Raw genomic sequence first — 72,089 nt, forward strand, 5'->3', positions numbered from 1 at the left:
GGCTATTTATGAGGAATCTAAAGCATCACTACGAACAAAGCTAGTGGATGGAATTCCAGTTGAGCTATTTCAAATCCTGAAAGATGATGCTGTGAAAGTGCTGCACTCAATATGCCAGCAAATTTGGAAAACTCAGCAGTGGCCACAGGACTGGAAAAGGTCAGTTTTCATTCCAATCCCAAAGAAAGGAAATGCCAAAGAATGCTCAAACTACTGCACAATTGCACTCATCTCACACGCTAGTGAAGTAATGCTCAAAATTCTCCAAGCCAGGCTTCAGCAATACGTGAACCATGAACTTCCAGATGTTCAAGCTGGTTTTAGAAAAGGCAGAGGAACCAGAGATCAAATTGCCAACATCTGCTGGATCATTGGAAAAGCAAGAGAGTTCCATAAAAAACATCTATTTCTGTTTTATTGACTATGCCAAATTGTGTGGATCACCATAAACTGTGGAAAATTCTGAAAGAGATGGGAATACCAGACCACCTGACCTGCCTTTTGAGAAACATATATGCAGGTCAGGAAGCAACAGTTAGAACTGGACATGGAACAACAGACTGGTTCCAAATAGGAAAAGGAGAACATCAAGGCTGTATATTGTCACCCTGCTTATTTAACTTCTATGCAGAGTACATCATGAGAAACGCTGGGCTGGAAGAAGCACAAGCTGGAATCAAGATTGCCAGGAGAAATATCAATAATCACAGATATGCAAATGACACCACCCTTATGGCAGAAAGTGAAGAGGAACTAAAAAGCCTCTTGATGAAAGTGAAAGAAGAGAGTGAAAAAGTTGGCTTAAAGCTCAACATTCAGAAAACGAAGATCATGGCATCCGGTCCCATCACTTCATGGGAAATAGATGGGGAAACAGTGTCAGACTTTATTTTTGGGGGCTCCAAAATCACTGCAGATGGTGACTGAAGCCATGAAATTAAAAGATGCTTACTCCTTGGAAGGAAAGTTATGACCAACCTAGATGACATATTCAAAAGCAGAGACATTACTTTGCCAACAAAGGTCCATCTAGTCAAGGCTATGGTTTTTCCTGTCGTCATGTATGGATGTGAGAGTTGGACTGTGAAGAAAGCTGAGCACTGAAGAATTGATGCTTTTGAACTGTGGTGTTGGAGAAGACTCTTGATAGTCCCTTGGACTGCAAGGAGATCCAACCAGTCCATTCTAAAGGAGATCAGTCCTGGGTGTTCTTTGGAAGGAATGATGCCGAAGCTGAAACTCCAGTACTTTGGCCACCTCATGTGAAGAGTTGACTCACTGGAAAAGACTCTGATGCTGGGAGAGATTGGGAGCAGGAGGAGAAGGGGACGACAGAGGATGAGATGGCTGGATGGCATCACCGAGTCGATGGACGTGAGTTTGAGTGAATTCCAGGCGTTGGTGATGGACAGGGAGGCCTGGCATGCTGCAATTCATGGGGTTGCAAAGAGTCGGACACGACTGAGCGACTGAACTGAACTGAAATGTATTATCATATAGTTGTATATCAATAGTAATGAAAAAGCATATTTGTTTCTCTTTAAATAACTATCACTCTTTTAATTTATGCATTTCACTTGCACTTTGCTTTTCTCATTTGTTAAAAAAATCAATTATTTGACTAGCAGTTTCAAAATATCTTTCCTATTAGAACCCTTAACATCATGCCACAAAGACATTTATTTCCTTCTTGATTCCTCTATTTTTACGCTGTTATTGATGCATTAAAATGACAATCTTATCTTAGATTTTTATTTATTGAGTAAAGAAATAAGTGTATGGAAAGTTACCAAATAAACGATATTCTCACACTTTGGAAGCCTGCCAAGCATGCTTTTAATTCAAACTATATTCAGAATGTGTGGGACCTTAGTACTATATTTACGTCATAGGAAAATGACCTCTTCCTGATATGTTCCATGCCCTGTAAATCTGAGCAATGCCGAAACTTCATTTTCTAATAAGTAAGACTTCCTTCGTTTCCCAGAGTTTCCCAGAGTCGTGGGTCATATGTGTATGTACGTGTGTGTGGTTATATATCTATATCTATCTATCTATCAATATCTATGAAGAGAAAGGAAGACTCAAGAGTAACCATGATAGGAAAGGGAATGTGCAAAAAAATAGAAAGAGACATTAGCAGATAGAAAATTTATTAGAGTAGGGGTTAGAGGCCTGGAGCTTGTCCCAGCATCATTGTGGACAAACTTCTTGAACTCCAAGAAACCATCCTTATATGTTTACATTTTTCATACATGTAAGATAATAATACACTCTTTATCCGAGGCTGCAGATTCTGTTTCCCAAATGTCCTCATTAGGTTCTCTCAGAAATCACTACTTTTTAATGAAAAATTCTTATTCCTCTAAATTCATTATAAACGTTTTGGTTAGGAATGCAATAAGGCAAAGCCTACAAGTGTTAAATATATATATATATATATATATATATATCAATGATGAGTTGGATTCTGATATCATGTTGGGATCAAACATAATGGATTATCATCATTGAAACACCCTCAGGTATTTTTCCACGTCTAATTTTTATAGTGTTAATGCTTCCTTCTCGTGTAAGTCATACGCATTTGCATGTTACTATCATTAGTTTTGGTGTTGGTCATAGTTCATACAAACTAAAAGTATTTCACATCACCGCATCATATCATGTCCCCATATTTTACATTGTGGAAATTGTGACCCCACTTACTGTGTTATCACAGAGATACAAAGTATTTGCTTAAATAATAAATATTTTTAAATGATGAACTCAAAAAATGAGTAAAACCTTGCCTGTGAAACTCAGAGGTGTTACACTTAGCATAACCTTTAGCATTAAACTCATTTTATACGTCTTTTAGTGTTTGTGGTGGTGAAATGCACACTTCACACTACAGTGTATTCAACAATATGTAGGAAGTGAAAGATAAAAATACCAAGTAGGGAAACCTTTTGCTTAAAATCTGTACCTAAGTAGGAAGAGTGAAATGGGGCAGTGGCCAGAGTGGACTCTGGGAGCATACTTTCTGAGCTTAGCTCTTGCAAAGACCTCTCACCATTCTCAGACGCTTTTCCCATCTTCATGTTTGCATGAAGTAACTCATAGGAAGCACATCTAACGCTGTGAATATTCAATACAGGTTGATTCAATGGTTCATACAGATTGCCCTGGGAGTCTTTGGCTGTCCATGAGATTTCTCTAGGCTTCTGTAAAATCAAAACTATATTCATAAAAATATAAGGATATTATTTACCTTTTTCACTCTTTTCCTTAAGCTTTTTCACTCTCTTTCTTAAACTCTGGGGAGTTTTTCACAGACTATTTGAACTGTGAAATTATGAATATGGAAAATATGGAAACAGATATAAAAATTGAATATGGAAACACTTATAAGAATTCAGCTTTCTTCAATTTTAGCCAAATAAGATTTGCATAATGTAAAATAGTACCTCTCTGTAAGTATTTTTGTTTTGGAAAATGCAGTTATTTCTATAACTACCTTCTAGCCATTGCAGCTTTGTTATTTTTTTTTCCTTGACTTTTGATCTTTGTGCTTATTGTTACTTGTGTCTGGAATATTCTGTCCCCCACTCTCTACTTGACATTTATGTCTCCACTTGAATGCCACTTCCTCAGAAAAGTTTCCCCAGATCTTCAACTTGAAGAAACCCTTGATCTTTTCTTACAGAGAGAAAGATATACTCTAATTTTTGACTTGTTTTCTTTGTAGCATTTAACATTTCTTGAAATTATATTGCCCATTTTGTTTCACTCTTTTATTATCTATAATCAATAAATATCAAACATATTTATGTTAAAAGAGAGAAATAAAATACAAAATGTCATGTACTTTGTCATGTCATTTATAAAAACTTCTAGAAATGTCAGACGTGTAGTGAAATGTATCCTGTGTCTGGAAATGGGGAGAGGAATTTACTACAAAGGGGTCAATGGGCCTTTTAGAATGAGGAGATTCTTTTAAACCTATACCCTAAGATAATTTCTCCGAAATAAAGACAAGAGTGTGTATGCTAAAAGGGCAAAATATGCACTTGGGAAAAATTCACCTGGAAGCATTAATCCCAAGACTAATCTTAGTAAAATTAATAGATTTTAAAATATGTAGCAGAAATAAATATCCTTTAGGTTTCAAGACATCCATGAAGTCATTTCAAAGGGACAGAAAGTCAGATTGGTATTATTTTGAGAGTAATTTACAAAGAAAGAACATGGAAGACAAACATTTTGAGGAACTCTAGAAAAGAATGCAGTGCTAAGACTTCATGTCCATCCAAGTGGTCATGTAACTATCAATATATACAAATCAGTTGTAAACACTCAAATCTGGCGAAAATGCCCAGCATCACAAGCCCTATGTGAGAAAGCTACCATGGGATGATAATGAAGAAATCAATGCTTCAGGAAGCTGGCAAAAGACTGGTTATCTTATTCAGTTCAGTTCAGTTGCTCAGTCGTGTCCGACTCCTTGCGACCCCATGGACTGCACCATCAGGCCTCCTTGTCTAACACCAACTCCTGGAGTTTACTCAAACTCATGTCCATTGAGTTGGTGATGCCATCCAACCATCTCATCCTCTGTCATCCCCTTCTCCTCCTGCCTTCAATCTTTCCCAGCATCAGGATCTTTTCAAATGAGTCAGTTCTTTGCATCAGGTGGCCAAAGCATTGGAGTTTCAGTTTCAGCATCAGTCCTTCCAATTAATATTCAGGACTGATTTCCTTTAGGATTGACTTGTTGGATCGCCTTGCAGTCCAAGTGACTCTCAAGAGTCTTCTCCAACACCACAGTTCAAAAGCATCAATTCTTTGGTGCTCAGCTTTCTTTATAGTGCAGCTCTCATATCCATACATGACTACTGGCATAACCATAGCTTTGACTAGACAGATCTTTGATGGTGAAGTGATGTCTCTGTTTTTTAATATGCTGTCTAGGTTGGTCATAACTTTTCTTCTAAAGAATAAGCTGCTTTTAATTTCATGGCTGCAATCACCATCTGCAGAAAATTTTGGAGCCCCAGAAAATAAAGTCTGTCAATGTTTTCATTGTTTCCCCATCTATTTCCCTTGAAGTGATGGGACCAGATGCCATGATCTTAGCTTTCTGAATGTTGAGTTTTAAGCCAACTTTTCACTCTCCTCTTTCACTTTCATTAAGAGGCTGTTTAGTTCCTCTTCACTTTCTGCCATATGTTTGGTATCATCTGCATATCTGAGGTTATTGATATTTCTCCCGGCAATCTTGATTCCAGCTTGTGCTTCATCCAGCCCAGCATATCTCATGATGTACTCTGCATAGAAGTTAAATAAGTAGGGTGACAATAGACAGCCTTGACGTACTCCTTTCCCTATTTGGAACCAGTCTGTTCTTCCATGTCCAGTTCTAACTGTTGCTTCCTGACTGCATACATATTTTTCAAGAGGCAGGTCAGGTGGTCTGGTATCCCCATCTCTTTCATAATTTTCCACAGTTTGTTGTGATCCACACAGTCAAAGGCTTTGGCATAGTCAATAAAGCAGAAATAGATGTTTTTTTGAACTCTCTTGCTTTTTTTGATGATCCAAAGGATGTTGGCAATTTGATCTCTGGTTCCTCTGCCTTTTCTAAATCCAGCTTGAATATCTGGAATTTCATAGTTCACATGCTGTTGAAGCCTGGCTTGGAGAATTTTGAGCATTACTTTACTAGCATGTGAAATGAGTGCAAATGTGTGGTAGTTTGAGCATTCCCTGACATTGCCTTTCTTTTGGATTGGGACTAAAACTGACCTTTTCCAGTCCTGCTGGGACATTGCTGGGTTTTCCAAATTTGCTGGCATATTGAGTACAGCACTTTCATATCATCATCTTGTAGGATTTGAAATAACTCAACTGGAATTCCATCACTCCACTAGCCTTGTTTGCAGTGATGCTTCCTAAGGCCCACTTGACTTTGTGTTCCAGGATGTCTGGCTCTAGGTGAGTGATCACATCATCTTGATTATCTGGGTCATGAATATCTTTTTTGCATAGTTCTTCTGTGTATTCTTGCCACCTCTTCTTAATATCTTCTGCTTCTGTTAAGTCCATACCATTTCTGTCCTTTATTGTACCCATCTTTGCATGAAATGTTCCCTTGGTATCTCTAATTTTCTTGAAGAGATCCCTAGTTTTTCCCATTCTATTGTTTTCCTCTATTTATTTGCACTGATCACTGAGGAAGGCTTTCTTATCTTTCCTTGCTGTTCTTTGGAACTCTGCATTCAAATGGATATATCTTTCTTTTCTTTTCACAGCTATTTGTAAGGCCTCCTCAGACAACCATTTTGCTTTTTTTTGCATTTCTTTTTCTTGGAGATGGTATTGATTCCTGTCTCCTGTACAATGTCATGAACCTCTGTACCTAGTTATTCAGACACTCTGTCTATCAGATCTAATCCCTTGAATGTATTTGTCACTTCCACTGTATAATCCTGTATACTTCCATATATAATTCCCCACAGAGACTGAGACAGAACTGTGTTTGAGTGTCTCCTGTAGAGGTACGGGTCAGCAGTGACTGCTGTGTTTGAGTGTCTCCTGTAGAGGCGGGTCGGCAGTGGACTGCTGCAGAGGCAGGGCCTCTGGTTGCAGCAGACTTGGATATGGCATAAGCCCTCTTGGAGGAGATTGCCATTAACCCCACCATAAAACTGCCAGAACTTACACAGGACTGGGAAATAGACCCTTGGCAGGCACAAACAGAAACTTTTGTGCATCACGACCCAGGATAAAGGAGCAGTGACCCCTCAAGAGACTGACCCAGACTTGTCTGAGAGTGTCCAAGAGTTTCTGGTGGAGGCGTAGGTCGGTGGTGGCCTGCTTCAGGGTTAGGGGCAGTGAGTGCAGCAGTACATGCATAGGACCTTTTGAAGGAGGTCCCCATTATCTTCATTACTTCCACCATAGTTTTGCCCCAGGTAAATAACATGGCTTCCCTAGTGGCTCAGACCGTAAAGTGTCTGTCTGCAATGCAGAAGACCCAGATTTGATCCTTGGGTTGGGAAGATCCCCTGGAGAAGGAAATGGCAGCCCACTCCAGTATTCTTGCCTGGAAAATCCCATGGACCCAGAGCCTGGTAGGCTGCCGTCCATGGGGTCGCAAAGAGTCGGACACGACTGAGCGACTTCACTTTCACTTTCAAATAATAGGAAGGGAACACAGCTCCACCCATCAATGGAAAACTGGATTAAAGATTTACTGAGCATGTCCCCACTCATCAGAACAAGACCAAGTTTCCCCCTCAGTCAGTCTCCCCCATCACAAAGCTTCCATAAGCCTCTTATCCTTCTCCATCAGAGGGCAGACAGAATGAAAACCACAGTCACAGAAAATTAACCAACCTGATCACATGGACCACAGCCTTGTCTAACTCAGTGAAACTATGAGCCATGCCATGTAGGGCCACCCAAGTCAGACGGGTCATGGTGGAGATTTCTGACAAAATATGATCCACTGGAGAAGGGAATGGCAAACCACTTCAATATTCTTGCCTTGAGAACCCTTTGAACAGTATGAAAAGGTAAAAAGATAGGACACTGAAAGATGAATTTCCCAGGTCGGTGGGTGCCCAATATGCTACTGGAGATCAGTGAAGAAATAACTCCAGAAAGAATGAAGAGATGCAAAAAAAAAAAAAAAAAACACCCAGTTGTGGATGTCACTGATGATGGAAGTAAAGTCTGATGCTGTAAAGAGCAATACTGCATAGGAACCTGGAATGTTAGGTCCATGAATCAAGGCAAATTGGATGTGTTCAAACAGATGGCAAGAGTGAACATTGACATTTTAGGAATCAGTGAACTACAATGGACTGTATTGGGTGAATTTAACTCAGAAGACCATTATGTCTACTACTGTGGGCAAGAATCCTTTAGAAGAAATGGAATAGCCATCAAAGTCAACAAAAGAGTCCAAAATGCAGTACTTGGATGCAATCTCAAAAATGACAGAATGATCTCTGTTCATTTCTAAGGCAAACCATTCAATATCACATTAATCCAAGTCTATGCCCCAACTATTAATGCTGAAGAAGCTGAAGTTGAATGGTTCTATGAAGACCTACAAGACCTTTTAGAATTAACACCCAAAAAAGATGTCCATTTCATTATAGGGGACTGAAATGCAAAAGTAGGAAGTCAAGAAACACCTGGAGTAACAGGCAAATTTGGTCTTGGCGTACAGAATGAAGCAGGGCAAAGGCTAACAGAGTTTTGCCAAGAGAATGCACTGGTCATAGCAAACACCCTCTTCCAACAATACAAGAGAAGACTCTACACATGGACATCACCAGATGGTCAACACTGAAATCAGATTGATTATACTCTTTGTAGCCAAAGATGGAGAAGCTCTATGCAGTCAGCAAAAACAAGAGTGAGAGCTGACTGTGGCTCAGATCATGAACTCCTTATTGCCAATTTCAGACTTAAATTGAAGGAAGTAGAGAAACCACTAGACCATTCAGGTTATCTTATTAGATCACCAGAAATTTTACTCACTTTTTTTTTTCCACCACTAACCAATATCTGAAGTTAGACTGAATCAACACCATTTAGAACAGATAATTTATTACTGCTTATTATAAGGCCATAAAGAAGGCTGAGCACTGAAGAATTGATGTTTACACATTGTGGTGCTGGAGAAGACTCTTGAGGGTCCATTGTACTGCAAGGAAATCCAGTCAGTCTTCCTAAAGGAAATCAACCCTGAATATTCATTGGGAGGACTAATGCTGAGGTTGAAGCTCCTATATTTGGCCACCTGATGCAAAGAGCTGACTTATTGGAAAAGAAACTGATGCCGGGAAATATTGATGGCAGGAGGAGAAGGGGAAAACAGAGGATGAAATGGTTAGATAACATCACCAGCTCAATGAACATTAATCTGAGCAAACTCCAGGAGATAGAGAAGCAAGGCCTGGTGTGCTGCAGTCCTTGGAAACATCATAACCACTTTATATGTACTTGCTGCAGTCCTTTGAGACAACTCTTTGTCTCAAAGAGTTGGACACAACTTAGTGACTGAACAACAACAATTATAAGGCTATATTTAAAGCTATATACATGTGTGTGTGTATACACACCCAGACATATACATTAATCTTATATATATATATAAATTTTATATGTAATATGTAGATTACTATATATGTTTCAAGGAGTTTCCCAGGTAGCTCAGTGGGTAAAGAATCCACCTGCATGCAGGAGATGCAGGAGGCACAGGTTTGATCTCTCATTCAGGAAGATCCCCTGGAGAAGGAAATGAAACTCACTCCAGTATTCTTGCCTGGAGAATCTCATGGACACAGGAGCCAGGCAGGCTACAGTCCATAGGGTCGCAAAGAAAGAGATATCACTGAAGTGACTGAGCATGCATATATAAATCAAATTTCACAGCAATACTGAAACATAGATACTATCACCCGACTTTACAGATGAGGAAGTTGCAGCAACTTGCTCAAAGTCAGACACCTTGCAGCTAATATAGCCAGACACCAGCATTTGCACACGCAGACCACAGACTCTCAGTAGGTGTACTCGTGCATGCAGCTCAGCGATGTCTCTCACTCCATCCAGGCAGCAGAAATACCTGGCTTCCTGTCTCAGTATTCTTGCAAAAATCCTCATGTCTTGAATCTTCAGAGCAGCTTACAAATAGAAAAATGTTAACACTGAGAAAGTGAGAAAACTCTTAACTAATTAAAGTGCATGCATTTGTTGAAACATTCCTAGACCTCAGGGCCCAGAAGACACATTTCTTTTATCTTTCTCACATTCTGCTATATTAAAGTCTTCAAAAATGTATACTGTGCAAAGGGCAAAGAGTATTTATGTCAAAAATCTCCCTTCTATCTGGCCTTTAAATTGACTGTGACAGAATTCAAAACAAATACCTTTCAGATTTCATAGTGACATCCTGGCAACACCCAAGTCTGTGTTTCCAGAATGACCCCCTCACCACAATGTATATGTATTTTACCTTCTCAGTCAGTAAACAAAGTTTAAATACATTAGTTTGCTATTAATAACAGTCTGATCGATCCTATCTTCTGTTACACAAATTATATATTGGCCTTAATTAGTAAAATTAATTTAAAAATATCCTGATTTCATAGAGTATGTACTGTGTGCTCCTGGAGATTAGAAAAACTTTATATAAGGAAGTGGGAGAAGAACTCAAAAAAATTATCTCTAAATAGATTTGCAGTGCACTGAAATAGTAGCTAACCAGGAAAGGGTAATTTTAGGTATTTTCTTATATGGCTGAAACCAAGGAAATGAAAACAATATTGGAAAGGGATGTTCTGCATGACAACTTTATTTTAGAAATTAAAATTACATGGTAGCCCCATTCACCAACACATACACATATTGCTTGCATGAAAAGATATTACAAAATATGGCCATAAAAATTTCAATAATGTGAGAGTAAATTACAGTATGAGAGTTTCTCCAAGATAGTTAACATTTGCACATTAAATGATTAGAATAAGTTATTTGTGAAAAAGAGTCTTGAAGCTGGCATGATAATAGAAGAGACGATATTAAGTCTTTCTGCCCTGGCCAGAAAAACATGAACAGAACTATCTACGCCAACATCAAATGGTAACCAAATGAAGCCTCCATGGAAAGTAAACGCTCAGTCTTCTTTATTTGAGAAAATAGTTGTGTTTCCAGAAAGTGGAATTATATTCAGCTTTCTTTCTGTTAATATGTATTACTTTATTTCTGTGATTTAATATTATAAAACCAGGTTATATTTGCTATTAAATATGATATTGAATTATTGGGCTTTGGGATTGAATTATTCTTTCAGTGTTAAGGAATTTTCCTTCAACTCTAAGTTAATTCAGATTTACTCAGAATTTTTATGAGAGAAACTTAGTGACATTAATGTCTTCTTGAAACTAAAGTGGTTATGATGTTTCTCCTTTGGCCCACTGTATGCAGTATTTGAGTAATAGGTACCTTAAGATTATACTTTTAAAGGATCTTAAATCATATCTTATTAGGAGAATTTTGTATCGATTTCATGTTATAGCGGTCAAAAGTTTTCTTTTTTATGTTGATCTCGGTCTAGGTTTGTAATTGTCTTCAAGTGGTTCTGTAAATAAATGCACTAAGTACCTAATTTATCTTCACATTCATGTAATCAGTCTTTTTTGTCACCAATCCATGGAACCACTGTGGTCCAAGTTATGCACAGTCTTCTAATCATGCAATAGACCCCATTCACCTTTCCTCCTACTTGAACTTTTGTCTACTGGGTGATATATTTAAGAGCCCTTTTCTTCTTGAAACTTGATTTTGTCTAGACTTTCCTTCTTTGGTCTTTTTATTTTTAATTTATATCATGAAGTCAGCTCTGTCTGCCAATCCCTTAAATATCAATTTCCCCCAAAACACAGTCCTCCACTAATTCTAATTCTACTTGGTCTCCCTGGACAACCTCATCCACTATCATAACTTTGATCCTTAATCATAGGATGGTGACTCTATCTCCAGGATGCCTCTCCCCATTCCCATTCTGCATATCCAGCTTCCCAATGAATGTGTTTACTGACTTGTTCCAGATCATCTCAAGCTCCAAATGTTCTTCCCACACTGATCCCTCTATGTCCCTGATCTGCCAACCACTAGATTTTCCAAGGCAGACACTAGAGTTGCCTTCTTTCATTTCCTTTATCTTGAATAAACACATCCAACTGGCAACCAAACCATTTGACTGCTATCCCATGAACATTTCTAACTTCTGTCTTCTCCTGTCTGTCTACCAGCACTTACTCTCTGAATTCATTTTCTAATTCACTGGATTTTGTTGTCATTTTCTCTTCAGTCTTCTTTTCTCTAGTTCCTTTATCCCTAACCTATTTCTCTTGTTGTCCTAACAGTTTAGTTCAGTTCAGTCGCTCAGTTGTGTCCGATTCTTTGTGACCCCATGGACTAATAGTAATTGGTCTAAAATTCTAACATGATTGGACTTCCCTGGCAGTCCAGTGGTTAAGACTTTGCATTTCCAATGTTCAGTTCAGTCATTTCAGTTCAGTCGCTCAGTCATGTCTGACTCTTTGCAACCCCATGAATTGCAGCACGCGTCGGGAACATGGTTTCCATCCCTGATCAGAGAACTAGGATATCACATGCAGCACAGGGTACCTAAAAAAAATAAATATTTTTTTATTAAATTTTTTTTAAAGATAAAAAATAGAATTATAACATTATCATATCATCTGCTAACATGTAACAGCTAATACCCTTAAAGAGTTCCCAGTAACCCATAAGAAACATTAAAAGTCTAATTAAAAGTGGTTTACAAACATAAATATTGTCAGGGAAGACAAATAGGTATTATCATGTTACAAGTAAAATTTGAATAGAAAATCTGATAATGTAAGAGGTAAAATTAATTTATGCACATATAGCGATAGGATTCAGATCTGGCCCTGAGCTACCACGTAACACAAAAAAGAATATTGGATATAAGATTGAGCACTTTTTTGTAAGACTTTTTTCTCTTAGGAGAAAATAGGTACTTGTGACACTACATCTTAAGAGAAATTTCTCCTGTGGATCCTCAAACAGCTCAAGTTACATTGTACAGTAGTGTCCTCAGACACAGCTTCATGATCAAATGTAGTCATTTTTCAAGTCAAGGTGAAATTCTCTAGTAAAAATTGATTACAAGTTGAGTCAAGGAAGTAGTCTGCTTGGTTCTCAAGTGAATCAGTTTCATCCAGGGATAAATTTAATATTTATGAAATACCCTATAAGATATTTTATATACTCTGCAACTGATATTCTGTGAGTATTATCAAACTCCTATTAAGACAGGCAGCAGCAAATTTCAGGATATATTTTTTTAGAAAGTGCCTACAATAGAGTTCTTTCTTATGGTTTTAATTAAAGACAGATTTATTGTCCTTGGTATGGAACTTGAAAAGTGGTAAGATTTTAAAAGACTTGAGTTTATATATATATATATATATATATATATATATATATATATATATATATAATATATATAAATATATATATATATATTTAATTTAAGAAGACAAATTGACTTGTATCTGAACAGATTACTTTTTATTTTTATTTTTTTTAATTTTATTTTATTTTTAAACTTTACATAATTGTATTAGTTTTGCCAAATATCAAAATGTATCTGCCACAGGTACACATGTGGTCCCCATCCTGAACCCTCCTCCCTCCTCCCTCCCCATACCATCCCTCTGGGTCGTCCCAGTGCACTAGCCCCAAGCATCCAGTATCGTGCATCGAACCTGGACTGGCAACTCATTTCTTACATGATATTTTACATGTTTCAATGTCATTCTCCCAAATCTTCCCACCCTCTCCCTCTCCCACAGAGTCCATAAGACTGTTCTATACATCAGTGTCTCTTTTGCTGTCTCGTACACCGGGTTATTGTTACCATCTTTCTAAATTCCATATATATGTGTTAGTATACTGTATTTATCTTTTTCCTTCTGGCTTACTTCAGTCTGTATAATAGGCTCCAGTTTCATCCACCTCATTAGAACTGATTCAAATGTTTTCCTTTTAATGGCTGAGTAATACTCCATTGTGTATATGTACCACTGCTTTCTTATCCATTCATCTGCTGATGGACATCTAGGTTGCTTCCATGTCCTGGCTATTATAAACAGTGCTGCGATGAACATTGGGGTACACGTGTCTCTTTCCCTTCTGGTTTTCTCAGTGTGTATGCCCAGCAGTGGGATTGCTGGATCATAAGGCAGTTCTATTTCCAGTTTTTTAAGGAATCTCCACACTGTTCTCCATAGTGGCTGTACTAGTTTGCATTCCCACCAACAGTGTAAGAGGGTTCCCTTTTCTCCACACCCTCTCCAGCATTTATTATTTGTAGGCTTTTGGATCGCAGCCATTCTGACTGGTGTGAAATGGTACCTCATAGTGGTTTTGATTTGCATTTCTCTGATAATGAGTGATGTTGAGCATCTTTAATGTGTTTGTTAGCCATCTGTATGTCTTCTTTGGAGAAATGTCTATTTAGTTCTTTGGCCCATTTTTTGATTGGGTCGTTTATTTTTCTGGAGTTGAGCTGTAGGAGTTGCTTGTATATTTTTGAGATTAGTTGTTTGTCAGTTGCTTCATTTGCTATTATTTTCTCCCATTCTGAAGGCTGTCTTTTCACCTTGCTAATAGTTTCCTTTGATGTGCAGAAGCAGATTACTTTTTAATTCCCTACAGAATTTGTCAAAGTGAATACCTGAAGCCAAGGTCAATATTTCCCTCAGAAAATAGTTTGAGATTATTACAACATCCTAACTGGTAAGCAAATATGTAAATTACTTAGGCCATAATATACAAGATGTGAATAATGGAAACAAGAAAGATATAAATAGAATAACATGATAACTGTAATAGTGACTTAAGCATGAAAAATCTAAAATTTATATGTTTTCAGTTTCCTTTCTGCAGAAGTATTTTCTTTCCTTCAAAACTTTGAAAATTCAACACATCTTGCTTATGCCTTGTCTTTTCTCTCTCGTATTTCCCCCAAAGAGAAATATATTGACTTTACCACAATCAGTTCAGTTCAGTTCAGTCACTCAGTCGCGTCCAACTGTTTGCGACCCCATGAATTGCAGCACACCAGGCCTCCCTGTCCATCACCAACTCCCGGAGTTCACTCAAACTCACATCCATGATAGGTGGTCAAATTTACTATATTCATAACAGAAATGAAATCATCACAAAGATTAAACTTAATATTATATGGTTTGCAAAAAAAAAAAACTATTTCTGTCTTCTTAATAGACAGCTAACCACAAAATTAGTACATTGCTACCAAGCCATCAATAAATTTGAAGCACCATCAATGCATTTACTTGCATAAATTTTGTTATAAAACCAACATAGTGATAGTTAAGCCATTGGAATTTGCCTAGATTACCAAATGAATATTGGGTAATATTTAGTTTTGCATCTTTCTGGAGAGAAAAGGGAAAAAAAAATATGCCTTAAAAAAAAATCTGATCATCTGAGTGATTTCTGACTTAGTCTTTATACATATTGATTATGAATATGGCCAACATGTCAAATCAGCTTTGCTACTCTAAACTGGAGGGAGGGGACATGGGTGTACCTGTGGCTGATTCTTATTGATGTCTGACAGAAAACCACAAAATTCTGTAAAGCAATTATCCTTCAATTAAAAATTTCAAAAAAATGATGTTCCTAAATGTAACTTAAAGATTATGTTAAAAAAGATTATGTTCAAAAAATGAAGGTAAGATTAAATTTGAAAGAACACCCCTAACGTACTACTGTGTTTATCGGTTGGTTAATTAGTTCTTGTAGTCTGTTTTGGACTGTACTGAAAGGCCTCCAGCACACAGATTGAAAATATTACTGGCTTGTTTATTGGTCTAAATTGCCCTGTTACCTCTACATCAAAGACTTACTGTTGTGCTTACTATCTAAGTGGTGCTTGTTTTACCAATCATACTAACTGGAGTTTGTTAAAAAGCTGCTTGCCCTCTGAGTCTTGTGTTACAATTTTTAAGAGTTACTCCACCACTCACACTCTGCTACTAGCGCTTTAAACAAAGTTCATGCCTATGACAGAAATAACTGATGGTTTGCAAATTACACCAGGCAATGGGTCCCCTGCATATTTGGCTCTGTGTCCTTGGAGTGATTTTCAGCATCATTAAGCAGAAAGCACATCATTTCCTAAGTAACAAGGAATGAAGCACACACAGAGATCCACTTGGCATCTTTTATATAAACTTTCTGTTTTAGATTTGCAGAATTTACATAATATTGGAACAAAACAATATTCAAACATATTTGTGGTATCAGTTCAATTTCCCCACAGTGCCATTCTATGGTCAATCCTGCCAAAGGTTTGTCTGGCTGCTAAATTTTATGACAGGATTCTTTTAATACAGAAATATCCTTTTTAAAAAAAAATGCATTGACTATTTTTAGAGGGCTGTTTCCTATATAATAAGATGCCTATTTGGAATTTAGGATGATTGGAAATTATTTAGCATATTGGAAAATATTTTTATAATTGCTTTGATAATCAGTAATTTTTGAAATATCCACAACTCTTCTACTACAAAATTGATCTCATAGAACTATATAAAGGAATTATGATTTATGTGTATCAGTTCAGTTCAGTCACACAGTCGTGTCTGACTCTTTGCAACCCCATGAATCGCAGCACACCAGGCCTCCCTGTCCATCACCAGCTCCCAGAGTTCACTCAGACTCACATCCATCGAGTCAGTGATGCCATCCAGCCATCTCATCCTCTGTCATCCCCTTCTCCACCTGCCCCAATCCCTCCCAGCATCAGAGTCTTTTTCAATGAGTCAACCCTTCACATGAGGTGGCCAATGTAGTGGAGTTTCAGCTTCAGCATCATTCCCTCCAAAGAAATGCCAGGGCTGATCTCCTTCAGAATGGCCTGGTTGGATCTCCTTGCAGTCCAAGGGACTCTCAAGAGTCTTCTCCAACACCACAGTTCAAAAGCATCAATTCTTCAGTGCTCAGCCTTCTTCACAGTCCAACTCTCACATCAAAACGTGACCACAGGAAAAACGATAGCCTTGACTAGACGGACCTTTGTTGGCAAAGTAATGTCTCTGCTTTTGAATATGCTATCTAGGTTGGTCATAACTTTTCTTCCAAGGAGTAAGTGTCTTTTAATTTTATGGCTGCAGTCACCATCTGCAGTGATTTTGGAGCCCAAAAAAATAAAGTCTGACATTGTTTCCGCTGTTTCCCATCTATTTCCCATGAAGTGATGGGGCCAGATGCCATGATCTTTGTTTTCTGAATGTTGAGCTTTAAGCCAACTTTTTCACTCTCCACTTTCAATTTCATCAAGAGGCCTTTTAGTTCCTCTTCACTTTCTGCCATAAGGGTGGTGTCATCTGCATATCAGGTTATTGATATTCTCCCGGCAATCTTGATTCCAGTTTGTGCTTCTTCCAGCCCAGCGTTTCTCATGATGTACTCTGCATATAAATTAAATAAGCAGGGTGACAATATACAGCCTTGACGTACTTCTTTTCCTATTTGGAACCAGTCTGTTGTTCCACGTCCACTTCTAACTGTTGCTTCCTAAACTGCATATAGGTTTCTCAAGAGGCAGGTCAGGTGGTCTGGTATTGCTATCTCTTTTAGAATTTTCCACAGTTTATTGTGATCCACACAGTCAAAGGCTTTGGCATAGTCAATAAAGCAGAAATAGATGTTTTTCTGGAACTCTCTTGCTTTTTTTGATGATCCAGCAGATGTTGGCAATTTGATCTCTGGTTCCTCTGCCTTTTCTAAAACCAGCTTGAACATCTGGAAGTTCATGGTTCACGTATTGCTGAAGACTGGCTTGGAGAATTTTGAGCATTACTTTACCAGCGTGTGAGATGAGAGCAATTGTGCGGTAGTTTGAGCATTCTTTGTCATTGTCTGTCTTTGGGATTGGAATGAAAACTGACCTTTTCCAGTCCTGTGGCCACTGCTGTGTTTTCCAAATTTGCTGGCATATTGAGTGCAGCACTTTCACAGCATCATCGTTCAGGATTTGAAATAGCTCACCTGGAATTCCATCACCTCCACTAGCTTTGTTCGTAGTGATGCTTTCTAAGGCCCACTTGACTTCACTTCCAGGATGTCTGGCTCTAGGTCAGTGATCACATCATCATGATTATCTTCACCTTCTTGAAGATCGTTTTTGTACAGTTCTTCTGTGTAGCCTTGCCACCTCTTCTTAATATCTTCTGCTTCTGTTAGGTCCATACCATTTCTGTCCTTTATCGAGCACATCTTTGCATGAAATGTTCCCTTGGTATCTCTAATTTTCTTGAAGAGATCCCTAGTCTTTCCCATTCTGTTGTTTTCCTCTATTTCTTTGCATTGATCGCTGAGGAAGGCTTTCTTATCTCTTCTTGCTATTCTTTGGAACTCTGCATTCAGATGCTTATATCTTTCCTTTTCTCCTTTGTTTTTTGCTTCTCTTCTTTTCACAGCTATTTGTAAGGCCTCCTCAGACAGCCATTTTGCTTTTTTGCATTTCTTTTCCATGGGGATGGTCTTGATCCCTGTCTCCTGTTCAATGTCACGAACCTCTGTCCATAGTTCATCAGGTACTCTGTCTATCAGATCTAGTCCCTTAAATCTATTTCTCACTTCCACTGTATAATCATAAGGGATTTGATTTAGAATATACCTGAATGGTCTATTGGTTTTCCCTACTTTCTTCAGTTTAAGTCTGAATTTGGCAATCAGGAGTTCATGATCTGAGCCAGTCAGCTCCTGGTCTTGTTTTTGTTGACTGTATAGAGCTTCTCCATCTTTGGCTGCAAAGAATATAATCAATCTGATTTCGGTGTTGACCATCTGGTGATGTCCATTTGTAGAGTCTTCTCTTGTTTTGTTGGAAGAGGGTGTTTGCTATGACCAGTGCATTTTCTTGGCAAAACTCTATTAGTCTTTGCCCTGCTTCATTCTGTATTCCAAGGCCAAATTTGACTGTTACTGTAGGTGTTTCTTGACTTCCTACTTTTGCCTTCCAGTCCCCTATAATGAAAAGGACATCTTTTTTGGGTGTTAGTTCTAAAAGGTCTTGTAGGTCTTCATAGAACCATTCAACTTCAGCTTCTTCAGCATTACTCGTTGGGGCATAGACTTGGATTACTGTGATATTGAATGGTTTGCCTTGGAAACGAACAGAAATCATTTTGTTGTTTTTGAGATTGCATCCAAGTACTGCATTTTGGACTCTTTTGTTGACCATGGTGGCTACTCCATTTCTTCTAAGGGATTCCTGCCCACAGTAGTAGATATAATGGTCATCTGAGTTAAATTCACCCATTCCAGTCCATTTTAGTTCACTGATTACTAGAATGTCAACGTTCATTCTTGCCATCTTCTGTTTGACCACTTCCAATTTGCCTTGATCCATGGACCTGACATTCCAGGTTCCTTTGCAATATTGCTCTTACAACATCGGACCTTGCTTCTATCACCAGTCACATCCACAACTGAATATTGTTTTTGCTTTGGCTGCATCCCTTCATTCCTTCTGGAGTTATTTTCCACTGATCTCCAGTAGCATATTGGGCACCTACTGACCTGGGGAGTTCCTCTTTCAGTATCCTATCATTTTGCCTTTCATACTGTTCACGGTGTTCTCAAGGCAAGAATACTGAAGTGGTTTGCCATTCCCTTCTCCAGTGGACCACATTGTGTCAGACCTCTCCACCATACCCGCCCGTCTTGGGTGGCCACACACAGCATGGCTTAGTTTCATTGAGTTAGACAAGGCTGTGGTCCTATTGTGGTTAGATTGACTAGTTTTCTGTGAGTATGGTTTCAGTGTGTTTGCCCTCTGATGTCCTCTTGCAACACCTACCATCTTGCTTGGGTTTCTCTTACCTTGGACGTGGGGTATCTCTTCACGGCTGCTCCAGCAAAGCGCAGCCGCTGCTCCTTAGCTTGGACGAGGGGTATCTCCTCACCACCACCCCTCCTGACCTTGAATGTGGAATAGCTTCTGAGTTCTATATATACAAAGGTTTTTTTAGCTTTTCCTTTGCAAGTGCGAACTCAAAGCTATATTTAAATATTTGTTAGATTTTTTTTTCCTTTGGATCTCTAAAACTATATGTCCTTTAATATAGGTCAGATTGATTATCTTCCTAACTAAACAAAATTCTCCCTACCTCTGCATAGCATTTAAGTCATTACCTTTGCTACTATGGAAAATGCACTTTAACCATGGAAGGATATTATTTTATTTATTACTTGCACAGACAACAGCCATATCTACTAAATAATATTTATAATTAAAACTGTGATCCTTTTGACAGTAAGAATGGATATAATAAAAATCTCTCTGCCTCCAAAAAAGGATTGCAAATAAACTGCAAACTTGCTTTGGTGAATGTCAGGAATCATCATATGGAATGGTGATATGTGTATGATCAGGACCTGTGCTCGGTAACTTAGGTTGGTTTCCTCAGAAATCTCAAAGACAAAATTTGATTGCAAGTAGTTTATTTGGAAGCTGATTTTAAGAAACATCAGTAAGGGAGTGAGGAAGTGATGCTAAGAAGGGAGGATTGCTTATTCTGGTACCATAACTGGAGCGGAGGTCCTCTGTGGTCTTCCAGGAGGCTATAGGTTCTGTGACTTAGAATCGTCTCAATTGGAGGGCAAGGTGTTTTGCATATTTGCTCATTTTTAGGGAGTGCATTAGCTCTTGGGCATGTTTAGCCTTCTCCACAGCAAATATTGTACATCCATTTTGGGAAGGAGAGATGCAGTAGGTTAGATTTTCTGGTGGTCTTATCTCCCAGCTCAGCCTGGGGCCCATGTGCAGGTTGCAGACTGTGCAAATCTGTATATCCCTTTGGCAGAACTGCTTCTCTCAGGATTTCTGAGCTTATATCCTCCTCCTCTCTCTGTGCTATATTTTCCACTCTTGGTGTGGTTTGTTTTGAACTGATGATCTTCTGGGCAGTTACTGCTTCATGACACAGAACAGCAACTTAGGGTGAGACTGAGAAGCTGGTGAAGCATTTGGTGGCACCCTGAGGTTTTTGGTGTTTCTTATTTGGATGTATGGAATTTGATGACAAAATTGGGCTCGTCATCATAAATAGTGGAAATGGTGTGCATAACACAATATAAGTATTTCCCTTCTTTCCAACCTTCTTTGGATTCACTGGAACATTCTACGTGCTGTCAGGCAAAAAATAGTTTTAAATAAAATTCTGAATTGTATATATTTTACCAGTAGAGTATTGAAGGATGCCCCAAACTACACTGTCCTATTTGAAGTCTCTCCTTGAGTGTATCTTGTATAGAATTACTTCAGGTCTCTTGCAAAAAGTTATTTTAAATTTCAGGCCGCCTAGTATTCTGAGGACAAACATACCATGACAAATGGGCTGACACTTCAGTGCCAGTCACTGAAATGGTGAAACATCATGAGGAAGATTGTGCTCCTGATGGTGGAAAAAGGGAAAACATTGTCGGAAACCTGTGGTGTTCCCCCTGCTTTACAAAGATCAGATTCTCCTTTGCAGAATTATTTACCAATAAGTAGTTGAAATACACTGCTGAGAGGCCTGGGCCTTTCCCGTCGAGAGCTGATAGTCAATGGAAGTCAAGATGAAACCCAACTGGCTGCAGACACCTCAGTGAATGACAGACGTTCCAGACCCTCCAGGTTCTTCACCTCTGTGACTTTCCTGACTCCCTGGACGCCTGGAGACACCTGTGGGAGGCGCTGGTTGATGCTCGCCTCTGCAGGATTGGACAAAGGCGGCTGGCCGTCTGCAGCCACTGCCCACGGGACACACAGAGGTCATTACCCAGCATCCTTCACTCCCAGGAGGGCCTCTCCTGAGAGCACCAGCTCCACTCTGTAGCATGGAAGGCTGACTTATACACACGACAGATTCCTAACACAGATCAAATCTGTTGCTTTGTGACTAAAACCACGGCCCATAACTGCTCCTATCTGTTTCTATAGAACTGCTCCAGAGCTCTGCCCTTTGACCCTACACTAGACAGTCAATCCTTGCCTTTAGTCCCACAGCTCAAGAAAGACCTGGCAGGTTGCACTGAACACTCTTGGTAAGGATTGTGAGGCCTGGAGACAAAGCCAGAGTATCGATGTAGCTTTTTTTTAAGTAAGAATTTCTGTGATTTTTCTTTCCTTTCTATCTGGCTTGTAAGTGTGGGTGGCCTTTCTTTCTGTGGTTGAAATCTAAAAGGATGGTGATATCCAACTGTGTCACGTCTTATTCAAGTTGGCATTTGTGGCAGCAGCAACATTCTCTGTTCATTCAGCTGCCCACAAGCTATTATTAGTGAGTTTCCAGAGGTTAGTCACTCAAAATAAACAACTTTCCTGTTTTTCCTGCTCTGCTGCCTGGAAATCTCACAAAAAGTCAAACTATCTCACTTTAGATTTGGGATCAATTTCTGCAGTACCTTTTAAGGGTTTTTAAGGGATTTAATCATACAGTTTGCAAACCACTAATCTGGACTGTAGTAATTCTGTTATGGAAAGTTTGGTAAAATCAGTTATCACTGGCAGTCTGAGACTCATCTGCTCCCAACAAAACTTGCTCAGTGAGCTGTGTTAGTATGTAGAATAGAAAACTCTGTCTTGATACAGAAACATGTTGGCATTGCACACAAACATAATTCAATGAAAGTTGTGATTTTAATGTCCTCCAATTTAAAATGTTACACAATTTTCTCCAAAACTTACCTTCCTTCATTATATTCAAAAGCATTCTTTGTTTTTATAAACATTTAGTTACCCAGGTTATAAAGAGCCAGAAATGTCTGTTAAGACAGTTTATTATCTAACTTAGAATATTTGAAAATAAGTTTATAAATACTTCCATTAAATTTTTGAAAAGCTAAACCTTCATTAGTTCATAGTTGATTTTTAATTGGTCTCAATGGCTCCAAGTACCTAAAAAGAGTTTGAGGAAGTATATGGGGTTTGAGTTTACATAACTTACATTGTCAAGTTCATTCTGGATTTATTTTGTTTTCTGATTATCTTATGTGAGGATGCTGATGGTTTGGGAGAACTCTAAGTACTATTACAAATATTTTGCAAAATGTTTCATGAAATAGTCCCAGTGTGGTATCATTAAAACATAAAACAGGGTGTTATTAGAAGACAATCAAAGATTATAACCAATTTAAGAAACCAAAGAATTTCAAGTTTCCCATCCACAAGTTGTTAGAGTATTAATTTTATAGTTTGAACCAAGCTAGAGTATTAATTTTATAGTTTGAACCAAGTATCAGATGTTTCCATGGCATTGACTTCTATCACAAAAGGTGTGTGTGTGTGTGTGTGAGTGCGCGTGTGTGCTTGTGTGCACGTGTTAGTCGTTCAGTCATGTACGACTCTTTGTGACCCCATGGACTATAGCCTGCCAGGCTCCTCTGCCTTCCAAATTCATCCCATTTTCTCTTGAAGGGGATTGTGAACAATAAGGCTATTGTTCACGTCTGACTATGAATTTAGATCACAGAATCTGGATCATCACATAGTGTATTGTCAGCATGTGGGCACCAGAAGTGTGAGCTGTGAGAAGCTCCAGTACTCAGACTGTGTATTTAGGTGCTGCGTTATCTCCCACTCACAGACCTTTCAGCTTTGAGTTATAATCTCACTCTTCCAATTCATTCGTTCACTTAACCCATACCTATAGAAGGTCTTCCAGACACTCTCCCAGGTGCTAAGTTTTATACTTGGTGAACAAAGACAGATGCACGCTCCATTTCTTATGGAGCTTTCAATCTACCAAGAGGCAGTGGACTAAAAGTAAACAAGTAAATAAATATAAAATCTTACGTCTTCACAAGTGCAGACAGGGTGGTGGGCAGAGAGTGGCTTGTTGGCGGAGGGGAGGTTGTCAAACAAAATAAGATAATCGAGTCGTGGAAAGTCTCTGAACAGAGGTCAAGTTGAGATGAACACTGAATGATGGGACAAGTTCAAACATGGAGAAGGATCTTCCTGGGCAGGGAAATGAGGGCAAAGGATGAGAGGGAAGACTGAGGTCGGCCTGTCTGGAGATGGGAGGAGGGCAGCGGAGCTGGAGCGTGATGGCAAGGGCACAGAGCAAGACACGAGTGAAGACAGGTGGGGACCAGCTGTGTCAAAGCTTGTAGGAACTCAACGCCTAACTTTAGTTGAAATGCAAAGCGGTGGAGGGTTTCTGGTCACAGAGGAGCATGTTCTGATGTAACTAGGAGCAGTCGCTTGGTAACCCACCTTGCAGGCTCTTCTGTGTTCCCTCACAACTATTCCAAGCATCACAGAGCCTACTCAGAAGGCTTACATGTCTTTTCAGTTCTGTCAGAATAAAATGACAATTTTCATAAATGGCATTCTCCACCTTCTGCCATGTCTGATTTGTGGAACACCTCAGATCTTAGCAAGCACAGCCTTCCTCCATGCCCTTGGTGCCTCATTCCAGCTCTCTGTTCAGGATCTTCCAAAATGTATTATTTCCTTTCTAATCTTCACAACCCTGCCCCTCGCCCCCTCCCCCCCACCACTTCATCTCTCGTATCTTCTTCCCCAGACTCTTCCCATTCTGTTCCTGCTGTCTGGACGTTTGGATGACTGCCGCAGATCCTACTTGAAGTAATTGCTACCTCCTTTACTCACTTGGCATTTAGTGAAGCCTGTCTCTGCATTATGGTGCATGAGACCGAATAAATCAACTAGAGTTTGCTGATCAATGACTAGGATTTTATCTTTTTTTTTTTTTCTCCCAACACTAGCATATAATCCATAGCATAATGGACACTCTTAAAGGCTTGAAAAAAGTGATGTAACTCCATCAGGATCAACCTGTGCTTATTGGTCAAAACTGTTGTTGTTAAATTTGAGCAGTAGGCACTCTTCTGAGCTGGCTAGAAGGTCTAGGGGATAGTCCATGATCATGAAATCCAAAATAAAAAAAAAAATTAAACATGTAAAGGGAATGAGCCAACAGCCTTGAACTCATTGGTGTTATTTTTAAGATTTCTAACAATTCTGGAATGTTCAATGTTTTTCTTTAGGGAAATGAAGAACAACATCCGTGAAGGGACCTATTAATTTGTCTCAGATAGTTTCACCTCAAGCCCAAGAATTTTATAAATGAGCGGAATGAGTTCATTTTCCTCCCAGATATCTATTTGGAACACAAAGCAACCACTTGCTAGAGTTTAAAAATAAATCAACACAGTCAGCTGTGGCCTTTTCCAGCACTTTCTGTCAACATTAAGTCGATGAAACAGATTTAATTAGCTTGTTTTGCTTCAAAATAAACTACAGGAAAGTCTTCAACATTAATGACTCTACATCTTATGGACAGCAACGAAAAATTGGTTTTGTTGGAATATACAAGCAAGGAGTGAAAAGTTAGAATAGACTTAGATGTCATAGAAATGTAAACTCTCTGGTGCTAAATGTTGAACTGACAGCCGCTGAGGTTTTCATTTGCAATTTTAGGAAAAATAAAACAATTGTTAGTGTGTAGTCTCTTGCCCATTACCATAGTAAACAGCTATAATAGTGTGGGAGAACTATGGTGCTACCTGGACAGCAGAGAATTATACATGCTGTTCACTGAAAGACAGTTTTTGTCAGTGATGTTATGTAGAGCAAAAGTCATCCCAGGAAATAGAAAGACTTTTGAGACCAATGATGTGATCTCATAGAAGGTCAACAGCTTTATATTTAGTGCAAATGTTTCTATTAATGAATCTCAAAATCACTTGAAATATATAACTGAGAAAATATCCTGGGTCCTGGTACAGGAGAAACACACATGTACATATGTATACATAAGGGGAAAAAATCTCATTCAATATCCTGCTTTGCTGTATTAATAATTTTCAACCTCTGCTTTTAAGAAGAGATTAAAATAAATTTAAGTAGGAGAAAAAGAATGGGCTTATGATGCTGTGATTGAAATTTGTTACATGTTCCTCTAAACTATTTATACACGAAGGTAAATGAAAGGAACAATCTCTTCCTTCACAAATAAGTGACCATGAACGTTTTCTTCATGCACATCACCAGAAACAAGATGATGAAAAGCTGATTCAGCTCAGCTTCTAAATATTTATTTAGTGTTCATCTTCCTTGGGTCTTCTAAAGAAACTTTGGCCAAATTGGAGGAACATTTTTTTTTTTTTTCTGCTGGAACTCAGGCTTCCTCAGCCAGATGTGAAATTGATGTTTATGAGAATGCACAGCCCAGATTATTCCATAAACAGTTTAATAGCACAAATGTTATTTTCTTTTTAAATGTCTATTTACTGTCACTAATATGGTATTTTAGGAAATGGTGATTTTAGCCTAGAAATTGGATTGGTTGTTCTTGTTTCCACAGCTAAAGCGGGTGTCTAGACTGAGTCTGGCTATGTCCAACTTCCTCCTACCATACCACTCTCTCATCATATGTGTACTCATCTATTAATGATTCTTAGCAAGAGTGTGGAAAATTGCTGGAAGTTTTAAGCCCAGAAAATGTACCTGTAATTACCACATCCAGTGAGCCCAAGGATGAATCAGAAAATAAACTCCTAGCTACACAGAACTAACTTTCCTACGTGGAATTCCTCAAGCTGAGCAAAAACATTTCCACCTCATATATATGACTATTTATCTTTTTCTGTTTTCTGAATATTAAAATTCTGCAGTATAGTATAAAGTCTAGCTGATTTGTTGAAAGAATTTTAGTCTCATACGATAAAGCCTTTAACCCATCATTTGTATGCATTGTGTTAGCAGATTTCGTTATAACTTCCATAGCCCAAATACAACCAGAGATAAAAGCATGATGTTAAAGGGCAGAGCGGCTTCCCCAGTGGCTCAGTGGTAAAGAATCAGCCTGCCAGTACAGGAAATGCAAGAGCCACGGGTCATCCCTGGGTTGGGCAGTTCCCCTAGAGCAGAAAATGGCAACCTGCTCCAGTATTCTTGCCTAGAAAATGCCATGGACAGAGGAGCCTGGTGGGCTACTGTCCATGAGGTCTCAAAGAGGCAGATACAACTCAGTGACTGAGCATGCACACAAAGGCAAAGGAAAATCCTCATTTTTGTGTTATTCGGACACTTTCCTAATTAATTTCACCTTGTAAATGTCTGAGGAAAATCAAGTGTGTTCTCATTTTGTACTGCCTAGAAGAGGACAACATGGAAGTATTATCTGGCTCTTTTTCACAGAGCGTGATGTTCTTTGGAATCCTATCAAGTAAATCAAAATATCAGTAATTAGGAGAGTGACAGAGCATTCACTCTGGTACACAGCAAATAAAATATTTTTTCATAATATTATTAATACATATCTCATCTCAAGTGAATTTGAACCAAATACATTTCATAGTATTTCTTCCATAAAAATTAAAAGTGCTTCAAAATTTTGTGATGGTTACAACTACATTGTTTCTCAATACTCCAAATTTTTTTTTTAAATAGTAAAATATGGACATCTTTTTAAATGAAATTTTATTGGAAAGGGAATTATAAGCAAATGGCTAAGCATTTGGTGATCTGTTGATTGTTCATTGAACTTTTGTGTTTGCTACCTTGAATTATGAAAAATATCATAGACCATTATTTTGTTTTATGTTACCCTCTAAATTGGTTTCCCTAGTGGCTCAGCAGTAAAGAATCCACCTGCCAATGCAGGACATGCAGGTTCAATCCTTGGGTTGGGAAGATCCCTGGAAAAGGAAATGGCAACTCACTCCAGTATTCTTGCCTGGGAAATCCCATGGACAGAGGAGTCATCCAAGGACTCACAAAGAGTTGAACACAACTGAGCAACTAAACAACAGCAACAATGACAACCCTCTAAATTAGACTTCATCTGTTTTTTTAGTGGTAAGGATAAGGCCTGTCATAAAATATTTCTCTTAGAATTAATTGCTTATGGTGTTCAGAGTGAAAGTCCCTCTACTGGTTTGGTAGCCAGCAGATGTTCTCAGCAGGGTAAAACAGATCAAGGAACAGAGAATTCACACATGGACTCTCATGGAAGCCCAGTTGAACCAAAGAAAGAACAACGAAATAGAGAGAAGGAGGTGGACTCAGAGCAAGAGAAGACATGGGGGCAAGAGAGCAAAGGACTATGGTCAGTCTTAACAAATTTATGTCCAGGAAATAATTGACTATTCTTTTTGAAGCATAAAGCTGTCTCTAATCAAATACTTAAGAAGCCAATCAAATTAAGGATATTTTATTGTCAAAACTACCACCATCCTGGAACAAAAGAGACTTTTACTTTTTAAGACCTAGAATTGTCTTTGGGATCCTAAACCATCTCTGAGTAGGACACAGGCATATTCAATGCTTGATCTCAAGAGGGCACATTTTCCAGTCCTTATTAAGGAAATAAAAGAAGAATGAAAAAGAAGATAATGGAAAAGAAAATGTGTATATAGGGGTTAAATTACTATAATGTCTAGCCAATCCTAGATAGCCAATCTAGTACATTCTGGAGGGAAATAATCATAATAATTAAAAGAGAGAAAAGCATGGAGATAGAATAAAACAGTAAAGATCAAAAAAATAAAGGAATTAACTTAGAGCTACAGTTGTTGCACCCAACAATTGAAGAACTCACATATATACATTCTTTTTAAGCCGATGTAGAATGTTAACAAAAGTTGACCAAGTGATGAAACATAAAGTCCTTAAAATAAAGACTCATAAAATTATGAAGAATTAATATACTTTCTCACAATACAAATATTGTAGAAATCAATACCAAAGATTATCCCTATGAAAGTTCTAAATATTTGGTAATTAAGAGATTTATTTCTAAAGAAAATGTGAATCAAGGAAAAATTATGAATGAGTTTAGAAATGAAAACAACAGCAACAAAGATGAAATACATAAAAACTTGTGGAATACAGAGAAAGCAGAACACATGACAAATTCATGTCCAAAATGTTTATATTAGAATAGAAGGAAGGCTGAAAGCTAATTAGCCAATTGCCACCTAAAGGCATTATAATAACAAAAGCAGAACAAGCTCAAATAAAGAAGAAACAAAGAAATAATAAAGATAAGAGAAAAACTAATGACGTAGAAAATAATATATATTAGGAAAGATACAAAGACAAAAGTTGATTCTTTGAAAAGTTAAATCAACAAAACTCTGGCTTGACTCATTAATTTAAAAATAAAAGAAGGCACAAATGACATGAAGAAATGAGGATACAACTCTTGGTGCTATAGACGTTAAATAGATGATAAAAGGGTATTATGAAATAGCTTTTTGTCAATAATATTGAAAATTTCAGTGAAATGGACAAACTTCTTAAATTATATGACTTATTAAAAAGAAGCTATTTTTACATTATCAAGGAATTTGAAACAGTAATTTACAATCTTCATACAATTAAAACTCCAGGCACAAACAACTTTTTTTTTTAATTAAAGTATAATTGACTCACACTATTATATTAGTTGCAGATGTACAAAAGAGTGATTTAATGTTTGTATAGGTTATAGTCCATTTAAAGTTATTTAAAAATATTGGCTCTATTCCCTTGGAAGGAAAGTTATGACCAACCTAGATAGCATATTCAAAAGCAGAGACATTACTTTGCCAACAAAGGTTCATCTAATCAAGGCTATGGTTTTTCCAGTGGTCATGTATGGATGTGAGAGTTGGATTGTGAAGAAGGCTGAGTGCCGAAGAATTGATGCTTTTGAACTGTGTTGGAGAAGACTCTTGAGAGTCCCTTGGACTGCAAGGAGATCCAACCAGTCCATTCTGAAGGAGATCAGCCCTGGGATTTCTTTGGAAGGAATGATGCTAAAACTGAAACTCCAGTACTTTGGCCACCTCATACGAAGAGTTGACTCATTGGAAAAGACTCTGATGCTGGGAGGGATTGGGGGCAGGAGGAGAAGGGGACAACAGAGGATGAGATGGCTGGATGGCATCACTGACTCGATGGACGTGAGTCTGGGTGAACTCTGGGAGTTGGTGATGGACAGGGAGGCCTGGCGTGCTGCGATTCATGGGGTCGCAAAGAGTCGGACACAACTGAGCAACTGAACTGAACTGAACTATTTCATTGTGAAACATTGAAATATTTCCTTTAAAATCTGAAACTAGACAAGGATGACCACTAACTCCAATTCTAGTCACACGTTATACTTCAGGATGTATCCCCTACAGTAGAGCAATATGAAGAAATAATGTGAAAGCAAATTTCATCTTCCATCATCTTCATGGCATGGTTATATTCATTCACAATGTTTGTAAGTGAAAGCCGCTCAGTCATGTCTGACTCTTTGTGACCCCATGGACGTAGCTCACCAGGCTTCTCTGTCCATGAAATTCTCCAGGCAAGAATTCTGGAGCGGGTAGCTATTTCTTTCTGCAGGGGGTCTTCCTGACCCAGGGATTGAACCCTGATCAATCCCTGATCAATTGCACTTAGGGGAATTTCTTTACCATCTGAGACACTAGGGAAGCCCGGAACCTACAAATAAATATAGAAATTATACTCTGTATATATTTAGGTTAGCAAAAGTTTAGCAAGAAAATTTTATTTATGCTGAATAAAATCAATATGGAAAAATAAACATATCAATAAAATTGAATATAACAATAACATTTTAAAATTACATTTTCAAATAGATGTTTGCAAAAGTATCAAAAACAAAATAGTGTGTATAACCATCAATGAAATAATTACAAAACTTTATTGAAAGAAATTGGACATGTCCTAGATAAATGGAAAAATACCTCATTTTGGATTGAAGACTATATATTCTAAAGATAACATTTCCCTCCAAATTGAATTTTTGATACAATGTAAGCCAATCAAAATTGCAGTAGAATTTTCCTTGGGAAACTTAACAAACTTATTCTTCAATTTTTATGAAATCATGAAAAGTACAAGAATATCAAAGAAATGAATGAAAGCAAATATTGAGATAAGGATATTTGCCCAAACAGATATAAAAATTTATTATGAATCTACAGTAAATAAATGGTCTGGCATTTTGCTGAGGTAGAAAACTAATAAAACAGGATGAAAGCTGAAAAGTAGACTCATGCAGATATGCATGTATTTTATATATTACTAAGCAGGCATGGTAGACATGAGACACTAAATACTGGTGGGGGCATTTGGATAGCATGAAAAACAAATAAAAATGACAAACTTAACTTTAAGTAGATTAAAGGCCTAAATGTAAAAGGCAAAAACTGCAAACTATTTTCTAGAAGAAAATTCTTTTGTAATCTTACTGCTAAGTAGGAAGTGATTTCTTAAATAAGATATAAAAAGTACAAACCATAAAGGAAAGAATTTGACTACAGTAACATTAAGAACTTATGTTCATTAAATGACATCATAAAGTGAAAAAATAAGACATAAATTATGCAAATGTATTTGGAAAATATATAACTGATAAATATATTCATTTTAAATTCTATGATCAATAAGAAAAACAAGCAATAGGAAAGTATTTGAAAAATGTGGAACCTTATATAAGGAGTCAGGGAAATACAAATTTCAAACAGACAGTTTTTTATGCCCATCAGTTTGGGAAAAAATTAGTGTGAAAATATACAATTCTGTAGATGATGTGGAACGGAAGAAACATTCAGTGACTTCTGGTGGTGGTGGTGGTTTAGTTGCTAAGTCATGTCCAATGCTTGAGATTCCATGGACTGTAGCCCACCAGGCTCCTCTCTCCATGGGTTTCTCCAGGCAAGAATTCTGGAGTGGGTTGCCGTTGCCTTCTCCAGGGCGTTTCCTAAATCAGGGATCAAACTCGGTCTCAGTGATTTTAGTGGGATGTAAATTGGTGCAATTGAATAGCAAAATACTTAGTATTTACCTATTTAAATTGAATAAGAGCAAACTGAATGTCAAAGCAGTTCTGCTTCTCTATATAGACATATTACACCAGGAACATACAAATATGTTTATAGAAAAATTACTCATGATTGCCCTAAACCAGAAGTAATACCACAATAGAATGGTAAATGCTTGTGCCATATTTATAACATAGATTACTCTGGGCCAGGAAAAGTGAAAGAACCACAGTATCAGCAGTGATGAATCTAAAATGTATCAACAGTGATGAATTTTAAAAATATAATGTTTAATGAAAGAAGCAGGTGCCAGTGAATATACATTTTATATAATATTGAGAATCAGGCAAAAGCAAACAATGTATTATTTAATAATTTTGCATTCATTGACTAAAGCATTTTTAAAAATCAGTGGAATAATTACCACAGAATTTCATATAGTCGTTACATGATTGGTGGCCAAGAGAGAAATGCAAACAGGGACAGGCACCAAGAAAACTATCAAGAGACTATCTCCAAGAAACAAGAGACTATCACTGTTTCACTCTGAGTGAGAAATAACTTTTTAAAGTTAAATTTAACTAACTGGAATAACACATGTATTAAAGAATAACAATTTTAAGAAAACAGAAATGATATAAAAAATAAGAATCTTAAAAAGAGTCTTGAATTTAAAATTCTGGAAGATGTCAACAAGCACTAGAGTTAGAGGAAAAATCAATCCAGAGAAGCAAAACTGTGCAGAGTCTAATTTTATTTAGAGAAGAATTCATAGATTTTAATAATTATCTACAGTGACAGAAATTACAGATTAAATATACTTGGTAAAAACATAATGGAGAACATAAGAATAGAAATATGCTGCAGAACTTTCAAATACCTAAATAATTAAAAGAAAGTAGTAAATCTGGGGGAGGGATGGGGGAGATAAAAAGGGAAAAGATAATTAAATAGAAAACAAATAAGATGAAATGAATAAAGTTAAATATAACAGCAGAACATTTGTCAATGTACAGAACATATCTAAAGAGTTAAATTTTTAATACTAATCTTTGTTCTTGATTACATATTTTTGCAAAGGAGAATAATAGAGGCAACTTCTTCTGATAGAGATCAAAATCTAATATTTTAATAACTGAAAATGAAATAACCCATGGCGAACTCACCTAGCAACATGCATGCATACTGCTAAACAGGAGACGGTATCGATATCTTTCTTACACATCTTTTTTTAGCAGCAATTCCATGAACATGCGAAGCCAAGACTGGAAAGCAGCACTCCCAGAACTTGGATGTTCAAAGGCGAAATTGCAAATGTGCTTAGTACTTCCCCACATGATTGTGATTTGACAGTGTGTGTAAATTCATATTAGGGAGGTTATTTAAAAAAAAAAAAAGTGGCATTCATTTTGCCAGATCCTCTCAAAGCTAAAGTTCTGGATTGAGTTAATCTGGCACATTTAGAAACCAATGATCTCTCTTCAAATTATGAAATAATAGCCAACTTTAAAACACTGGGGAAGTACAGCACTCTTTCCTGAACCAGCATTTCACTCCTCCTTTCTTTTTCACTTGCCCCTTTTCTTCAGACATTCGCGATGCCTTTTGGTTTTAATTGAATCATGACTTTCCTTGAGGCGCCGTTGCTTCTGCTGTACCATCCAGGGAAAGATGGTCTTTCCTTCCCTCCACCCCGTCCTCCTCGACTCCAACAAAAGTTAGACGGATCCCTGTGATTCACACTACTTTAAGATCAGGAAGGCTCCACTCATTGTAAAAGCAGCTGCTTCTTGTGGTTTCTGCTTGCTGACTGTACCACTTTCTTTTCCATTTGTCTCTGCCCTCAGCCCGCTCTCTGGTCCTGCTCCCTCGGTATTGAAAATACTCATACTTGGTTCAGAATCTCTCTCTACACCAACTCCCACCATAACTCTGAGCCAGGATGTATGAAGACAGTTCCTCCAGCATCCTGATTTCTTTGCTACTTATTTATTGTATCAATATATTAATATATAATCTGTTCCAGCTATTCCTCTCATGGGTACATCCCAGAATGTCTTGAATGTCTTATCATTTAGAAATGTACCACCTGTGAAATAAAACTCCAAACTTCCTATTACCTGATCATTAATTTCAGTCTTTAAATATCACTTGCTTTATCGTTCTCAGTGAGGCCCTTTTGCTTTTTATTGGCCATGCTGCATAGCATGTGGGATCTCAGTTCCCCAACCAAGGATGGAACGCATGCCCCCTGCAGTGAAAGTGCAGAGTCCTAACCACTTGACTGCCCAGGAATTCCCAGTGAACTTACTTCTTAAAGAATTTCAGGACTTCAGTCCATTGCCCTTTCCCCTTCCTCCGTATCTACCTATCCATTCCTAACTGTACAGATTTTCTGATTTATCTAGAAAAGAATGAATACTCAAAGACTTTATTTCCCTTTGATTAATAGTTTACAAACAATCTCAAACCATAGTTTAAATTCTTTTTATCCTGCTTTCTGTTGACAACATCTGGGAACACATATCCTATTTTTCACTCACTAATTCATAAATAGTATCACTGCCTACTTTTTTCAGTTTATTTCTATTGTATATTTAAGCTATATAGCATGATGATTTGATGCTCATGTACATAGTGAAATGATTTCTACAATCAAGTTAATTAACATACATCTCACACAGGAAAAGAAGTTTATTAATCCCCTATATACTTACAGAAAATTAAAGGTGATAACTCCTGAAAAAAAATTTAAAAATACTGCCTTCTAAGTATATTATTCCCTTCATTTGTTAATTTAATGAATATTTATTGGCACTCTGGGCACTATGCCATATGTCTGATAAACAACACAGAGATAATGTTTTGTACATATCACATCTGATGATTTAATTTAAAAAATTGAATCCATGTAATCTTAAAAATAAATCCAGCACATATTTAAAATGAACTATAAATATCTTGCATGATGAAAAGAATTTAATATCTAGAAACTTCTGTTTTGTATAATTAGAATATAAAATTTCTCAGTGGAGAGATCCAAGGGATGAACTACCTTGATTTAACATTGTTGGAACCTCCAGCATTTGGCTGATGACCAGTGGAACACAGCATTATAAACCTGGTCATTGAAAAGAACACTAAGACTCACTTGCTATTTTCCTTATATAAGCCAAGAATCCATATGTTACGCAGAATCCAGAATAAATAATTAGGGTAAGATGACCCCAAAACAAATGCTGACATAATTTTCTCTAGCTGTAATCAAAGTTTCAACTAAAGATTGGGAAGTAATAGAAGATATGTCTTTGTAATCTGAGAAATAACTGGAAGGGCCAATGACACTCAAATTTTTCTACCTCAATTTTATGAAATTGATTAGATATGAAGGATCTAATATGAGGAATTATTATCTATTACAATATAGGATCACATACAATTTTATATATTAGTTATATAAAACATAAGAGTAAGATCATTATCTCATGCTTGTTTTCAAAATGCTAACAATTAACCTTAAGTCATTTTAGTAAAACTAAGACATTGTTATTATATTCCATATAAGAAGTGGAATGTTTAACAGTTATGGTTTGGAAGATACATGACACCTAGCAGTTGCTTGGCTTTGGAAGAAATAAAACTTTGAAAATATTCAGATAAATTTTTCTCTAAGTGTGGATTTTTGTTGTTTTCTTCACTTTCCATGACCTGTCAAATACTGAGAGAAGCTCGAAAACAAAATATAATTCCTTTTCCATCCTGCTCCTTGCCATTGGCAAAGTCTGCTCATTTTCACATGTTTCAAATTAGCTGAATTAACATGACTGGATTTGTTTAGCAATGACTTCAAATAACTGAGCCTTTTATCAGGCATATTTGTATACCAGCACTATTCTTGATATTATCAAAGAAGGAAAAACAATATTTTTGGTAAATGCTGAGCAAAATGGTAATGGGAGTGATGGCAACAGTAACAAACTAGTGAGAAAAGTTAAGAAAACAAAAATGAATGTTAAGACTAAATATGGGTTTTCAAAGAAAATGTTTCAAAGATGTACATGTGAATAAGTTTTTTCAGAACTAATTTCTATTAATTGGTCATAGGTTAAATATTTTCTTTTCTACAATGCATTTAATACCTCCACATTATTCTATCATAATTATGAAATATAACACATTTATCCAATCCACTGGCATTTTTTTGATCTTCAGTGTTCTCTCTGATCATGAATCATACATTTTTGCATGCATTTCTAATTATTCCCAGAGAGTACATTCATTGAGTTGTAATTACAGGGTCCATGTCATTTGCAATCTTGGGAGCAGATTCCACATTATAATTCCCCTCAGTCCCAAATAGGACCACCCTGCCACCTAAAGGTGACATTGTGTAAGCTCCCCACTGGGGTTGACCAGATGTTGATTACAACTCAACCTTCTCTGAGCCCAGACTGATTTTATAGGGCTTCCTAATCAAACACATCTTCTAGTAGTTGACCCACTCTGCCAGCTTCTTCAATAAATAGGATAATCAGTTAAAATTAAAATAAAAAATAACTAATATAAGTATTTTCTACTTGCTTCAAAAAGGAAAAATTCTGAGGTTGTGAAGCCTTAAAGCCTTATTTGAATTTATTTATACTAGGTAAAATAATTTCATATTCTTTGGAAGTACATTGAATTATTTATTTAGCAATTTGTGTTTTCACATCCTGAGTAGTAATGTTGATTTCCATTTGAATGAATGTGAGTGTATTTGATTAGATTGTGGATTTGCCTACTGTGTCTGAAAAATTCCTTTCCATGGGTAAATTGAGAAATTAATTAGAATATAGAATAATGGTTTACCTTAGCAAGTCAGTATTAAATGAAATTTTAAAATAACTACTTCCACTTCTAGATAATAGAATAAACACATACATTTGCCTTATCTTCCTTCTGAAAACATATTAAATTAACTATGAAAAATGTGGAAACTGGGGGTCTTCCCTAGTGGTCTAGTGGTTAGAACTCTGCCCTTCCACTGAAGGGAGCAAAGATTTCATCTCCTGTCAGGGAACTAAGATCCCATAAGTGTGGGGGGGTGGGATGGGGCAGGAAAGTACAACTAGTTAAGAAAAAAGAGCAAACATAGTGATTTCCTTTTTCACAGCCAATCCCCTCATCCTCAAGCTGCCACAAGTACCTGCTGCTGATTGGCTCACAGCTGTGTTTCTCACAAGGAAACAGATTCTAAAATGAGATTTTGGGTATGAATCAGTCCCCAGAAATCTGGCATTATGAAGGACTCTATTACCAGTGGTGGGTGGAGAACAGATAGCCCATGACTGCTGTAATAATGCAGTTGTTAAAGCATTTATCATTAGTGAACTGGGATGCAGTGATGGTGGGATAGATTACATCAGCAGGATAATATTTCTGCACTTGAGAAGCAGAAGGGAATAGACTGTTGAATTGCGTGTCTGTGACCGAGTGCCATTCACCCAATGTGGGGAGATAACCATAAGCCCAAGATGATTAATCACCAGTTAAGGACAAAATCTGAATGCCAAAGGGCTGCCTTGCCAGATTTTAAGGAAGCCCTGTCTCCTGCAAAAGGAGAGCCTATTGTATGGAGGACTGGGATCAAGATTAACTCACAGGAGTGGAGAAGTTTCAGAGAAGATGTAAATACTGCAATATATACAACAGGGTCAGAGAAGGAAAAGGACTAACAAAATTCTGCAGAGCATATTCATGTAATATGAATTTTAAATAAAGGCAAAGAACACAGTGCAGAAGGGATGAGAGAGTTTAAGGAGCAACAGGGCCCAAGAGACTTCCAAGGTCAGCAACAGAGAGTTCACACGGGGCTGGCTTTGTCTCTGGCCTGAGCCTCGGAGATTTGCGCAGACTTGGCTCCTAGAAGTGTTCAGCAGTCACCACTCCCGCATAGTCACCTAGCCAAATCAGCTGCATAACCAGTTATGCCAGATGCGAGCCATCAATAAACAAACCAGCCCGGGTCCCACCAGGGAGCTCCAAACTTTAAACAGTCTGTCATAAATCAGGAGTTAGCCTACTACCTTATCTGGCCAAGAGTCAGTGCCGTGCTTCCTCGTGTCCCCAGAGATAAGCACGGAACTGACACAGTCCATCTGTAAAATGACCATCCTACAAAATATTCAGTGCTTCGCTCCAGCAAGTCTCCTAACACTGAGGTCGATTCTTCGTAGAGAAAGAACGGGACCCTGAGAACTGAGATGTGAATTAGTAGATGCAGTCTGAAACTTTGACCTCCGAATGCCCCTAGTCCTGCTGGCTTGCCAGGCCTGTTTTCTCAGGAGGAAAGCATGGCCGCCACGTGACGTCAGCCTCATGGCAGCACTGGGTGCCCCTTCTTTTCGCCCCCCTTTAACAAGTAAAATTCAACATCCATTCACTAACCAAAGTGCCTCTGAGGGCGTTGAGAGATGGAACCCCAGATGCCATGGGACAGGGAGGAGGCTAGCCCACGTGTGCCTGGGGAACAGGCAGACAGATGTGGTGTGGGCCGCGGGACCGGCAGGGGCCTGGTCTCCGAGCGCCTACAGAAGGCTGACTCAGGCAGACCCCCACGGACCAGAGAGCCTCTGGAGAGGTCCAGATGTCAAAGGAGAAGCTCCGGCATGATGCCGGAGAAAAAAATACAAGTTTGGATGCGTTGGAGAGAATAAGAGGAACTTGGCCAGCATCACCCCTGCCCCCTACAGGTTAGAGCTACAGAGGCCAGTGGGTGAGTCCCCAGCTTCCCCAGCAGCACACACTTAGAAAGAATGGAGAAATCAAAAGCCATGTAAGAACATCATGGTGCAAATATCAAGCTAATTAAAATATGTCATAATTTCAGTAATAATTGAAGGACTGTAATTAAAAATTATGTTGACCATGATCTCGGGACAGATTCTTTGAGGCAATCCAGGAATGTTCATGTTGGATTCAAATAAAGAAAATGTAGTCCTGGCCATGGCTTAGCTCTCGAGAGAGCAACATTCACTCACCTACGACCATTTCAATGGTACTGTATTCATCTCCCACTGTTAAGATCAATCTATAGATAAAACACGAGGAAAGTATAGCTACAAACAATAGCAGCAAGTTGGTAATGTAAAAATAAGAGAATAACTGACAGAATCTAGGAAGTATTTTTGGAAAAAGAGGGGAGGTTAGAAGGGTATGGCTGGAATGGGGAAATAGGGAGACATGACTTAAATCAATTGAAATAAAATTTAGAGGTTTAAATGTATTTTTTTTAATTATCCTGTAAACAAAATACAAATAATAACTATCAAATATAGCTGCAGGAAAGTGAAGGGAAATGATGGGGGTATGAAATGGAACAGATCCTTCTTTCCTGGAGCAGGGAATCAAATGTCTTGGAAAGTGCATGAGCATTAAATGACCCCGTAAACTCATTCTTGGAATTTTTAAGTAATTATATAAAATTCTTTAAAGAACTTGTAACTACTTGTGTTTAAAATATTTTAATGGTATCAACAGGTCTGAGCAGACATTCTGAGTCCAGATAATTAACTGCACTTGTAGATGTCAGATTGAGACACAGTTCAAGTTGCAAGAAAAAGAATGATTATTTTGTAATTGCATAAAATATTTTAAATTGCCAAAATATATGTTGTAAATTATGTAAATAACTGTGGTGAAAACATGAATATTCTTAGGGAGGAGATGGAAACTACTGTAGGTATCATCTGAGCCATAGCTTACATTTTAAAAATCCTACCTTGGGCTTCCCAGGTGGTGTTAGTGGTAAAGAACCCTCCTGCCAATGCGGGAGACGTAAGAGACGCAGGTTTGACCCCTGGATCAGGAAGATCCCCTTGAGGGGGGCATGGCAACCCACTCCAGTATTCTTACCTGGAGAATATCATGAACAGAGGAGCCTAGCAGGCTATAGTATGTTGGGTCGCAGAGAGTTGGTCACAACTGAAGCAACTTAGCACACACGCACCTTGGGATCAAGGAGATTAGAAGTCATCCCGTGTGTTGATATGATACATGCATAGCCAGAAGTCTGTTCAAAGCAGAGTTGAGTGGTTCTTTGAGGTTGTATCCTGGCTCTGTCCCTTACCAGTTTTGTGATCTTGTACTTAACCTTTTATCTCAGTTTCTTCACCTGTAAAAACAGAATAATATCAGCTCTTACCTAATTGTTATATGGTAAAATAATTATTTAGCATAAAATTACTCAAAGATGTCTTGATACATAATAAGCATGATTAGTTAGTTATTATCATACCAGATAAGGAATGAGGTTTTATGAGCTTAACTTAGGGACAAAGTAAATGTATGAAGGTCAGTTGTCTGTGCCATGGCTACAACTGTAGTTATGTCAACCAGCTTGAAAACTAGCCCTCTGGATACAGGTATGTATCAGGAAGGAAGGGAGAGGAAGAAAGAGATTCATTTAAAAACAGAGTCATGTTTCTAAAATGTTAAAACAATGAGATTCAAATAATACTGACGTGTTAAAGACAAGGAGTAAAAGTCATTCTCCGTCCCTGTAGACCCACAGTTCTCCATATTTACCTGGCCCTATATACAGATTGGCACAGTGCAGCCTCTAGGCACTGGCAACGAACTCCTGTGCTCAGTGGAGTAAGAGAAATTACAGTGTCTGACAGGTCATCTGAAGCGACATCATGCCCAGCAAGAAGGACAGCATGCAAAACAGGGGGATGGAGTCCCCTGCGGGCAGACAGCCCCCTTCTCTGTCTCACTGCGTCTGCTCTGTCCCCGTGGCATCTCTCCAAAGCATATACTCCTTCCAGGCACACTCTCTGCAGAAATGGAGGCCCCCGATAGAATCATTGCTTCAGAAACTAAACATCAGAATTTCTTCCATAACGACAGCTCTCAAAGTTCCCAAAGTAGTTCAGAAAAGTTAGAGGGTAAAAATGTTGTTTTCTTTCATTGTGAAATGCCCTCTCTAACACATCCATGAGTTAAAATCCATTCTATCCAACATAACTTACATTCTGATACCACACAAATCCAAAACAGAAATCTGTATGTTTCTAAATTTCAGTGTAACTATTTCTTGGATTCATAAAACCACTGGGAATTTTTATTGGTTACATTTTTATTTTTATTTTATTTTTACATAATGTATAATAAGTGTTATTATGTATTATGGGATTTTAATTTTATTTAGATATATTTTTCTTATTAATTAAAAGGAAATAGTGGGTTTGAGAAATTTCAGAGCTAATTACTTTACTCCATTACTTTCTACTCCAAACCCCTTCTAATCACATTTACCAACTTCTAGACAATATAGGTCGGAGAAGGCAATGGCACCCCACTCCAGTACTCTTGCCTGGAAAATCCCATGGACAGAGGAGCTTGGTAGGCTGCAGTCCATGGGGTCACGAAGAGTCAGACACGACTGAGTGACTTCACTTTTACTTTTCACTTTCCTGCATTGGAGAAGGAAATGGCAACCCACTCCAGTGTTCTTGCCTGGAGAATCCCAGGGACGGGGGAGCCTGGTGGGCTGCCATCTATGGGGTTGCACAGAGTCGGACACAACTGAAGCGACTTAGCAGCAGCAGCAGCAGACAATATAGGTAAACTTTGTATTATGAAAAAATATTTAGGTAATATCTAAAGAAAATTCTAATTATACCTCTAAATAGGAAGCCCACTTTCTTGATTAAATACAAATCAAATCAGCATATTTCTATCTTTGAGATAAGTATTTTGGAGTCAGCTGAAAGTGATCATTTTTTTATGTTTCCTCACCATATTACAAAATCTGACCTGTACAGGAGTAGAACAGCGATACCACAGAAATTAAATATAAATAAAACAGGATTCTCCCCTAGTTCATCTGTACTCTTTGGAGAGTTTCAGAATCTGTAATCTTTGGAGAGTTTCAGAATCCGTAATGTTTTGTTAATGCAATATTTTGGGTAAGCTTCCTGTCATAGTTAAGTTTCAGCAGATTGTAGTCATGTAGAAACAAGCTTTAACTCCCCTGTCACTGAGCAGAGAACTGACCATCTGCACTCCTGGTTTGATTAAAAAAAAACTTTTAGGGAGCCAGAAAAGTCTTGGCAAGTAATAGAACATAGCTCCAATGGAACTCAGAAATATTCTCAAAGATGTTACATTCAAACATAGTTTTATGAACGATGTGGACTTTGCACATGCAGACACACATACACACTCACATATACACAAGCACACACATACACTTGCACTTTCACACATGCGTGAACACAGGCACACTTTAAAATTCCAATTGAAGGCTTTGGATTTGACAATTAAGGATGATGATTTGAGTGACCATATAATTTATTGTTCTAATTGGCGCATCTTTTTTAAGTGTGAAAGGAAGTGCTCTTTATTATACTGGCAGCACTGTAAACCAGAAAAATTGCTGACCCTAAAGATAATAAAAAGAGAACTGGATGATGTTCTCTTTGCTAAATAAATCCATGAAAAGATAAAATGTGTTGATGGCTGAGAAATGAATTCATAGTGACATTTTTATATTACCTCTAATAATGGTGTATTCCATGCTCACCATAACTCTGATCTCATAATTTCATCTGTTATAAATTTTGACCAATTTTCCCAACCTGAAAATGGCCTCATGAAAGAGGTCACTTGCCAGGAGATTTCTCTGGATCCTGCTTGATGTGGTCGGACCAAATCCTTGCCAACCAGTCACCGGTGCAACTCCTGAGGCACAAGCACCACATTTTCAAAAGTGAAGTATTATCTCCATAAGCTTGAAAACTTTTTAAAACTCAACATTTCAAGGGAACAAATTAATCCTGAGAAATCTTTCAAAAATCTTATTACTGATTTGAAATTTGGTCTCAGTGCTATAGAAAACTTGGAGGAATACAAAAATGATTTCCCAGTCTTCCACCGAAACGAATCCACACAAGAAGGAAGCTGAAACTGTGCAAGAAGGGAGTGAGATGAGCTCTTTGCTTTGTGAAGACTGTGGAAGAGGACTGACCCCGAGAGGGAGCAAACCCTCAGAGAGAGAAAGAGGAGGATGACAGGATCCAAGGGTGCTGACCTCAGGTGCCCTCTTGCAGGTCACGATCAGAAGAATAAACTTCCTTGAAAGGACAGGGCAGCAATAGGGTCTGAAATCTAAAGAATAATTGCTATGAGATTACAACCCTTGGAGAAATTCTCAGTGGCAAGGTTAAAATGGAGGAATTGAAAACCATAGCTTTCCTTAAGAGAACAGAGTGTCTATGCTGGGATATGTTGTGTCCAACCACATACTTCTAAGTGTTGCTTGTTATTCAGTTGCTCAGTTGGGTCTGACTCTCTGAAACCCCATGGACCATAGTACACCACACTTCCCCATCCTTCACTGTCTCCCAGAGTTTGCTCAAGCTCATGTACATTGAGTCAGTGATGCCATTCAACCATCTTATCCTCTGTCATCCCCTTTTCCACCTACAGTTCAATCTTTCCCAGCATCAGGGTCTTTTTCAATGAGTCAGCTCTTTGCATCAGGTGGCCAAAGTATTGGAGCTTCAGCATCAGCATCTGTCCTTCCAATGAATATTCAGGATTGATTTCCTTTAGGATTGACCAGTTGGATCTTCTTGCTTTCCAAGGGACTCTCAAGAGTCTTCTCCAAAGCCACAGTTTGAAAGCATCAATTCTTCGGTGCTCAGCCTTCTTTATGGTCCAACTCTCACACCCATACATGACTACTGGACAAACCATAGCTTTGACTATATGGACCTTTGTCAGTAAAAGGATGTCTCTGCTTTTTATTACACTGTCTAGGTTTGTCAGAGCTTTTCTTCCGAGGAGCAAGTGGAAGAAAAGGCTGCAGCCACCTTCATGGCTGCAGCCACCATCTGCAGTGATTTTGGAGCCCAAGAAAACAAAATCTGTTACTGTTTCCATTCCCGCCCCCCATCTATTTGCCATGAAGTGATGAGGCCAGATGCCCTGATCTTAGTTTTTTGAATGTTGAGTTTTAAACCAGCTTTTTCACTCTTCTCTTTTGACTTCATTAAGAGGCTCTTTGGTTCCTGTTTGCTTTCTGCCATTTAGGGTGGTATCATCTGCATTATCTGAGGTTATTGATATTTCTCCCGGCAATCTTGATTCCAGCAGAGCTTCATCCAGCCCAGCATTTTGCATGATGTATTCTGCATGTAAGTTAAATAAGCAAGATCTCAATATACAGCCTTGACATACTCCATACAGCACTCCAGTCCTTATTGCAGGCATAGTATCTAGCACTTCACTTTGGTTCCATTGGGCACCTGTTGGTCTTTGCTCTGGGGCATGGACCATGTTGGCACTCATGCGTGTACAGTTGTGAAAGAATGAACAAGTTAGGAACCAAGCAGGCCATCTTGATCAACAGGAGACAGAAGTCAGTGGTTACACACACCTACAAATGACACAGCAGAATAGACCTATACACACACAGCAGACCAATATCAGTCTCCTTGTTTTTATGATGTACTGTGATTACATAAAAATGTACCCTCTCTGTACTATCCTTGCATCTTTCTATGAATTTATAATTATTTCAAAGTGAAACTTTGATGAAAGGATTCAAAAGGAGGGCTCGTTATGGCAACTCATTAAACTTTATCTCGAGTAAGAACTCATAAACACCTTGTTGTATTGATTTCTTCTACATGCTTAGTACCTTTCACAGTGATCCTATTTCTCCCCAAACTGCTTCTTAATATAATGTAGTCTTCTTTTTGCTGCTTTACTATATCTGCAATAAAGCTTTTTTCCCCTAACTTTTCATTGTCTTATGAGATGAACATTTTGCTCATTTCTGTCTTCTAGCATAGAATGTGCATTTTTTCAGCATTCAAGTTATTACAGAACAGGATCAATTCTTCTGAGGTCAATTTTTCTAACAGTACTAAGCCACTAGCCCCTTTAAAGTACTGCCTCAATAAAATTATTTAAAAGAAACTATATTAGTTAAATACATTTTAATACCTTTAATATTTTAACATTAAAATTTTATACATATACATATATGTATCTTCTATATACATGTATATTAACCAATGATAATGTATTCACACACACATATACATATATGTATATGTCCACTCATGCTGCTGCTGCTGCTAAGTCGCTTCAGTCGTGTCCGACTCTGTGCAACCCCATAGACGGCAGCTCACCAGGCTCCCTGGTCCCTGGGATTCTCCAGGCAAGAACACTGGAGTGGGTTGCCATTTCCTTCTCCAATGCATGAAAGTGAAAAATGAAAGTGAAGTCGCTCAGTCGTGTCCGACTCTTAGCGACCCCATGGACTGCAGCCTACCAGGCTCCTCCATCCGTGGGATTCTCCAGGCAAGAGTACTGGAGTGGGGTGCCATTGCCTCATATATACAAATTAATGCAAATGTGGCCTGTAGAGAAAATAAGTCCTTTAACACTGAGAAAATACACAAAGCAAAAGTGTTATCAGAATAATTATGTTAATCAAAAATTTACTTTATTTGAGAAGTACACCGAGATGCATGCCAGCATCTAACAGAGTCAAGTTATTGGTTGAGAGAAGAAAATTAGGATAAATTGTTAGTCATAATTCTAACATGTCAAACTCTTACTTCAAGAAAATCAATTCCACAATTAGTTCTATAATTAACTCCCTACCAAAGACAAAATTAAATTCTTTAAAAACTAAAGCTCTAAAGCCCCTAACCTTTCTCATATGGCATCATCATTTTTTGTCAGAAGTCCACTGAAATGTTACTTTGCGGGGATGACCCCAGATCCTCTCAATGGGGATCCATATATCACTCATCATGACTCCAACTTTAGTAACAAAAGGGAAGTTTCTAACACAGTCATCCCAAAATACCATTCTCTCCTTTAAAGTTTTACACAACTGTTCTGTCAGTAAAGATAAATGGGATTAATTTTAAATTTTTGGAATGATGTATTGTCTCTAGGATTGCTTTGAAAGTCTCTTTGCCCCTAAATATTGAAGGTAATTTGAAGGTAATTGGAGGTAATTTGACTAATCTGAAATATTATTACATTCAGGAAAAAACAAACCTTGGAAATATATCTCACCTGAATAGTACAAATCTTTCAACAATGAGAATAGAGTTAACTGAATTATGAAAACAGATACAGTCATGAAGGAAAAATGCAGGGGAATGGGAAACCAAGCACCATCTTAATAAAAATAAATGAAGACAGATTGGAGCACAGTACCTCATGGAGATTTATTTGGTTAATCATCACTATTAAAATGGATATACCTCTGTCAAAAAAGAGGGGTGAATTCAATATGGAAAAATTATCTACACAATATGTTCTTTTAATGGTATTTTAGAACATAAAAATACATCAATTTTTCCTATTACAAACTCCCCAACCAAGACATAACAATATAGTCTGGAGTCTAAACAACATGATATTAACTAGAAGTTTAAACTCACATACACAGTTTGCTAGTGCAAGGCAAATATTTTGAAGATACAAAGATGAGTAGGAATCTTGTTTCTACATACCAATTGCCAAATACCTGGTTACCTGATTAACAAAAGAAAGAAATACAGATAATTGATGAATCAACAGAATTTCCTTGAATTTTATACCACCTATATCCTCCAGATGAATAGTTTTCTCTATATATATTGAATTATGTGACTAAATCCTAAGTTCACTTCTGTTTGAAAAATGCACTAAAATATTGGTTACTTGCAACACATCCTGAACACATAGATAATATAGCCACAAAATATTACTCAGTTCTTTTTCAAATTATCTCTGTAGAACATAGTCAGTTCAGTTCAGTCACTCAGTCGTGTCGGATTCTTTGTGACCCTATGAACTGCAGCATACCAGGCTTCCCTTTCTATCACCAACTCCCGGAGCTTGCTTAAACTTATGTCCATCAAGTCAGTGATGCCATCCAACCATCTCATTCTCTGCCATCCCCTTCTCCTGCCCTCAATCTTTCCCAACATCAGGGTCTTTTCCAATGAGTCAGTTTTTCACAGAAAGTGGCCAAAGTGTTGGAGTTTCAGCTTTAGCATCAGTCCTTCCAATGAATATTCAGGACTGATCTCGTAGGATTGACTGGTTTGATCTCCCTGCAGTCCAAGCGACTCTCGAGAGTCTTCTCCAACACCACAGTTCAAAAGCATCAATTCTTCGGTGCTCAGCTTTCTATAGTCCTACTCTCACATCCATACATGACTACTGGAAAAACCATAGCTTTGACTAGATGGACCTTTGTCAGCAAAATATTACAAAATATTACTCAGTTTTTTTTTTTTCACATTATCTCTGTAGAGCATAAGGTTTCTTCAACTAGGCACAGTTGAAACTGAAAGGCACAGTTTTAGAGATCAATTTGCATTTCTCAGCCTCTTTCAAAATGTGTGTGCTTTGAATTCTGCCCCGTTGACTCTCTGATCTCTTCTTCTCTTACCATCTCCATTTTCCTCACTCTGGCCACACTGCCTCTCTGGTTGTTTCTCCATCATGTTAAATATGATCACACCTTAGGGTCTTTACATAGCCTGTTTCCTCTGCTTAAAACGCTCTTCCCCAGGAAGCATCTCTGTTAAGTATCTGTTCAAATGTCATACTCAGTAAAGTGTGTCTGTCACCTTATTTAACAGTACAGACATCCTCCACCAACACCACACTGGTCAGTCTCTGACCTATCTTTTTCCTTTTTCCATTTCAGTTGTCATTTATTTACATACCTTACAGTGAATTCATTCATTAGATCTGTTTTTCATCTTTTTTCACCTGGTTTTCATTTCCTCCAGTTGGAAACTCCACAATAAAGGGTCTTTATCTCTTTTATGCAACAATATATCTCAGGGTTCCAGAAATTCCTGCTTCAGATCAGGCACCATAAAGATGTGCTGAGTTGAGGACTGAGTGAATGATGTGCGAATCTCTCACTCATCCTGAGTCTTACTCAAATTATTGGTAGAGGTTAAAACAGGGAATTACTCTCAGTGGGCAACAGATCCTTTGGAATTCAAGTTGTTCCAATTTATTATTTTGAATAAAACTGAAGGATATTTTTTAAAACCTCCAACCAATGCAGGAGAGCCACAAAAAGAATATAAAAAAAACAAGCAAACAATGCTTTAGAAGACAGCCTAAAGAAGTACATGGGAATCTAGAAATTTTCCAGATTACTTCAGATTAAACACACACCTGGCATAGGAAAGACCCTAGAAGGAAGCTGTAGAGGATACTAGCAAACTGCTTATCAGATCCATTTACTAATTTTTTCCCTAAGAACTAGCTTGTGATGATGATCATGACACTGAGTCCCAGCCAGTGGAATATGGGAGAAACCAAACGTATCGCTTCTAGCACGAGTCCTTAAAGCTCCTCCCCTGTAACTTCGATGTCCTCTGTCCTTGATGGGCTTGATGCAGAAAAGCGTGGGAAGCCAGGAAGCCACCTGCTCAACAGTGTGGGTCTGCACACTGAAGGAAGCCTGGGCCCTAGAATCGCTGCTTGGAAAGAGGTGCCTTCCATCAGCTGCTCGTGTTGATGGAGCATCCAAATGAATGCCTGCTTGGATGGTCCATCAACATGAAGTTCACATGCATCTCATTTTAAATTACTGAGCATTAGTGCCTCAGATAATATAAGAATGTTCCCACTGTGCTAAATAGGACATTTTTCCTTTCAGAGACTAAAATTCTAGCACAATTAAACATGCAGCATCCAGATGTAGGCCTGAGAACCCAGAAGACATAAGAGCTGCTTGCAATGCAAGATCACATCTGGTGAAGGCCTCCTCTCATCTTCAGAACTCAGCCAACATTTTTGTGATAGTACAGACAGCAGCTGGATTGTTTGAAAAACTTACCTCCAAAAAGGATGAGACAGGAAGCTGGTGGGGTAATTGCAAACATACTTGTACCTTCATGGGACTATTTTTTTAAAGATCCTATGGGGGTTTTTGGGGAAAATTTCTTCTTGAATCAGATTTGATTTTTATAAATTGCTTGCCTAAGCCCAACCACTAGGATTTAAGCTTCTAATCATTATATAAATCAACTACATAAAGAAACCCTCAATGACTGTTTTTTCAAATGCAGTAAGTTTTAACAAGACAAATGACTAACAAGTCTTTGCTTAGTATAGGGAGATTTTGAAAATAGATTGCAACAATAATACATTAATTAATAAGTCTGGCTCATCTGAAGCTTTAGAAGAGTTTTAAACATATGACCCTCCCTCTACAAAGTCATAAATTCACATATCCTAGAATAAAACCATCTGTGAAGTACAATTATTTCCTTCATATGTGCTAGTATAAAACTAGGAAATGGTCAAGCGGCTTCAATGACCAGCTGCTTATGAGGATGTTAAAATGATATTCTTAGTTGACATCTCCATCTGGAGACAGTGTATAGTTTTGTCACCTAAGATAAGGATGACTATTTTAAATGGTGGCCTACAAGGTTACACATTTTTCTGTTATTTTCCCATGTTGTATGTCCTCATAATAGTTTACGTTTTATATCATGTGAAAGGATAATTGGTTCCATAAAGAAGTAATGATTTATACCAGCAGAAGCAAAAGCAAAAGAGATTGTCCCTAAATGTACAGGAACAGATACTGCCTCTACCTCTAATGTTCTTCCTCCCTTCTATTCACTGTCAGAAACTCAAGCACTGTCTCCTGTAATCATCCTTTCTCTGCCTTTACACATAATCACTCCTTCTTTTGTATTCCCTGAGAGGTTAGTTTGTGCATTGATTTTAGCATCTAGATTATAGTATTATAATTCCTTACATATCTTACTTGTCTCACCAACTGTAAATTCACATTTTTGTCTTCCTCATGTCTTGGTGTCTTATGTACTGGCATATATGTTAAAGCAGGGATTTTTGTTTCCTCAGTAAAATCATTTCATGCTGTTGGACAAACTCATGTATGAAATTACAGGTGGATTCTTTACCATCTGAGCCACAAGGGAAGACCAGTGTATGAGATTAGAGTCTTCAAAACTCTATTCTTCTGTATAATTAAAAGTATTCCTGAAAAACATATATTTCCTCATGAAAAAGTGCTTGCGTAACATTCAAGAACAAATGACTGGGGTTGAATAGCTGCAGAATAAAATAGACTAGAGAGTTAATTTTACTGAATGCATCAAAGAATGAGTCTATAACTGGGATCAGAGCTGAGCCAAATGACCCAGAAAGCGGAGGCCATAAGAAAGTTGTCTTGACATAGTAGAATCCACAGCAAACACTATGCATATCCATATATCATGAAATTAAACAGAAGCAATGAACAGGAGAGGAAAAAGTCACTCAGTAGAGCAAGGTCACTGAAAGCAAAGGGAGAGTAGAGTGGAGTCATCAGCAAAGTGGAACAACAGTGGAACAGCATTAAAAGAAAGCGTGTAGACTTGCGTTTGGGAGAATGAGAGACTGGTTGCTTATGTGGCAAGTCTGCACTCTTCCCTGGCTTTGGATTCTGCAGTGTTCCATGGAGAACACTGCATTAGACAGCTCTTCATGGGTGAGAGAGCCTTGATGGGAGACCAGTTTCCACAGAATGAGTGCCAGAGATTCACTGGAGCAAAAAATAGGAGTTTGGATACAATGACATTGTTAGTAAAAATGATATGTTTGTATTTGTACTTGAAGTTTGTTACTTCAATACAAAGACAACAGCACAAAACTTTATTTTTTTTCTTTTTTTTTAATATACATTTATTTATTTTAATTGACGGAGAAGGCAATGGCACCCTACTCCAGTACTCTTGCCTGGAAGTTAATTACTTTACAATATTGTATTGGTTTTGCCATACATCAACATGAATCTGCCACAGGTGTACACGTGTTGCCCATCCTGAACCCCCCTCCCACCTCCCTCCCTGTACCATCCTTCTGGGTCGTCCCAGTGCACCAGCCCCAAGCATCCAGTATCCTGCATCGAACCTGGACTGGCGATTCGTTTCATATATGATATTATACAAGTTTCAACGCCATTCTCCCAAATCATCCCACCCTCGCCCTCTCCCACAGAGTCCAAAAGACTGTTCTATACATCTGTGTCTCTTTTGCTGTCTTGCATACAGGGTTATCATTACCATCTTTCTAAATTCCATATATATGTGTTAGTATACTATATTGGTGTTTTTCTTTCTGGCTTACTTCACTCTGTATAATAGGCTCCAGTTTCATCCACAAAACTTTAAGGAAAATGACTCAGAGAACATGACACCACAAAGGATCCCAATAGCCTTCTAGTGACCAAACCCAAACACATGGTGATCTGAGATTAACCAGGTAAGACTGGAAGAAACCTGTTTGAAGGAAATTCAATGAGCCATAGGAAAACACAACATAAGCAGGGAAGGGGGTCAAAGAATAGCACTATAAAAAAACTAATCAATTTACAAAGGAAGGAAGCAAGAAAGGAAGAACAAGAGAACCTCAAAGCATCCAGCAAATAATTATCATTAGTAAGCCCTTTATGTTTTAATAGTTACTCTTAGTAGGAATGAATTAAATTCTCCAAGTAAAAGACACAGTGGATTGATGGATTAAATAACAAAAACAAAGCAAATAATAAATACCAAGAGCCAACTCTATGCTGCCAGCAAGACGCTCACTTCAGCTTAAAGGACACACATAGGCTTAGAGTAAAGATGTGGCAAAAGGTACTTCATGCACATGAAAACCAAAGAAAATCAGAGTTAGCTACACCTTTATCAAACAAAAAATATCTTTGAGTCAAAAATGTAGATCTACTAGGTAGATCCACCAGTAGAATGTGTAGATCTATATATAATGGTAAAGGGGTCAATTCAGAATATGTAAATAACTTTCAAGAGTCAGTAATATGAAAACAACCCAATTTTTTAAAATGGGAAGATGATTTGACAGTGATTGTACTTCACAAATGACATTTGAATATCAAATAAGTACATGGAAAGATGCTCAACATTATTTTTCATAATGATTAATTATAATACGAGTTGTTATACACCTAAAAAATTAAATAATATTCAGTTGGCTAAAATGTTTACATATTACAATAACAAAATAGCAAAATACTATTTTGTTATATTCATTTTATTTATGAGAAAATAGAGTGTGAAGAATCTTATCCAAGGTCAGGCAATTAGCAGAAATAGAGCCATGAACCATTAAATATATATAAAATACTTAACATCATACCTTTCCGTAGTAAATGATTACAAAATTTTTAAAAATAACTTAAAACCATTGTTTTTATACTCATTTAGAAATCACCACTAAAATCTCATTTATTTGGATAAAACTTGAAAAAACTATTGCCAGTATCTCTTGACAGCATTATTTACAATAACAAGTGAAAAAAAAGGATAGTATTTAACAGTGAATATTTTGTAGTAAATCTGCTAGTTGACCTCAAAAGATCTGTGGGGAAAGCAGGAGCATATCCAGAGGCCAAGGAGAAAATAGGCCTTAATTAGAAAGGACAGAATTAAATTCCTTAGTTCCAGCAAGAATAGAGATTGGGATCCCATTGTGGTCACAAGATCACATGAGCCTTTGTTAAAGATGAAGAAGTAAATTGTGCATTTCTTCTTCTGCATGCTTTTCTTCTATACTTCTATTCATTTTTTATTTCTGAATTAAAAACTACTAACTGAAACATGTTTGCTGGTATACTATCTTATTATCTTAACATTTATATTGTCTTCTCTGAATTTCCAGTGGAAATGTTATTCTAATCCCTAAATTTGTACCTCCAAATAATTAGAGGTAGAGAAAACACTTCCTAATCTTTTCCATAATAATGATTTTGTAAATGTAAACAGCCCACTATGGACTTTCAGTGTTATAAATTAGCTTACTGGAAGAAAAGCTGGCTGGCTAGTATATAATTAGAGTGGCATCAGTAGTAACATCAGCATCACCTCTGCTTTCTTGCACTCTTGCTCACCAGGTAGCTTCTATAACCTCTTGTCCAGGGACCATAGGTCATTGATCTGTAGTAACTACCATTAATTAAAAAGACTACAGCTTTGCTTCTTAATCTTCGTTAAAATAAGGTCCTAATGTTAATTGTCTTATATTTTTTTGCACTAGATTAATTTTCCTTTTCTTTCAAAATAAGGCAAAATTAAAGTTATAGCTTAGCAAAGACAGTTCATCTTCAGCAGAAATTACTGGCTTGAACTGTTGAATGTTTCTTAAACCTATCTTATTACTCTGGTTAGTTTACACTAATCATTAAGTTTACAGAAAATATCAACAAAATATTAGCAAAACTTACTTCTTTAAAGCGTATGTCATGTTAAATATGGTTTCAGTGATTCCTTTCTTTATTACACTCGTCAACTTCTATGCCAAATAGAAAAATAGGTCTCACTCTGGGTTTTAAGAGTTGTCAAGTATTAACATCTCCAGATTTCCTCTTCCAAAAAATCTAGCATTTCTTTGAAATACATACTCCTTGTGAAAGAAAAAATCTGCTTTTGTTTAAAGCAGTGTCTGACTGAAAGCTTGTTATGCAGCGCCAACCTACTTTCTGCCACCCATACCCTGCAAAAATCTGGAAAGACATTTTTTTTTATCACGTTAGCATTTACTTTTGAGGCAGCAAGAGTACTTACTTAATCCCAGGAACCAAAAGAGCTAAAAATGAGAGTGAGGAGAAGAGGGAAGAAAAATGCTAATCACAAAAGGCAGATCAAGGAACACAATCCTCACCAACCAGCCAAGGCATGAGGGCAGAGTTTACTACAGAAGAAAATGCTGGATATTCAACTCATCATGTATTCCTTATACCCAGAATTGCTGAATGGATGTCCTGAAGCAGTTTTCTTAAATCTGTCCATAGGAACCATTCTTTCTCTTTATTTCTAAAAATGGAATTTTAGGAGACTTACATAGCCAGTGAATAATCTGAAGAACAGTCTACACTGCCTGTCTCTTCTAAATACCTCACCTAACTAAATGACTCTTAGATCAGAAGTTAGTGAATAACAATAAAATTATTTAAAGGCACCATGCAAAAATATTTCAGATCAAGGGAAAGATAAGTTGGATGGCCTCACCAACTTGATGGACATGAGTTTGAGCAAGCTCTGGGAGTTGGTGATGGACAGGGAAGCCTGGTGTGCTGCACGCCAGGGGGTCACAAAGAGTCGGACACAACTGAGCAATTGAACTAAACAACTAAATGACTCTTAGATCAGAAATTAGTGAATAACAATAAAATTATTTAAAGGGTACTATGAAAAAATATTTCAGATCAAGGGAAAGATAAGTTTAGTTTCAAAAACAATGTGGAATTACCTAATGAGATGGTGGGGATATATTTTAATTGACTTGGTAATAAACACAAAGCCAAATATTCCATGCTTTTTTTAAGACCATAAAATAGATTTGAGCACCAAGATAGCAATGACATCTAATTGGCCATTTAAAATACTATATATATGGAATTTGAGGTTATAGCGTGAAGTGTCAGGTCACAATAGCCCATCTCTCCTGCTACACACAAGCAAAACTCCAGACAAAAATCAAAGAACAACTACACATGTGCACTGAAGGCTAAATGGGTGAATTGTGGAGGCTTGGACTTGGGGCTTGGGAAGGTTTGTAAATAGGACACAAAAACTACTAACCATAAATGAAAAAAATTACCTATTGGATTTTATTAAAATCATGACCCTCCAGATTCACCTAAAGACGTCGTTAAGAGAGTGGAAAGGTATAAAGTGATACACATGTTTTATTTATATATAGTATGCATAAACATGAAAGTGAAAGTGAAGTTACTCAGTCGTGTCCTACTCTGCAACCCCATGGACTGTAGCCCACCAGGCTCCTCCATCCATGGGATTTTCCAGGCAAGAGTACTGGAGTGGGTTGCCTTTTACATATATGCATATCCATTATATATAACAAAAATCTACAAAGATTGTCTAATAGACAAATGGACAAAATATATGAACAGAAGAATATACTCACAAAAGTATATACTCAAGTGGCCCAGTATGCTTGATACCATTAATCGTAAAGGAAATGCAAATGAAACCCAAAATAAAATACCACTATATGCTCCTGAGCACACTAATGTGAAGCATATACATGATAATAACAAGTAAGAGTGAGGATTTGGAGCGACTAAAATAATGTGCATTGCTATTGAGAATCTGAGTTGATAAAATATCTTATGAAATGATTTTGGTTATCTAGTAGCCCTAAACTTTTATGCAACAATTTTACTCTTGGCAATACTCCCAAAAGATGTGTAATATATTCTCATGGCAGCTTTATTTATGATAGTCATTTGAATAAGTGTCAAACCTAGAAAAATATTCTTAGGCGATGGAAATCAGAATAGTGATTACTTTAGGGAGGAAGGAAATGATAAGAAAGGGCATAAGGAAAGTTTCTGTGGTGCTGATAACTTTCTGTATGTTGTGCTGAGTGGTGGTTAGGCAGTACATTTACTTAATTTCTTTTAGATCCATGCATGTTATACAGTTATACTTCAGTAATAAAATTTGGCTCAAAAAAATGAGACAGCTTATAACTGTCTTTAAAGAATTACATTTCAACTTATCAATATTTAATTTAGAACCCAACCCAATCTGAACCATAAGCCCTATGTGGCTGCACATGAAAGAGATCTAAGTTTGAAAATAGTTTATAAACTAATTAGTAAATTAGATAAATTCCAGTGAATATTTTTGAGAAGCAGTTTAATCATTCTGCGTTCAGTTCAGTTCAGTTCAGTCACTCAGTCATGTCTGACTCTTTGGGACCCCATGGACTGCAGTACACCAGATTTCCCTGTCCATCACCAACTCCTGGAGCTTGCTCAAACTCATATCCATCGAGTCGGTGATGCCATCCAACCATCTCATCCTCTATCGTCCCCTTCTCCTGCCTTCGGTCTTTCCCAGCATCAGGGTCTTTTCAAATGAGTCAGTTCTTTGCATCAGGTGGCCAAAGTATTGGAACTTCAGCTATATTTTTCAAGTTAATAAAATAAAACACAACACATTCTATGCTGTATCTCATTAATTTGAAAAAGTACAGCAGTTTCATGGTTAACTTTTATTAAGTAATGTTCATAGTTAAAATTTATTATTTTATTGAGTTTTATTAGGCCTCTCATGTCCATACTGTGAACATACTCATATGGACACATTATATTTATCAATATATGCCATTAACACCCAATAGAATCCACAAGTTTGATAATTTTAAAACTTAGAATCAGCGAGAATAATGAAAAATTTCATTTTCATCACTAAACAGCTGTTTAACTGAGCAAATCTTTACTCTCAGTAGGTGGCAGATATGATAGTGATCTAAGCTTGAGCCAGTCAGTCATAGGTGAACCATTAGTAATCTACAGGCTGTCATAGATGGTTCCTTGAGGTTTATTCTAAGTCTAACACACTGTGAATCCAATTTAATAGGATTCCCCGAAAGAAAGTATCTCAACCAGTCTTTTTTTTTTTTTTGCAGCCAGTCGAATATAAGAAATGCCTCATTTCTTCCATAATTTGCTTGAGTGATCAAATTATGAATTAATTGAAAACAGATGACTATTTCTGGCTTTCCCAGAATCAAATGTATCGACTTTCCTTTGTCTGGTTAAGTTCTGCTTAGTTCTTGCTAAGCCATAATTAATAAGCTATGACTCAAATTTTCCCAGACATGTTAATCGCATGGCAGATGTTTGCTGCCTAAAGGGATACTGTCTTGTAAAGGATAGCTGTAAATAGAAGAGTTAATTAAGCCTAAAATCCACTTGTTAGATTGACATGAAAGTGTGGACTTAATACTATTGTACAATCTAGCAGGACTTGTGCTTTGACCATATTTTATTAAGTAAAGCTTAAAAACCTTCATTCAAAAAGGCAAATTATTTTTTATTATAAACTTATTTGTTTTAATTGGAGGCTAATTACAATATTGTATTGGTTTTGCCATACATCAACATGAATCCGCCATGGGCATACACATGTTCCCCATCCTGAACCCCCATTGTTTTATGGTATTTGAATGATTTTCACTATATATTTTAGATCTCTTTTAGAGTTATTCTCAGATTACAGTTTGACATAAATCAACAAAACATGTCACTGTCAGATGTAGCATGAATTTGAGCAAAGGGAATATGTAATTTTAGAGATAGGAAGACAAAGAATTCTAAGCAAATCAAACATTACACACAAAATCACAGGGACTCCAAAAGATTAAGTCAAATTTTATTAAAACAGACCAAGAAATACAGATAATGGGAGGTAAAGCTGAAAAGACAGAGTTTGATGAGATCAGAAAGAGACTTTTATGATACATTCAGGCAAGTTTACTTTCCTAGAAGTGGGTATTACCCCAGATCAGGAGAGGACTGACAGATGGAAACAGTACTTTAGGAAAATTTAATCTGGTAAATTATTTGAAATTGTAACAATAGGAGGGTTTTCTGAATTCCCAGTTTTAATTACCGCTATCAGAGAAGGCAATGGCAACCCACTCCAGTACTCTTGCCTGGAAAATCCCATGGATGGAGGAGCCTGGTAGGCTGCAGTCCATGGGGTCGCAAAGAGTCAGAGATGACTGAGCGACTTCACTTTCACTTTTCACTTTCCTGCATTGGAGAAGGAAATGGCAACCCACTCCAGTGTTCTTGCCTGGAGAATCCCAGGGATGGGGGAGCCTGGTGGGCTGCCGTCTATGGGGTTGCACAGAGTCGGACACAACAGAAGCGACTTAGCAGTAGCAGTAGCATGCATACTCTGATCATTCCTAAATATTTATTGCTAATCCTTTAATACTCACTAACTGTGCAAAAATAAAAATACAAATGAATGGTTATCTGACAAGACTCTTAAGTTCAAAGTATACAAAACACAAATTTTAAACTCAAACTCTTCTTCTAACAGTATTTTCTATTCTTCTTAGTGACACTACCATCCACATTGCCATAGATGCCTCACTCCACTTTGGTGATTCTGCCTTTTAGATCCCCCTCATGTCTGGCTGCTGTGGTCCGCATTCCCACTGCACTGCCTTAGGTCAAGACTGCATCCTTCAGTTGACCTCTAGCTGATGTTTCTTCTTCTAATACTTCCCATTTGTAGTTTATGCTACACCCTGCTGCCCTATAATTTTAAGAATAAAAAATAAGTAAACAATTGAGTAAATAGGCAAATAAACAAAAGTTTGAGGTTAGACAATTCTTTCATGTCATTGTTCAAGTCCTTCGAGTCTCTTGAATTTAAAGGGCAAAATTCATGCATTTTACCTATCTCACAAGAGGGTGATAGAAAACTTAACTAGTGCCCAATGGTGGAGAAGGAAATGGCAACCCACTCCAGTATTCTTGTCTGGAGAATTCAATGGACAGAGGAACCTGGCAGGCTATAGTCCATGGGATCGCACAGAGCCAGACACGACTGAGCAACTAACACACACACAGTACAAGATGGACACAGAACCATCTGCAGACTGCAAGTCGATTCAGAAAACAGGCTGCCTTTAAATAGCCAGTACAGCTTAATGACATGAATCAGCTTTCACACGCCCTGAATACGAGGTCCTGCGTGATCTCACTCCTGCCTCCCCTTCAACTGGGGTGAGGCTGCTTCCACAGACCCACCTTGTGCTCCAACACTGTGCAGTAAGTCTTGTTTTGGTTCTTGGAAAGTGCAGAGCTGCATAGCTCATCTTATGGCCCAACTTTGGTAATTACATGGCATATCTAGGCATGCATTTCAAAGCATGAATATTCTTCCTCATAATATCTTTATCTCATCATGTCTTCATAATATCTCATTTTGTCCTTAATAATATATAGTAATCTTAAAATATATATATACATATATTTCTATTGTGTATGAATCTATACACGATATAAGTATTTAGGTTGTAAACATATATACGTGTGTGTGTGTGTGAGAGAGAGATGCTGAAATGCCCCAAGCTCTTCTTCATTACACTCACTCTGCTGGAAGTCTCAACCTGTCCTATGGCTATAAATGCCATCTCTATGCTGATGACTTCCTAATGAATGTTTCCAACCCAGAATTCTCCCCTGAACATCAATGATGCATCTGACATCTACATGCCATTTTCACTTGCATGGCTAATAGATGTGTTATACCTAATCTCTGCATAACCAATCTCCTGATAAACCTCCATGCTATTCTCCAATACAGCCTCACCCATCTCAGTTGATGGCAGCTCCACCTTCTAATTTGTTCAGTCCAGGAATCCTAGAGTCATGCTGGACTCCTCTCTTTCTTCTCAACCTTTCACCCCTCAGACTCCTCACCGTGATGCACACCCATGAATACACCACACACATAAAATCCTTCAGACACAGGCCAAGTACTACCTTTTATTTGAGGCTTTTCAGGCCTTCAGAGAGATGAAATTGCTGTTTCTTTTCTAGTAACACTGTAAGCTGTATGTATTTTAGTAGAGCTTAATGTATTTTATCTTTATGTTCTATTTAAATGCCTGTCTATAGGATATATCTATTTAAACATGTATCCTCAGATCATGAGATCCTAGAGAACAGAGTCCATATCTTATGCATCTTTGAATAGCTAGACCTAAAACAGTATAGATACTACTTAAATGTTCATTGAATTAGGAATTCATTGAATAAAGTGCTGGGAGAGAGAAGAAAACTGAGTCACATTCAGACTCAGCTTATAACTTGGTATTCTGCCAGTGCTGCCCATCAACCTCTAAAATAGCCTAGCTTTCTGGAGGTCACACTCAGCACATCAAGGACCAGTGTCCTGAAGTTATGGCCACACTCAAGCATGACCTTCAGCTGAGAGTTTCTTGGGTCCATTTCTGGGGCGGCTCCATCTTCCTTTGTTGGTCTACAGAACCTGGTGCTCATGGTGGTCTATGAAGATCAAATAGCTTTGGACTATAAGATGTGCCATCTGTAGACGATGTATTAAAAATTCCCAAAACACTGAAGACGGTCCCAGGTTTTACGAAATGCCTGGAGCTAGGCAAATAAGAAAAGCTGCTTTGAGACACTGTCCTTAAACTGCATTGGTGAGTTAGTTAATATGCATGAAAGGCAGACTAATTATTTTAGCGACAGTGTTTAATGATGCATTGTGTCCCCTTCTCTGGTCGTCATTCTATGACTTGCTTGCATTTAATTACTGAGGTAGAGTTTTCATAAACCAGCAGATCTGCACGAGTGACATCTGCCATGAAGCCAAGATGCATGACCGGATGCGTCTTTCTGAGCCTGTCTGGAAAGCCCTTGGTTAAGTTTCATTCTCAGTGGAAAGCATGGTCTAGATTCCAAGAGTTTAAAATAAACATCTTAAAGGAAAGCTTGAATAAAATGCTTGATTTTCCAACTTTAAAAACGCACCAGGAAAACAGCATCAACTTGATGCAAAAATCCCTGAAGAAAGGATTTTTTTTTTTAAGGATTTTTTAAAAAGTCTATTTTAAAAGTCCATTTTGATAAGTTTAATATAAAGTAAATACTGCTTGAGGTACTCAAATCTCACATATCCAATAAAACACAATGTTTGCATTGCTTTTAAAAATTGTTTATTTTAAACATAATATCATGTCATTCCACAGTGCATTTAAGCCACACATATGACAAACATGTTGAAAAAATGCATTTTTTTAGACTGTAAGCATCGCTTTTTAAAAAAGAATGCTCAAGATAATGACTCTTTTCTCAACAATTGAACACAGTTTGGTTCAAAAATACAGTTAGTAAACTATATGTCTTATATGTGACAAATATATCAAACTTTGTTTACTCTTATTTTTAAGGAATTGTTATTTCCACCAAGAAGTAAACAAATAACTTTGGTTTGAATATGCACAATATTTTAAATAAAATGTTGGCTTTCAAAAAGCCTGTATCAGTCAGGGTTCAGTTGCTGAAGCAGAACCTCTTTGAGACCCGGGCTAAGGATCAACTGTAAACCCAGGCTAAGGATCAACCTGGGCTCACACAACTGCAGGAGAAACTGAAGGAGGAGGAGCAGTCAAGGGGTGGAAGGATCAAGTATGCAGTCACCCACCGGTGATCCGAGGAGTAAGAGTACACGCTATCATTTGGGAGTGAGGAGGATGCAAGCCCAGAGGGAGGTCTGTGGAGAGCTGTGCTTCCGCACTGCCACCATTCCTGTGGGCAGCCATGGGGCATCTGGAGGTGGGCTGGGACTGGTGTCGGTCAGTGTGGTCAGTGGTCAGGAAGAAGAACTGGACAAGGAGAGGAAGTGGGAACAAACTGGAACCTACTGTTTCCTCTGTGTCTGTCACCACATCTGACCACAATGAATTTACTAGAGATTAATTATCTCCTCTTTATTGGGGCCATCTCAGTCTTACACATATCCTATTTTGTAGTTCAGTCGCTCAGCCATGTTGGACTCTTTGCAACACCATGGACTGCACCACACCAGGCTTCCCTGTCCTTCACCATCTCCCAGAGCTTGCTCAAACTCATGCCAATTGAGTCAGTGATGCCACCCAAGCATCTTATCCTCTGTCATCCCCGTCTCCTTCTGCCCTCAATCTTTCCCAGCATCTGAGTCTTTTCTAATGAGTTGGCCCTTTGCATCAGATGGCCAAAGTACTGGAGCTTTGGCTTTAGCATCATCCTTCCAATGAATGCTCACAATTGATTTCCTTTAGGATTGACTAGTATGATCTCCTTGCTGTCCAAAGGACTCTCAAGAGTCTTCTCCAACATCACAGTTCAAAAGCATCAATTCTTTGGCACTCAGCCTTCGTTATGGTCCTAACTCTGACATCCATACATGACTACTGAAAAAACCATAGCTTTGACTAATGGACCTTTATCAGCCAAGTAATGTCTCTGCTTTTCAATACGCTGTCTAAGCTAAGTCATAAGCTTAGACATAGTCTAAGCTTAGTCATAGTCTAAGCTAAAGTCATAGCTTTTCTTCCAAAGAGCAAGCATCTTTTAATACCATGGCTGCAGTCACCATCTGCAGCGATTTTGAAGATCAATAAAATAAAGTCCATCACTGTTTCCATTAATTCCCCATCTCTTTGCCATGAAGTGATGGGACTGGATGCCATGATCTTTGTCCTTTGAATGCTGAGTTTTAAGCCAACTTTTCACTCTCCTCTTTCACCTTCATTAGGAGGATCTTTAGTTTCTCTTCACTTTCTGTCATTAGGGTGGTATCATCTGCATATCTGAGATTATTGATATTTCTCCCAGCAATGTTGATTCCAGCTAGTGCTTCATCCAGCCCACCATTTCACATGATGTACTCTGCATAGAAGGTAAATAAGCAGTGTGATAATATATAGCCTTGACTTGCTGCTTTCCCAGTTTTGAATCAGTCCATTGTTCCATGTCCGATTCTAACTTTTGTTTCTTGACCTGCATACAAGTTTCACAGGAGGCAGGTAGGGTGATCTGGTATTCCCATGTCTTTAAGAATATTCCACAGTTTGCTGTGATCAACACAGTCAAAGGCTTTGGCATAGTCAATAAAGCAGAAATAGATGTTATTCTGGAATTCTCTTGCTTTTTCTATGATCCAATGGATGTTGCAAATTTGATCTCTGGTTCCTCTGCCTTTCTAAATCCAGCTTTTACATCTGGAAGTTCTTGGTTCGTGTACTGTTGAAGCCTGGCAAGGAGATTTTTGAGCAGTACTTAGCTAGCATGTGAGATGAGTGAAATTATGTGATAGTTGGAACATTCTTTGGCTTTGCCCTTCTTTGGGACTGGAATGAAAACTGACTTTTTCCAGTCCTGTGGCCACTGCTGAGTTTTCCAAAATTGGTGACATATTGAGTGAAACACTTTAACAGCTTCATCTTTTAGGATTTGAGATAGCTCAACTGGAATTCCATCACCTTCACTAGCTTTGTTCGTAGTGATGCTTCCTAAGGGCCACTTGACTTCACATTCCAGGATATCTGGCTCTAAGTTAGTGAGCACACCATCATGGCTATCTGAGTCATTAAGATGTTTTTTGTATAGTTCTTCTGCGAATTCTTGCCACCTCTTCTTAATATCTTCTGCTTCTGTTAGGTCCATACCATTTCTGTCCTTTATCGAGCCCATCTTTGCATGAAATGTTCCCTTGGTATCTCTAATTTTCTTGAAGAGATCGCTAGTCTTCCCCATTCTACAGTTTTCCTCTATTTCTTTGCATTATCACTTAGGAAGGTTTTCTTACCTCTCCTTGCTATACTTTGGAACTCTGCATTCATATGAGTATATTTTTCCTTTTCTCCTTTGCCTTTCACTTCTCATCTTTTCTCAGCTATTTGTTAGGTCTCCTCAGACAACCATTTTGCCCTTTTGCATTTCTATTTCTTGAGAATGGTTTTGATTCCTGCCTCCTGTGCAATATTATGAACCTCTGTCCATAGTTCTTCAGGCACTCTGTCAATCAGATCTAACCCCTTAAATCTATTTGTCACTTCCACTGTATCAAAATAAGGGATTTGATTTAGGTCCTAACTGAAAGGCTTAATGGTTTTCCCTACTTTCTTCAATTTAAGTCTGAATTTGGCAATAAGAGTTCAGGATCTGAGCCACAGTCTGCCCTGGTCTTGTTTTTGCTGACTGTATAGAGGTTCTCCATCTTCAGCTGCAAATAATATAATCAATCTGATTTCAGTATTGACCATCTGGTGATATCCATGTGTAGAGTCATTTCTTGTGTTGTTGGAAGAGGGTGTTTGCTATGACCAGTATGTTCTCTTAGCAAAACTCTTGTTAGCCTTTGCACCACTTCATTTTGTACTCCAAGGCTAAACTTGCCTGTTACTTTATGTATCTCTTGACTTCCTACTTTTGCATTCCAGTCCTCTATAATGAAAAGGACATCTTTTTTGGTGTTAGTTCTAGAAGGTCTTGTAGGTCTTCAGGATAGAACAGTTCAATTTTAGCTTCTTCAGCATTAATGGTTGAGCCATAGAGTTGGATTACTGTGATAATGAATGGTTTGCCTTTGAAATGAAGAGAGATCATTCTGTTTTTTGTCTTTTTGAGATTTCACCCAAGTACTGCATTTGGGACTCTTTTGTTGAGTATGATGGCTACTCCATTTCTTCTAAGGAATTTTTGCCCACAGTAGTAGATCTAATCGTCATCTGAATTAAGTTCGCCCATTCCAGTCCATTTTAGTTCACTGATTCCTAAAATGTCAACATTCACTCTTACCACCTTCTGTTTGACCACTTCTAATTTACCTTGATTCATGGACCTAACGTTCCAGGTTCCTATGCAATGTTGTTCTTACAGCATCCGACTTTACTTTCACCACCAGACACATCCTCATGGGCATTGTTTCCACTTTGATTCAGCCTCTTCATTCCTTCTGGAGCTATTTCTCCACTGTTCTCCAGTAGCATATTGGGCACCTACTGACCTGGGAAGTTCATCTTTCAGTGTCACATCTTTTTGCTTTTTCATGCTGTTCATGGAGTTCTCAAGGCAAGAATGCTGAGGTGGTTTGCCATTCCCTTCTCCAGTGGACCATGTTTTGTCAGAACTCTCCACTACCATCCCACTTTGAACTGAACTGAATCAAGAACCATGGTGAAGGACCATCCCACCACTTCCAGTCAAATTCTCCTTCCTTTTTTCTCCTGAAATATCAATAATAGCAACCACTTCACTTAGCACCTGAATGTACTTAAAGTGAATACGTGTGTCCAGCCTTACTACCAGATTCCCCTTCCAACCACTCTGCTACTGGTCTTCTACATTTTTGAAAACCACACTCTCTTCATCTAGCAGTTTCTGTATGACTTCCTTGTCCCATGCTCATCATTTCTTGTATTACATCCTGTGGAAATTGCACCATGACATTTAGATAACAATAAGTCTCCTTTCTCTGTGTATTCTTGCCACCTCTTCTTAATATCTTCTGCTCCTGTTAGGTCCATACCATTTCTGTCCTTTATCGAGCCCATCTTTGCATGATATGTTCCCTTGGTATCTCTAATTTTCTTGAAGAGATCTCTAGTCTTTCCCATTCTGTTGTTTTCCTCTATTTCTTTGCATTGATTAGTGAGGAAGGCTTTCTTATCTCTCCTTGCTATTCTTTGGAACTCTCATCATTCAGATGCTTATATCTTCCCTTTTCTCATTTGCTTTTCACTTCTCTTCTTTTCACAGCTATTTATAAGGCCTCCCCAGACAGCCATTTTGCTTTTTTGCATTTCCTTTCCATGGGAATGGTCTTAATCCCTGTCTCCTGTACAATGTCATGATCCTCAGTCCATAGTTCATCAGGCACTCTATCTATCAGATCTAGCCCCTTAAATCTGTTTCTTACTTCCACTGTATAATCATAAGGGATTTGATTTAGGTCATACCTGAATGGTCTAGTGGTTTTCCCTACTTTCTTCAATTTAAGTCTGAATTTGGCAATCAGGAGCTCATGATCTGAGCCACAGTCAGCTCCCAGTCTTGTTTTTTCTGGCTGTATAGAGCTTCTCCATCTTTGGCTGCAAAGAATATAATCAATCTGATTTCGGTGTTGACCATCTGGTGATGTTCACGTGTAGAGTCTTCTCTTGTGTGTTGGAAGAGGGTGTTTGCTATGAAAAGTGTGTTCTCTTGGCAAAATTCTGTTAGCCTTTGCCCTGCTTCGTTCCGTATTCCAAGGCCAAATTTGCCTATTACTCCGGGTGTTTCTTGACTTCCTACTTTTGCATTCCAGTCCCCTATAATTAAAAGGATATCTTTTTCGGGTGTTAGTTCTAAAAGGTCTTGTAGGTCTTCACAGAACCATTCAACTTCAGCTTCTTCAGCATTACTGGTTGGGGCATAGCCTTGGATTACTGTGATATTGAAAGGTTTGCCTTGGAAATGAACAGAGATCATTCTGTCGTTTTTGAGATTGCATCCAAGTACTGCATTTCAGACTCTTTTGTTGACCATGATGGCTACTCCATTTCTTCTAAGGTATTCCTGCCCACAGTAGTAGATATAATGGTCATCTGAGTTAAATTCGCCCATTCCAGTCCATTTTAGTTCGCTGATTCCTAGGATGTCGACATTCACTCTTGCCATCTCTTGTTTGACCACTTCTAATTTGCCTTGATTCATGGACCTGACATTCCAGGTTCCTATGCAATACTGCTCTTTACAGCATCGGACCTTGCTTCTATCACCAGTCCCATCCAGAACTGGGTGCTGTTTTTGCTTTGGCTCCATCCCTTCATTCTTTCTGGAGTTATTTCTCCACTGATCTCCAGTAGCATTTTGGGCCCCTACTGACCTGGGGAGTTCCTCTTTCAGTATCCTATCATTTTGCCTTTTCATACTGTTCATGGGGTTCTCAAGGCAAGAATACTGAAGTGGTTTGCCATTCCCTTCTCCAGTGGACCACATTGTGTCAGACCTCTCCACCATACCCGCCCATCTTGGGTGGCCCCACAGGGCATGGCTTAGTTTCATAGAGTTAGACAATTGATGCTTTTGAACTGTGGTGTTGGAGAAGACTCTTGAGAGTCCCTTGGACTGCAAGGAGATCCAACCAGTCCATTCTGAAGGAGATCAGCCCTGGGTGTTCTTTGGAAGGAATGATGCTAAAGCTGAAACTCCAGTACTTTAGCCACCTCATGCAAAGAGTTAACTCACTGGAAAAGACTCTGATGCTGGGAGGGTTTGGGGGCAGGAGGAAAAGGGGATGACAGAGTATGAGATGGCTGGATGGCATCACCGACTCGATGGACGTGAGTTTGAGTGTACTCTGGGAGATGGTGATGGACAGGGAGGCCTGGTGTGCTGCTATTCATGGGGTCACAAAGAGTCAAGACACGACTGAGTGACTAAACTGAACTGAACTGAACTGAACTCTCCTTCCTCTGCACCTAGAAAGTTCTTATTGTTGAAGCCAACCTTACGCATTCTGTAGATTGAGAGTTGGTGGACAAAGTTAGAAAACCAGTTTGGTGTCCCAGCTTCAATAAAGGTCCCAGTAGTTTCATAGGGTCTCTTGATTTTTCTCTTGTTAGCTCTTTTTTACAGGACTATTAAAGACTTAAAAGACTGAAACTGGTCTTTGCATGGGGTTTCACATTTGCATCAGTTTTTCTTTCCCCACCAAATCCCATCGGGGCAAAACAGAGGTAAATCTAGGTGGAAGCTGTACATACAGTAGGTTTGCATCACAGATGAGATTAGGAAACCACAGTCCTTTTTAATGGAATGCAAGCAACCGGGCCCAACATTTGCACTGGAAGGAGATGTTATCTTTATTGTAATAACACTAATTTGCAAACAAATCAGCCTGTTTCAGAGGAAGACACTATCTCTGTCCTCTAAGGCTGCTTGCTCTACCAATATCTCTGAAAAGATAACCTGGAACTAGAGCTGTTGGGGTCATCCCTTTAACAAATTATAGAGGTATACTTGAGCCAATAGTACAAATAAAATGGAATCCTAAACAAAAATTTGGGGGGGCTCCAAAATCACTGCAGATGGTGACTGTAGCCATGAAATTAAAAGACTTGCTCCTTGGAAGAAAAGCTGTGACAAACCTAGACAGAGACATTACTTTGCCAACAAAGGTCCGTCTTGTCAAAGCTATGGGTTTTCCAGTAGTCATATATGGATGTGAGAGTTGGATTATAAAGAAAGCCGAGAGCCGAAGAATTGATGCTTTTGAACTGTGGTGTTGTAGAAAACTCTTGAGAGTCCATTGGACTGCAAGGAGATCCAACCAGTCAATCCTAAAGGAAATCAGTCCTGAATATTCATTGGAAGGACCGATGCTGAAGCTGAAGCTCCAATACTTTGGCCACCCAATGGCAAAGAATTGACTCACTGGAAAAGACCCTGATGATGGGAAAGATTGAAGGCAGGAGGAGAAGGGGACGACAGAAGATGAGATGGTTGGATGGCATTACCTACTCGATGGACATGAGTTTGGGTAAGCTCCGGAGTTGGTAATGGACAGGGAGGCCTGGGTGTGCTATAGTCCATGGGGTCGCACAGATTTGGACATGACTGAGTGACTGAACTGAAACAAAGTAATCAGTCATTCTAAAAAAAGGTTTAAAAGGAAGAAAAATGAACAAAAGTGGGCTAAATATAAAGCAAGTTTCAACATGGAATGGTCTAATTCCATTGTCTAAATGGAATTATTGGTGTCTAAATAGATACCATTTAAAAAAAAATACAAAAAAAGAAAAATGCACCTATAAAAATGCAGCTGTCTACCAGAAATCCATGTTAATTAGAAGCTACAGATACAGTAAAATAAATTCAGTGAAAGGACTATACCACCCAAATCTAAACATAAGAAAGAATGGCTGTACTAAAATCAAAGGCAGGACTTCCTAATGATAAAGGGCACAATTCATCCAGAAGATGCACCAATTCTAAATGTGTATGCATCCAATATCATAGCTTCAAAATATTGAAAGCAGAAAATGACAAGGCTGAAAATAATCCTGTATTATCCAGCAATTCTAGAAAAAACTACTAGAATGTAAAAATTGAGTTTAGCAAGTTTGCAGAAGATACTGCTACTGCTAAGTCGCTTCAGTCGTGTCTGACTCTGTGCGACCCCATAGACGGCAGTCCACCAGGCTTCCCCATCCCTGGGATTCTCCAGGCAAGAACACTAGAGTGGGTTGCCATTTCCTTCTCCAATGCATGAAAGTAAAAAGTGAAAGTGAAGTCGCTCAGTCATGTCCGACTCTTAGCGACCCCATGGACTGCAGCCTACCTGGCTCCTCCATTCATGGATTTTCCAGGCAAGAGTACTAAGGTTAATACAAAAATTGATTGTTTTCTAATACACTAGCACTTACGGTAAATCTATTGCACTATAGATAGCATCATATTTTTATATGGATAGAAATACAAATTAATGGAACAGATGATATACTCAAAAGTAGCAAGTTTATTTTTGACAAAAATGCTAAGGTACTTCATGAGGAAGTACTTTTCAACATATGGAGCTACAACAACTAGGTCACCATTTGGGAAAACAAAATGAACTTTGACTATTATCTCATACTTTAACACAAAATTCCTTTAAAATTAACCATAGACATAAATATAAAATCTAAAATATTAAAACTTCTATAACAAAGCATAGGGAACTTCTTCAGTATTTATTGTTTCTTAGATGGGACACCAAAAGTCTAAAATAAAAGGAAAAAATTTGATAAATTGGACTTGGTAAGTTAAAATTTTCTCTTCGTCAATATGGTATTGAGAAAATGAAGAAAGTTCCTGCCACTACAAGCAAGAAAATGTTTACTAAACAAACAAAGGAATGGAACTGAATAAAGAAGTTTTACACATCAGCAATACGGAGGAAAGAATCTATGAATAATCTTATAGTTGAAATACCAAAAAGATAGCCAAATGGTCAGTAACCACATGCAAAGATGTATAACATCTTTGGTTGTGGGGGAAATGCAAAGTAAACCATAATGTGATACCCAAAACACAAACATCAGAATGGTTAAAAGTAACAAAACTTACTTTATTAGTCAGAGGTCTCCATAGAAACACAATGAATATTAAAAATATTATATTGAGTGAAAAAAATAGCCAGTTCTAGAGAATAAATATTGTAGAATTCCATTTATGTGAATCTCTAGAAAGGCAAATATAATCTATAGTGACAGAAGGTAGCAATGGTTGCCTTTGCTTGGGGCTAAAGTGGGAAAATTATTTGGAAAAGTCTCAAGGAATGTGATTGGAGCCATAGAAATGTTCTGTGTCTGAATGGTTGTAGTGGTTACCAAGGTGTGTATAAATCTGTCAAAATGTATACCAAAATAGATACATTTTATTGTATGTAAATTATATTCCACTAAAGTTGATTTTAGATAAATAAAAAGCACAAAAACTGTCAGAATTTAAGGTTGATAAAAATATTAAATTGTTTTGAATGGAAACAAGACCTGGAGACAAAGAATGATTGGTAGTAACAAAGAAAAATGCCTACAATTTATTAGGAATTACTAGGTGCATTCTGCTAAGCCCTGGAATGCATTATTTTACTTTACGTTTTTAAATTAACCCAAAGGGTATTACCACTAATCCCACTTTGCAGGTGAGGAAACTAATACCTGGACAGTTCACGCTGCCAGACGATGTGCCTGTCACTACACACAGCAGCGTGGCAGCGCCCAGCCTTCACTGCAGCTGTGTGTGACTCTAAACTACAGTCTTCATTACAGGAATCGAACCCTCGAGAAAAAAAAATCTTAGAAGGATTTTATATTTAGAAATAAGTGTGCAATTGAGAAACTAAGATTACATTCCACATACTTTTAGTATTGCTTAAGTATTGCTAAGAGTTTGGAATCCTTTGCTAAACATTTGTGCTCTGTCCTAACTGACACAAACATGAGAAATACACAACACAAAGAAGTGTTGTAGTACAAATTCCAGACCTCAGGGTCTCGCAGGGAAGAGATTTACCACATAGCCCAGAACGCTGTCCGCAGTAGAGGGGGAAAGAGTGGTGCTGAATGGTTCCTTGTCAGTCAAGCCATACCACAGATGCTCTCGTGGTTTGGGGACACTAGTCTGAACTGCCATGAACCAGGTCGGCCTCAGAATCTCAGCCCCAGTCGATTCTGAGTTATTCTGCAGGGGCTCTGTGGGGTCACGTGCTGAACTAAACCCAAAGGCCTGAATTCCTTTGTTAACCCTGAAACCGTTCCAACTTCCTCAAATTCCTTCAGATCAGTGAATGATCTAGAACAAATTTTGACCTTCAAAGTTGTTTGGAACAAACTGGAATCTAAAATTAAGGTTTGTTTAATTTTAGCCTTACCTTTTTGCTTTTTTTTTTTTTAATCTAACATCTAACATTTTGGTTACTATTCAGAAGACATATATATATATAAAACTTTTGTTGTTCCAATTCTATTGCCATATTCTAAATGCAAAGATTTCATAAGTAATCTGATTATCTCACTGAAGAAAATGCTAGAATCTATTTAATGATAGTCATATTCCATGAAGAACATATATTGTCTGTCATTAATTTTAAGTGTCTTTAATTGATATTTAACAAAAGAATTTAGGCCTCTGTTATCAGACAATACTTTTCTATTAAAAATAGTAAGATATGAGGATTTTGTGGACTTTTTTAATATTTCTACAGGAAAAAAAATCAATGTCCTTTCAGAAAAATTCTGGCTGATATTAAAGTTTAAAAAAAGCAACAGTTTTAAAACAGATTTAGTAATTTGAATCCAGCATTGGCTATACAGAAAATTCTTCCTTCAGATCTTTTAAGGCTTAAGTGCCCAGTGGTTCAGACCTTGGTCCTTTTTTCTCTGTCTATACCTCCTCCATGGTGGTTTCACCTGTTCTCTTGCCTTTAAGGTTTACCCCTTCCTGTAGCCTTGCTGAATCCTATATCCTCCCCCTCATTTAACCTCTCCGCCAGCAGCTACAAATAAACATGATCTCACCAGCTCCACCCAAGTACATTCATCTGTCCTCTTCCCTCTCTGACTTGACTGCAACTCCATCTTCCAGTTAATCAAGCCAGAATCCTTGGAGTTATCTTTAACTCCTTACTTCCTTTCAAATTCCCATCCAATGCATCAGCAAAACCTCTTGGTTCTACTTTCAAAATACGTCCAGAACCCAACAGTTTTTCCTACCTTCACTGCTATCTTCTGATTCAATCTTCTTTTGCCTGAATTTTTCAAAAATCTTGTCTGATCTGTCTGCTTCTGCCCATGGCTCAGGACAATCCATTCTACAGGGAGTAGCCTCCTTGATCCACTGAAGGCAAAAGGAAGATATTGCCACTCTTCTTCTGAAACCATTTGATGATCAGCCAGCTCAGTCATTTTAAAAACCAAAGTAATGACCGTGGTCAAAACATCCTACGTTATCGGACTTGTTCTTGCTGTTTCTTTGGCAGAAAAATTCTTTCTCTATATATCTGAATAACTAAGACCATCACTTGCTTCAATTCTCTTCCTGAATATAGCCTATTAAATATGGTCTAAAGTGATCATTTATTAAAATTGCAAATCTCGTTCCCCTGGCACACTTCATTTCTGTTTTCCTGCTCTATTGTTTTTCTTTAACACATATATCCTTCTAAAACATCATGTAATTTATTATATTTCTGGCTTATTATTGGTTTTCCCACACTGGAAAGAAAGCTTCACACAAGCAGGGCTTTTTTCTTATTTTTGTCTCTTTGTCTTTTCTGTATCCAGTGAGCTGAAGACAGTGCTTTATGCAAGATACATATCTTATTGAATAACGGAACAGATAAGATATGAGATATGGTATTTCCATTCATTCACTAGAGTATATTGAATGACTTCTATCTGCCAGTCCCTGTACTAGCTCTTAGGATACAGTAGGAAGCAAAGGATACATAGTCCCCCGTTTTATGGGGCTCACAGCCTATTGAGAAAACTGCCATTATAGAAATATCCATAGAAACAAGAAGTGCCTACATAGAAACTGAGAAACATGCTATGCGGGGAAAGTTACAGTATACCATAAAATAAGGTAACAGAACCCAGATTCAGAGAAAAACCTCATTAAAGAAGTAACATAGATGAAAGGCTAAATAGCAATTGAGATGTTAAAAATATATACATGAAAGAAATATATGTGCCAAGTTCAAAAGCTGAGAAAGGAGGAAAGATAGTCA

The 72,089-nt window shown here is 37.9% G+C and overlaps 1 long non-coding RNA gene across 1 annotated transcript; it reads left to right on the forward strand.

Annotated features, from left to right (window-relative positions):
• The first annotated feature begins 22,722 nt into the window (after positions 1–22,722).
• LOC133239840 (uncharacterized) lies at positions 22,723–24,330 on the forward strand. Its single transcript, XR_009733998.1, has 2 exons — positions 22,723–24,084; positions 24,168–24,330. It is a non-coding gene; the product is annotated as an uncharacterized LOC133239840 (long non-coding RNA).
• The last annotated feature ends 47,759 nt before the right edge of the window (positions 24,331–72,089 follow it).

The sequence above is a fragment of the Bos javanicus genome, chromosome 27 (genome assembly GCF_032452875.1).
Source record: "Bos javanicus breed banteng chromosome 27, ARS-OSU_banteng_1.0, whole genome shotgun sequence".
In the NCBI taxonomy this organism is placed as follows: domain Eukaryota; kingdom Metazoa; phylum Chordata; class Mammalia; order Artiodactyla; family Bovidae; genus Bos; species Bos javanicus.